Raw genomic sequence first — 72,089 nt, forward strand, 5'->3', positions numbered from 1 at the left:
TCTCAATAAATCATAGGTATTTGTTTTTAATAAAATCAATATAGTAATTTAAATTATGATAATTAAGATTAATCCAACTTAAATTATCTTAATGATTAATGTGAGTGTAAACACTTATTACATAAAGAGGATTACCAATTTTCACAATTATGGATTATAACTCAATTCATAAGTATGAAGTTTTGATATCACATCATTTTAAATCAAAGAAAAAAGATTTTGACTTTAAAATGAATAAAAGTTTTGATGTCATATCATGTAATTTTTATCTTAATGATTAAGTTTTGATATCACATCATTTCACTTTAGATTTTAATTGTTGGACCCTCGGTTCTCACAATGGCGTAAATTCATGCATTAAAATTAAAAAATAATTCTTTGTATTTTGTGTTGAATAACTCATTTGACACCAAATTTAAGAAAAAATTAGAGATATATGATGCAAAATTGGATACTATTTGAGGATTTTAATTGAATTTTCTATGAGTTTTAGCATGTAGGATGTGGGAACACAATTTTCAGACCAAGCCCAAAATGTAAGGGATCTTGGCCTAGTGAACCCAGTACAATAAATTTGTAGAGAGTGGGTCAAAGAGCTAGGTTTTAGTGCTTGGATAACAGTTAATATGGTTTTGGATGATGAGCCAACAAGAATTGAACTCGGTTTGTGCGAGAAAGTTGGTTCTCGGCACAGTCCGAGGAGCTCTGTTCTAGCGTATATTGGATGACCATGGTTACAGGAGTTGTTGAGATTGCTATAGTGCTTTCTCTTCTCATTTTTTCCTCTCCTTCTCTCTGGGATCTCTACCCTTATTTATATTACATCTCTCCTTTCATCCTTACCCTACATGTGGACTACATGTGGACAGTTGATGGTTTATGCTGATACTTGTCCCATCAGCCCCCTCTAAAAGTCTTCTGGGGTGGTTGTAAGGCTGCCATAATACTGTTCAGAGGTCACTTCCTCATTAATGCAGTGGTAGCAGCTTCCCCTTAGATATTTTTGAACCCTTATCCCTCTTGTACATTCATGGTGCTCGTTGCTATCATTAGAACTTTCTGAAAGGTCATCTTTAATCATTAGGATCTATACTTAGATTTGCGTTTAACTTTAGTCCGAGGAGATAGTACTCCTCGGACTCGGACGACCCATGCTTCTCGGCCAAAACCACATGCTCTCGGCCAAATCCTAAAATCCATGACCCCACATAGGATATCTCAATTTTTACAATGGTGTAAATTCATGTATTAAAATTAAACAAATTAATTTCTCGTATTTTGTATTGAATAACTTATTTGACACCAAAATTAAGAAGATATTAGAAATATATGGTACAATATTGCATTCTAATCCAGGGTTCTAATTAGATTTCCTCTTTGACTTCGTATATATGGTGGATTATATATATATAAAAAAAATCTTATTTCACTTTTTTTCTTTGTACCACGCGCCTTAAGGGAGAGTGAGAGGGTTACACACTTACATCAAAATTCTATTTGTACTTTTTTTTTTTTTTTTTTTTTTAGAATCAAATTTTGTACCTTTTATTTATCATTGGGTAAACAAGGAAAAAAAAAAGTGTTACCCACACCTCCAACTTATTCACATTGGCATTTTTGGCATCATCTTGTTGATGCATACACATCAAACCCAAAATTGCAAGTTACATACCAGTTTCAAATTCAGAAAGCCCCAAATCCAATCCAAGCATTCAAAGACAAAGACAAAAAGAACAACCACCAACAAACCCACAAACTGTCCATAAATTCAGAATTCTTCAATTCTCTCACATATTCAAACCTGAATAAAAGTCCATTCTCCACCATTACTGCACACACACAAACACACATCAGTCAAGAGTTATCAAACACCACAAACATAATTAGAAAACCTTTCACTATCACATTTCACAAGTTAAACCAAATACACCAAAATTTTGTCACTTTTTTCAAACTTTTCACACATCCAAAAAACAAAAACAAAAACAAAAACAAAAGCAAACCCATTTTCCCAATCTATCTCAGATTCACAAAAACACAGAAAAACAAATCAAACCCACATCCTAAAACACAAAAACAAACCAAACCCAGAAAACCAAAAACGCTCAAATGGTAATGATGGGAGCTGAAAAACGATGGCTTTTCTCTCTCTTCATAGCCGCATTACTCTCTCTCCTCCTCCTCCTCTTACTCACTTCTCTCTCTACCTTCACGTCCCCAAAGCCCTTCCCTTCCGCAATCCACCACGGCTCTCATTACCCACCTTCCTTCGCGTACTTCATCACCGGAAACAGCAACGACGGCGACCGGATCCTCCGGCTACTCCTCGCCGTCTACCACCCGCGCAACCGGTACCTCCTCCACCTCTCCGCCGAGTCCGCCGACGAAGAGAGGCGCCGCTTGGTTTCTCAGCTCAAATCGGTCCCTGCCATTCGGGTCTTTGGGAATGTCGATGTCGTCGGGAAGTCCGATCGGGTCACGTACATGGGTGCTTCGAAACTCGCGATAACTCTGCGCGCGGCGGCGATACTGTTGAGATTGGATGGTGGGTGGAACTGGTTTGTGACTTTGAGTGCACAGGATTACCCACTTGTCACTCAGGATGGTAATATGCCAAAATTTGCCAATTCGGTAATCTCTAATGTTTGTGTATTTTTGGAGTATTGGGTTTTGGTTGTGTTTGTGTTTTTGTTTTTTAGGAAAGAAAGTTGAGGAATTTACTTTGGTGGGTGTGTTTTTTTTATTTTTAAAAAACTGTTTTTTAGTACAAGTATTGATTGGTGGAGTTTTTAAGTTGGTTTGAGCCAAATGTTGTTAAGTTTCAGTTCAATTGAGGTAGCAAATTTGGGGGTAAGGTTGCCTATTAATCACCATTGTTCGATAGCTCGGATTGCGGTTTTTTTTTAGTTCAATTAAGGAGGTAACAAAGATTATGACTTTAATAGAATAGAATGAGCATAAACTATTTAGCTTGATAGGGGCAAATGTCTCGATATTGCTCAGCAGCTAAATCTGGCAGGTAAGGTTAGTTGAATGTAGATTATACTGGCTAGAGGCAAGTCCATAGTTCTATGAAACTTTTGAATGGGCTATAGCTTTCTATGAGAATCTTTAAGGACTTGGTTTCTGCAAATAGCTTAAAGGTGAGGACATGGTTGAGCCAAAGTCATCATAAGCTTAATCAAGTAGAAAGTTTCAACCATGCTAAAACTTAAAAGGTTTACAAAAGTTTATTGAATAGGAAGAGAAGTTGGGATTAAAGTTGATGTTTCTCTTGCTTTGTCTTTTATACTGTTGGGTAGTTTACTTGTGGATACATATGAATCCTTACCATGCCGAAATGGCTTCCATTATATGGTATCAAACCAATAGCAATTCATACAAGATAATCTTCTAGTTGATAATTGGGCCAAAGAAGAAAGTTTAGTTTAATTAGTTTATTTTTATCTCTATCAAGATTTTTATTTATTTTTTAATTCAAAACTTGATTGTAATCACAATTTTATTTATTTATTTCTATTTTTGAAATTATTTCCTTTGCAAAATAGTGTAATTATGCATACTGTTTTTATTCCTAGAACTGAAACAAATTAATAGTCTCAATTCCTATGACGCTTAGGGATAGAATATATTCAGGAACAAGCAAATCATAATGCCTTTTGTCTGTATTTCTAGTCATTTTTTCATGCTGTGTAATGGATTCATCAAAATTCTTCTAATTCTTATCAATATAGACCCAGATTTTTTCTAGGTACCTTTTGATGAATTTGGCTACTCTTATGAACCAATGAAATACCTAAAAGTGTTTAATCTACTCACGCGTTCACCATAGCCGATTTTCATTTTGTAAGACAATTAGAGATGATTTTTTGAAGCTTATCAGAGTGAAAGCTCTTATTATGTTGTTGAAATGATTAAAAAAGGAAAAAAAAAAGTGATTTTTGTTCTGAGATGAATTTGGAATCAGTCGAAGGACTTTAAGATGTGATTATGGTCCTCATATAATATCTGTTCCTAAAGCACATGAAATTATCAGCCTATGTAATTTGAAACTTATGTTGAAGACTTGAAGCCTTGCCCTTTGGTGAACCAATCCCACTTAAGCGCATGTATTTTTGCTAGGACACAGAGTATTGAATTGAGGCCCTACGAACCATGCAATGGATGTTCAAGCACTTTGTTTTAAGTTTTTGCACATCATGTTCTTGAAACTCAGATTTTGTAAATCTGGAGTGCTTTTTTTTTTGGAACTCCAGATATGAGTTGTTAAGGTCTTGATTCTTGAGTGTGTTCTTGAACTTCAGATTCACTTGTGCTTTGGTTTGTAGATGCACGAGGTTTGTAGGCTATTTTGTGTGTATTATGAATGCAAAGTGCTTCTCCTACCTTTTACTGCCTGGAGTGTTATTTTTCAGAATTTTTTTAGTGTGCAGATCTTACGGCCACTTGTCCACGAGATCCCACGATTACTTTGTAGTTAAGTGTACTTGTGCAATAGTGCACTTGGATGCGTGACCTCATAGGAAGCCACATGTTGCACCCCTCCTTTTCTGCATTGCAGTCCACTGTTTCAGGCCATGGTGATTATTCTCGCTTGCCCACAATAAATTTCCCAAGGTGTCTTGTTTTGGAAAGAATATTTGTTATGCAGACCATCTGTTTTTTTAGAGCTGAGTTTTATTGACAAAATGGATATTTTGTATATGGTCAATCTACTAGTTATTTCTTGGGGTGTTGAAACTAATAATTTTGATGTCTCGACTTTTCTGATTTGTGTTGTATGTAAAGTAGTCAAATGTCGAGGTGGTCTTTGATGTGCTGATGCAAATTTGGGTTTGTTTTTGAGAAAAGTTTTATCCATATTCTGTTCAGAAGCCCATTAGGTTTCTCTAGAACAGTAAAAGTGTAAAACTGAAGCTTAGTTCACATAAGGACTTATTATGTCATCTATGCTCCCAAGGACATTAATTCTGACACATTTCTAACACTAATGGGGTTAGGCTAAGTTTAGATTTGGTACTCAAGGTGTTAATTCTGAAAATATTCTGAAATCACGCATGTCCTGTAAAACATCAAATCTTATTTTCCCTAGTTGGACCGAAGATTTTATTATGGTGCATTCCATTTGAACCACCATGTAATGGGTTGAGAGGCTTTAGTTTGTAGCATTGAATGAGTGGTATATCAGTTAATAATACTATTTTGTTTTGTAGAGATTTGAGCGATATGGAACTTTGAAGGTTCTGAATGTATCTTTTGATTCTTTTGTCACTTTAGAGTGTAGTTAAAGATGGAGGGCTATCCTTTGGGCAAAGGAGTTTCCTGGCTGAAGCAGCAACAATAGGACAACAAGTTGATAGAGTGCAGGGTTTAAGATACTGTCTTGTTGCTGTAGCTGAAATTTATCAAACAGGAAGTAAAACATATTTTGGCATTTGATCTGTGACCTGAACCATATAGGACCAATTTTCCAATATATATATATATATATAATTTTTTTTTTTTTTTGGGGTTTGGGGGGGGGGGGGGTGGGGGGATTGTGATGCCCCAATTTGATTGATTGTGTGATGTGTGTGGGTGTGTGATGAGTCCCACATCAGGCATATACTGGATTGAACTGGTCTTTATTAACAACTACAAGACACCTCAATTGTGACTAGTACTTTTGAGGTATAGCGCAGATATGGCTAGCGCTTTTTCTTGAGTTGTTACATATGGTATCAGAGCCGGCCCGGTAACCCAACACTACACACAAAGTTGGCCCTAATGAGGACGTTAGAGATTTAAGTGGGGGATATTGTAATGCCCCAATTTGATTGATTATGTGATGTGTGTGGGTGTGTGATGAGTCCCACATCGGGCATATACTGGGTTGAACTGAGTTTTATTAATAAAGATAAGAAGCCTCAATTGTGACTAGTCCTTTTGAGATATAACATAGATGTGGTATAGCGCTTTTTCTAAAGTTTGGAAAATGATCAATGAGTTTGTATCCGGTAAAATGTTGAAATCAAATGTAACTCCAATGATAAAAGCTGCATATTATCAATGCCGGTTCTTTCATGACAAGTTTCCTCAAAGAGAGCCATATATCACTTTGTGGTCTTAAGGATTTCTCTTTTCAATAAATTTTCCAAAAAAACTGTACATAAATCTGTGGTCTAAAAGAATTTCTTGTCAATATCTTTGTGGAAAAACTGTATATTAATTTGTGGTCTTAAAAACTAGTCAATATGTTTGTCATGACTGAAATCATAAATGAATGATTTTTGCAAGAGAGAGAGATGGATTTGTTGAAACTGTCCTAGGTGTTCTTAAAAGACTTTCTTTTCAATATGTTTGTCGAAACTGTCTATCAATCTGTTGTCTTTAGACTTTTTTGTCAATATCTTCGTCCAAAAACTGTGTCTTAATCTGTGCTCTTAAAGACTTTTTTGTCAATATTTTTCTCTTGACTGTGAAGGTTAATGATTATCTTTGCAATAGAAAGGATTTTATTACTCATGATTCCCTTGCTTCTAATCTGAAGAGAAAGTTGCTAAAAGAGAACATATCCTGTTATACCTATAAAAAAAGAGAACATATTCTGTTATATGATATCGTAGGATAAGGATGGAGCTGGAAATTTATAGATAGAGAACAGAAAATAGAGCAAGTACCTGCAAAGGCACTAATGGACTAATGAGAGATCCCAGGGCCCTCATCATATTTTTCATAACCCGTTGCGGATTTAAGTTCTTGTCTTAGTGAGAATGATGCAGGACAAAGGGTAAAACATAGATATAAGGGTAAAGAAAATAAGAATGGGACAAATCCTAGGCTTCATCCCCTAGAATTTGCTGATTTTCCACCCTTTGTCCTGCATCAAAGAATGTTATGATCTTAGAGATTTTCAAGTCAACCACTTGAGACCCACTTCATTGAGCATATCTTAAGTTTAGGCACAAATACATTATAACAGATAGCTGTCCTAGATCCCGATTCAAGTGATGGGTTCTCTTAGGCAAATTTCCCCCCCAAGCATTTTAGTCCTAGTGAGGCAAGAATTCAACTCTTTTTCTCTGAGTGTATGGATAGAATTATCTGTTTTTTACTTGATCATTGTACTTTCCATGTATAATTTTTTTGAACCTGTTGTATTACGGTATTACCTGTGTACATGGATGGCATTTTTTTTTTCAAAGAATTATCTCATTTCCTTTGAGATTGGAATTGATTGTTCTGTCCCAAAGCTTGCCTAGGGAGCTCATGGCTTATTGATTTTTCAAGTTTTGTGGTATTATAACCCTGCATGTGTCCTCAACTAAATATATCCTTCAAGGTGTAACATACTACATTGTAACAGCGTTCTCTAAACTATCCTGGGCATTTTTCTTTTATTTTGTCAATATGTCTCTTAATTGTTTTTTGCTTGTCCAGTTTTTCTTCATAGTTGATTCTTATGTTCTGATTAAGGCTTCTGTTTGCTACTTTCAGACCTGTCCCATGTGTTCTCCTCTGTCAGTAGAGACCTCAATTTCATTGATCACACCAGTGACCTTGGATGGAAAGAGTAGGCAAACCCTTTTCACTAATTTTAGTAGCTTATTTGAAAGGGTTTAAACTTAGTCCAATCTAAATTATGTTGGTCTAATTTCTGGTGCAGATCTCAAAGGTTTCATCCCATTGTAGTTGACCCAGGTTTATATTTAGCCAGGAGGAGTCAAATTTTTCATGCCACTGAGAAGCGTAAAACACCTGATGCTTTCAAAGTATTCACAGGCAAAGTCTATTCTCTATATTAGGCTATTTATGCAACAAAAAATTTACATGTATGGATATGCATTATACTTGTGGGAATACTATATTCAATTATCTTACTTTGCAGGTTCCCCATGGGTCATCCTGAGTCGATCCTTCCTGGAATATTGCATAATTGGTTGGGATAACCTACCCCGCACCCTTCTCATGTACTTTACTAATGCAGTGTTGTCTGAAGAAGGATACTTTCACTCTGTCGTTTGCAATTCACCAGAGTTTGTGAACACAACTGTGAACAGTGATTTGAGATATATGATCTGGGATAATCCCCCGAAGATGGAACCCCACTTCCTCAATATCTCTGATTTCAATCAAATGATCGAAAGTGGAGCTGCGTTTGCTAGGCAATTCCGCAAAGGTGACCCTGTGTTGGACGTGGTTGATGAAAAGATTCTCAAGCGTGGGCGTAACCAGGCTGTCCCGGGAGCTTGGTGCTCTGGGCGGAAGAGGTGGTGGATGGATCCTTGCTCCCAATGGGGTGATGTCAATGTTATGAAGCCTGGGTTTCAAGCGAAGAAGTTTGAAGAGACCATCACAGGCCTTGTTGATGACTGGAATTCACAGTTGAATCAGTGCAAATGAAGATGCCCAAGTCAAAGAAAAATTTGAAATGAGGTGCATTTTGTGTGCTTCTGAAATTCTGACCAGTTTGAAGACTGACATCAGTTTGAGATGCATTCTTTGGAAATTGAGCCTAAGTTATTTCAAGTTCTACGGCCAGAGGCTTTACTAGTGTTTATAGCAGGGCAGAGTTAAATGGAAGCAAGTGAATTCACTTGAAGATTTGGGCTGTATTACTGCTTGGCGGCTAGTATTATTTTAGAGCCACTAAGCCTTTCAATCAATAAGAGGATCTCCCTCTCTGTGCTGCCATTTGCATGCTGTTGTATGTTCTACCAGTCATCACATTGTATTGCGCACTCTTTTGAATGCAATAGTAGAAGTTCATTCTTTGAATTCCAATTTATTGTATTGATTTCATCTCTCTCTCTCTCTCTCTCTCTCTCTCAAAGCAACCTCTAGGTTTTTAATGGCTAGAAGAGAGGAACCGTGAAAATCGAGCAGCAGAAGTAGTTGTTACATTTGATGGCTTCTTATTGATTCCTAACCGAAGTTTAATTGCTAATGTTGTCACCATAAATTTGGTTTTAGTCTCACAGTTAATTTCGGCTACATGTATAAAGAGAATACTTGTAACAAAAAATGTATCCACAACAGTGTTTACAATATGTTTTTCATAATTGTGATGTCATGTATTATAATAAGTAGTACTAAAAGTGATATTATTGGTAAGCTGAAGTGAAATCGAAGTTTCAATTACAATTTTCAACATAGCAGTTGTAAAAAAAGATTAAAATATGTTATAAGTTATAAAAGTGAAAAAAAGATTAGAATATGTTATATGATACAAGAGTTTTGTTAAATCTTTCTGAACTAGCCAAAATCCTTAATTTAGTGGTAATGTCTATGTAAGTGCACAATTGCACCTGGACCTAAAGACAATCACGGGCTCAGGCCCAATGAGCCTTAAACAATAAAATTTGTAGAGTGTGGGCTTGAAACCTAGGTTAGAAGTACTGGGAGCTCAATAACAGACTTTTATAAACAAATACAGGTAAATAACGAACAATAATTGCAATGAATCTCTTCGGACTCAAGCCGAGGACCACTTCTTTTGTATTTCTCTTTCTTCCTTAAGGATTACAATTTCTTCACTTCTCTCTCAGCTCTCCCCCCTTCTTTGGCCTTTACCCCCCTTTTATACTTCCTTCCTTGATACTTTTTGGATAGTGACTAGAAGTTTCCACCTCACTGTTCAGGGGTCACCTCCCCATTAATGCGGCCAGGGAGGTAGGTACAGAGCCTTTAATGCGGAGGTGGCAGCCTTTACCCTTGATATTTTCTTTAATACTAGTGCATCTAGAAGATTCAGGATGTCCCCTTTTAACCACTAGTCTTTCTAGAGTTGTGCCTTGACCTTTATAATGAAATCTTGAGTTCTCTAGGATCTGTCCGAGGTGAAACTCTCCCTCGGTTGCATCCTCGGACCCTCAGCGTATGGGCCAACTCATAGAGTTTAATCCTGAAGCAGGTCGGCCCTCCATGTTACAGCCCAAAGGCCCATATGCCCACTTGGGTCCTTTTACTTCCCACAGTCTAGTCTCAACTCTCCATTATAAGAACTATGATTCAAATCCTCATCTCCTACTCTTTGAAACAATTAAATTAAAATGATCATGACAAGAAGAGCTCACCATTCTCTCTTACCTTTTAATGTGCTTTGATTATCAATTAATCATGTCAATTTTCAAATGTAGAGTTAGGATTTCAATATATATTATATTATTATGGTTTATGTATATGGATGTTCCTTTTGTGTACTCGTTAAGGAAGCTTTATAAGGATTATATTCGTATTGAAAAATGCTAACAAATATTAATGAAAATATGTATTTTAAAGCTTATACCTAGACTGATTTGATTCCTTGTAAAAACCCAAAAAACCGCATTACAAACTTCTAACTACAGGAGCCTATTATTATTATTTACCACAAAACAAGGAGAGGATTCTTATTTATAGTGGGTTCATGCCATTTCCTTGAACGTTGGTGTTTACACTTTCTGAGTTTCAACTCTTCCCGCCGAAACAAACTCTAATCAACAATCTCATCTCCTCTTCATTGGTTTCATTCAGACCTCGTTGTTTCTCAAATGGGTCTCTCTCGGTTCCTCAGTTTTCTCCCAAAATCATCCAAAAGACTACACTCTAATCCCTTACTTCTTTTCCTTAACATTCCAGCAACTCAAACTGTTCTCATTAGATCACTCACTAGTGATTCTTTCAGCACACTCAAAGACCAGAATTTCCTCCAAAATTCAAAACCTCACATTGAAACTCAACGTGGGTCTTTGCCAAAATATTGTCTTGGTTTTCACAGACCGTTCCATGATGGTGCAGGCCAAGTGTTTGATGAAATAAATGACAAGGACCCAGATGTTATTTTAAGCAATAGAGTCCATGAAGATGCTGAAAAAGTTTGTAAATTACTAACAAAAGGCTCTAATTCTTCTATAGAGGCCGTTCTTGATGGTGCCAAGGTTGAAGTATCGCCGGAGCTGGTTGTGGAGGTCTTGAAGAAGCTGAGCAATGCAGGTACTCTTGCATTATCTTTCTTTCAGTGGGCTGAGAAGAAACAGGGGTTTAAATATAGTAATGAGAGTTATAATGCTTTGATTGAGGCTTTGGGTAAGATCAAACAGTTCAAGGTGGTATGGAATTTAGTTAGTGATATGAAGCGTAAAGGGCTGTTGAGTAAAGAGACGTTTGCGTTGATTTCACGGAGATATGCTAGAGCGAGGAAGGTTAAAGAAGCCATAGATGCTTTTGAGAAGATAGAGAAGTTTGGAATGAAGTTGGAAGTTTCAGATTATAATAGATTGATTGATACTTTGAGCAAATCAAGAAATGTTGACAAAGCACAAGAGGTGTTTGATACAATGAAGAAGAGAAGGTTTGTACCGGATATTAAGTCATACACGATTCTGTTGGAGGGTTGGGGTCAAGAACAAAATTTATTGAGGTTGAATGAGGTTTATAGGGAGATGAGAGATGAAGGGTTTGAACCTGATGTCGTGACATATGGTATAATTATCAATGCACATTGTAAGGCAAGGAAATATGATGAAGCACTTGAGTTGTTCCGTGAAATGGAAGCAAAGAATTGCAAGCCAAGTCCGCATATCTTTTGTACTTTGATTAATGGATTGGGTTCTGAGAGGAGGTTGAGTGAAGCCCTTGAGTTTTTTGAACTATCCAAGGCTTATGGTTTTGTACCGGAAGCACCCACTTACAATGCTCTTGTGGGGGCTTACTGTTGGTCAATGCGGATGTATGATGTGCATAGGGTGGTTGATGAGATGAGAAAATGTGGTGTTGGTCCAAATTCTCGAACCTATGACATAATCTTACATCACTTGATAAAGGCTCGGAGAACCCAAGAAGCTTACTCCGTTTTTCAGAGAATGAGTAATGACCCAGGCTGTGAGCCAACTGTGAGTACATATGAGATCATTGTGAGGATGTTTTGTAATGTGGAGCGAGTTGATATGGCAATAAGGGTTTGGGATCAGATGAAGACCCGAGGAGTCCTTCCTGGAATGCACATGTTCTCTACATTGATCAACAGCTTGAGCCATGAGAACAAGTTAGATGACGCTTGCAAATACTTTCAGGAGATGTTAGATAAGGGCATTCGGCCTCCAGCCCAGATGTTTAGTAAACTAAAACAAGCTCTTCTTGATGAGGGGAGGGAGGATACAGCTCTAATTTTGGCTCAGAAGATTGATAAACTACGAAAAGCTCCACTGGTTCGTTAAGATGAATGAAGGATTCCAAGAACTATTGATTATTTGTTTCATGATGAAATGGAGGTCGGCAGAGAACCCAGCTGCAGAACTTATCAGCCCCCTTTTCAGGATATAAATCTGCTATTTACTGATCAATATTCCTCTCCATGTGTATTACTATGACCCTAAATTTTGAAGGTTGTATAATTTCTATTTGTTTTACTGGTATAGAATGTTAAATGCAACCAATATCTCTTTGTTGTGTCCTGGCTATTGATAAAGTGAACCTTAGTCAAATTTATATCATTCATAACTGCAGATATTGTTTTTGTGTTTTGGGGGGAGGGGAATTCAATGGTACATCTGCAGTGGTAGAGCTCTCCGTCTCATTAATAGGAAGCCCTGCCCTCAAACCAGTGATTTCACTTAACAGCAACAGTTAATTCTCAGTAAACATGGGTTTAGAAGGGCCTGGAAATCTCACAAGGCACCACTGTGTTAGTCAGATTTCAGGTTACACTCGAAAATTTTGGTAGTAGTGCAGCAGTGGAACCTGGGGACCAAGTCGATGGTTTAAAATTGGTAATAATGTGGTAGTCAGAACAGGAGGCTGCCCAGGCGGCAATTTGACAAAATCTAAAGGAAGCAGTCTGATATTGACTGAATTCTACAGAACAATCTGTAGCACTTTACTCTTTGGGATTCATATCACCAGAAAAAGGAATCACTACGCTGGGTGACAGTATTGTGCTGTTGGTGGGATTGTGCAATCAATGATGATAGGAGACTAAATGAGAATGATCAACCTATAATAGATCATGCGCTGGATTATTTAATTGGGCATGGAAAACACTCTGCATGTCCTACACAGCTATGTCATTCTATATGATAGACTCTTGAATCTTGCGTACTCTACTAACTACTTAAAAGTTATCAATCTGTGGATCCTGTAAGTGTGTTTCCAGTTAAACCAATTCAATGATAGAGAAACTGAAAGAAAAAGTAAAAGACATTCGAGATGAAGAAATGCAACTGATCTTATTTTCTAAAATAATGTTTTTACATCTTCTCAACTGAACCCCTTCATTTACATCAGATATACACCATTAGAGGCACAATCTAGTAAAGTCAAAACATCTCAAACACATTACACCACAATACTGGAAGCATACTACTTCATGCACCATTTTATTAGAGGACTTATGGTAAGCATTCCAATCATTACAAAAACAAAAGCCACAATGAAACAGAGAAGCAAAAGCTATCAACAACAATATGACCTAATGAAAAACAGAAAAGTGGTAGTGTTCTACAGCATGTGCCTCAAAACCATCACCATTTCTAGATGAAGAATTCTCATGTTCTATTTGCTCTGGCACCTCAGGCGTATAATCTGTCATCGGCTCAGATTGCACTGGCACTTCAGCTGAATTTTCATCTAAGTCATAATCTGTCATTTGCTCTGCATGCATTGGCACCTCAGCTGAAGATTCAATTGATTGGTCTATTGGCTTTGGCTCCTCTGCCGGAGGTTCTGGCTCTTGCACTTTCGGACTTGCCACCTCTGCTGGAGGACCCGGCTCTTGCACTGTCTCCATTGGTGGCTCAAAAACATCAACAACGCCATGAACAACAAGCCAATCACTGAAATACATGTCGGGATAGATAACCGGAACATCATTGAGCAAAAGCATGCCAAGGGACCGAGTGACATTAACGGTGAACCCTTCGGAATAAGTCCTCAACAGCGTGCCATCTTCCAAATTCACCAGATCACCCCACGAAAGCCTGCAAGGCACGACGTGGCGATGAAAGAACGACGACAAGTACTCGCTGAAGCTTCCATAATGACCCTTTATCACTTCGTCGGCCGGCGCAAACACAGTCAACATAGGAGCCTTTTCTTGCGACCCAAGAAACTGAATATCAAGAAACGAAGCCATAATAGAGCACCTATTGGTTCTCATTGCCGCGCAAGCTTCGCGAAACGAGTAAGCACCCATAGAAGCCACCAACGATTCGCTATGAGGCACCAACGCAAGACATTCAAGATTGTGACTTTGTCTCCAGAATCGCTTTGAAAACCGAAAATAGGGGTTGAAGAACTTGTCAATTCCGAAAATTATCAATGACCCATCATCGTATACAGGCTGCCCGCGAACTGTAACGTTGTTTAAGGAGACGTAGTCATCGGAAGATGATGCAGTGACGATGAGCGAGTGTCTTGGGAGGACAGTCAAGATCTTGGCGCCTAAAGGTAGGGACTTGAGGCTTTGGAAGGAGAAAGCGAGAGGGAGGAGGTGGTATTGGATTAGAGAAAGAGGAGGCTGGCCCAAGTGATCGAAGGCGGCGTCGGTGGGGGCGAAGATGGTGAGGGATGGAGAGTGTGGGAGCAGGGTGTGTGAGGCGAGTTCAAGAGTTAGTGCCATGGAAGTGTAGCCGGAATCAGAGAGAATCTCGGCCGCTTTGAGGACGGGTTCGGACGGGACCGCGGAGGAGAGAGAGAAGGGAGAGAGAAGGAGGAGGAGGAGGAGGAGGAGGAGAGAGATTGGGAGTGAGGAAGCCATTGATGAAAGATTTTGGTTCTGGTTACAGAGTCTTTTCTGTGTAAAAAACAGTGTGGAAATGTTAGTTTATTTGGTTAAATTTTTTTTTGGCGGGAAGGATTGTACACGTGGCAGAGTGGGGTTGGTGTTTGTGTGATGGAGGGGTAGTTAGACCGTTACTGTGAAATGACGGAAATGCCCCTGGTGGTTTTTTTCAGTTATAAAGATATAGGAATACAAGAGTGTATAAAGCTAAGAATGTGTTAAGTTATATAGTTGAACTGATATGATTGATCAAAATTTTATTTCAATGTAGTTTGAATACTCTGATTTTGATAATTCAGAATCTGTTTCAGACCTATCAAAAAAAAAAAGAAAAAAAAGAATCTGTTTCAGAAACCAGAAATTGGTAGCCAGGCTAGGCATTAGCATAAACTTGGGAGGCTGTAATGATATAAATTTGACTAAGCTTCACTTTCTCAATAGCCATTATGCAACAAAGAGAAATTGTTAAAGAGGCCTAAAACATTTTGGTTGTGTTAACATTTTTATACCAGTGGAAAATAATTTATACAAATCAAATAATGAATCAGAAAAGCCTTAAGTTGTGAAGAGTTTTTGTTGAAAATCACACAATGAATGCTCTGCCTATTTTGGGGTCATTTCCAAAGAATTGCTTCAAAGTGAAGTTAAGGAATTATGAAACTTGATAGTAGGAGCCTATTGCTGTCACAAAACAATATTTGCAGAGAAAGAAAACTTATATGTGAACTTATTCCTCTTATTGCAAAATTTAGTACAGAATAAAAAATAAATGGTTTTTTTTTTTAATTAAGAAAAAAAAATTATCAACTTACATCTTAATAAATAACTAAAATTGAAATGTTTAAAAAAAAAATTATGGTGTCGTTTCTTTTATTAATTCAGGGCTCAAACCATGCCTTATGGAAACAATAGCCCTCACAAGTCACAACACAAAAGATCTCCAAGAGAGATGTTTTTTTGTCAACATTAAAAAGACGTTAGCTTCAATTTTCTTGTATTAACTTAGTGCTTCTAAATTTTGTTCTTGAACAGTTAATTTGTGGTCCTTCCAAACATGATATCTTGGTCTGTGCCTGACCACATATGAATCTTCCCTCACTAAGAACTGCGATCTCCCATTGCTGTCTCCAAAATTCTTTGGACCATTAGCATTTTGTTTGATTGCATAGACGGTACTACTTGTTTAGAGGCTTGTTGAGATGTTTGTTTTGCTTGTTTAGGGTCTTCTATTGTTTTAGGAGCCTGAAGACCTTGTCGAGGTACTGGCTTTGCCTGTTGAAGGGCTTTTATTATTTTAGGAGCCTGATGAGCACAACATTCGGTCATGGGCTTGATTGAGTAGCAGACTTACTACATCCTGGAGAGAGAGAGAGAGAGAGAGAGAGAGAGATATTTCTATTACACATCAATACCATATAAAAAAAATATAAATAACAAGTTAAAATAGAAGTGTAAAAATAAGGTTTTTAAGCAGTTCATACCAAATAAATCCATCATTTTTCTTGCATATGAAGATCATTTGGCAAAGCCCCCATTTATAAAGAATGATTAGATTTGTTGTTTTCCAAAATATTTGTACTTGTAATTGTAACTGATTGTTCCATTAAGCTTACAGTAACGTTTGTGAGTGACATACTGTTGCCCATAATTTTACTGATGGCTGCTGAATTACACTCATAAACTCAAGTTAACTCACAAACTCTCCCAAAGAAAAAAAAAAAAAAAAGAATTTGTTGTTGTTCATTGAATTAAGCTATCAGTTTCCCTTTCTAAAACTCATCAATGATTTACATCCCGCTAAGAACCAGCTTTACATGTTGTCAAGCACACATACTGCACAATAATCCCATATTTGACTATACTGCTCAGTCCGACTAATTATCAAATATAAATAAGCGTGTAAAGTCATAAGAAAATAAAATATTAATAGCATTACTACACTTGAAAGTAGAAACCGAGAGACCTCCAAAAATTCATAACCAGATAAAGAACACTCCAATTATAATCCAAAACTATAAGAAAACTCTGATTACGTTGGAAAAATTTTTAGGTCATTCATAATAAATTCTACCATAAATTTAATGAGAATATCCTATTCTCATAATGAATTTGAGAGGAAAGAGCATCATTTTTCGTGCTCTGAAAATATTTAAGAATTACTTTAAAAACTGCCATTTGGTTTATCTCTTTTTTTTTTTTTTTTTTTTTACAAGATAGAATTCTACTCTAGCCTAATCTAAGTGTAAATGTGTGTAAAATTTTCTCTTGGAGACTTGCACCCTGACTCTTGTCTCCCACACCCCACAAAACCTAGTTACCAAAAATTCCTCAATCTCTCTGTCCTCATCACTTAAGTAATAATTAGCCCCACGGAGCCTTGATAAAACTGGTCATATACTGGCAAGCACGAGGATCTGGTGCAGCGAAGGCATCAAAAATGGACATAATAGGAACCTCTTTAGCAAAACGGCCACCATGCTCGGCGGCATTCTCAATCATTTTCCTTATTTCTTCATCGGTTGCCACTGTCACAACTCACAAACACGAAAGTTTTGACAACATAATCCAAACAAAACTGAATGATTTTTTATTTTTATTTTTATTACAAATATATCATATGAGATTTTTAAGATACGTAAATTTGTTCCCTTTAATGATTCAAATTCGGTTTAAATAAAAACAGTTCCCTTATTAATATTAATGCATTATAATTTGTTATTAAAAAAATTGCATATATAATTTATTATGCCTGATGATGCCGAAAAAATCACCAGTAAGTTGCAAGCACTCCCAAACCGAAACAACACTTGCAAAAAAGAAAATAGAGGACCTAACAGAGAGCACCGGTGTGGTGCCGGCCAAAAACCCTCCGAAGGTCAAGTTCAAGTCTTTCTCACAACCCTAGAGTGCCAGAGTCGAGTTAATTATGCGTACCTTGATGCGAGAGTTTTTGGGGTATTTATGTTGGTGTAGGGTTATCACTCGTGCCTTGGCCAGGAAACCCTTTCCTTTTAGGATAACACTTCTTTCGATTCTACATTCCTTATCGAGTTCTTTTCCATACAGGAGTCTTTTATTATGGTCAAACGTGTAACGCAAGAACTCCCTATATTCACGCTTGTGTGGAGATAAAGTAAAACCATATCAAACATATCGCGTGATGTAGGTTGATTCCCATTAGGAATCTATGACGCCTAATCAGTACCTGACGGAGAACCAATGTTGCCACCGTCCACTACGTGTCCATGTAGTATTGATCCGTCGACCCACCTCATGTCAACTCCACTCCGTTGTGCTTTACGAGGAGAGATCCGTCTCATACTTTTATCCTCTTCAATGCCCATGTATAGATGCACTTACTCCTCGTCGGTCTATTACTCTCGGGTCTATTAGTAGTAAAACGACCTCCCATTCGTGCATAACTCCAACCTGTAAAACAAAGAAGACATTAATTACATGAACTTTGCTATATATGCAAATTCTTAGATATAAAACCTTCTTCGAATTTAAGAAATTAAAGTACAAAACCAGACGTATATGATTGAATCATCACGCCAGCCCCAATTTTTTTAAAAAAAAACCCTTTACTTACCTCCACCCGTTGATTTGAGAATATTAATGTTGAGATCGAGAGATTTGAGATATTATAGCTTTGAGTGTAGAGCAGAACCCTGTTTCATAGTTTTTACTTTAGTTCTTTGACTTCCTTTTAAAATGGGATTCGAATTCCTAAAAATGAATAATAAATAACAATAATTAAAAAAAAATAGCACTATTCGTACATTCCACTGGGCAAATATGAGAAATTTATATATAGAAACAAAAAATTTGAGAATTGTTGATAACTTTTTTTTTTTTTTCTTTATAGGAAGAATTGTTGATAACATGATATACATTGTTAGTAATAGATAATAAAAAAGTGATGTCAATGATGAGTTTGGCTCAAATGAGAATCCGTACAAGATTATCACATTATAATGGATAGAGAACTTGGCCCTTGGGCATGGATGATATAATTGTTAAATACTATTGTACTATAATATCTCCATTTAATAAATAATTGATTGCATAACAATAACTTGTGATATGCTTATGTGATAATACTATACATGTTAATTAGTAAAATAATAAAAAGAGGTAGTTGTATGCAACAGTGATGATACTAAAATGAGTAATGCTAGAGGTACAAACTTTTTTACAAAAAAACATTTACAAACTATTGATGTGGTGAGTGATTATTAATAAATGAAAAATTGATATTAATGGTGGGCTTAGATGAAAACCAATAAAAAGTTAAACACATCAACAGTTTGTAAAAATGTTGTAAAATAGTTTGTAGCCATAACATTACTCTAGTAAAGTACGTATATAATTCATTATCAGTTTTTTAAATATATTGTTCAGATATGTAAATTCGTAAATGTGATTAATTATGAGAAGCCTCAAGTTTTTTCTTATTCTTTCTCAAGACAAAATCGGGAATTGTTTTTGGGGCCAAAACATTATAAAAAAAAAAAGAATCATTCAAGAATAAGAATTAATACTAACATTTAAAAATAAATAATACATGAAAAATAAAACTAATATATGTTAAGTATAATATAATAATAATAATAATAATAAAATAAAAGACAAAATAATAGTTTTTTTTAATACATCTCAACTTAATTATTTATGATATATCAAAATGGAACACGATGCTATTTTAAATCCTGAAAATTATCTATGATTAATTTTGCATTAAATTTAGCAACAATGTCCCTTTCGAATTGATGTACAAAATCAAACAATGCATTAGAATATCATCTTTCATTTTTATTTTTTTATAAAACATAATTTTGATAATATTCATGTTTGAAAATACTCGTTCCATAGTTGTAATCTAAATTAAAAGAATAAGTACAAATTGTATAATCAAATTGGTAGTTTAGTATTTTTCTAGTCCTTACTTGTAACTGGCACAATTCAAAAGTATTTAACAATTTTTGAATTCCAAATGTCAAACTAATGAATATGATTTGTGAATTTTTGGGGGTAAACTTGTTTACTAACAAACAAATATCATCAATTTTAAAAAGATTAATGTGTTTCTCAAATATCCAAAGTTGAGTTAAGAACAAGGAAACCCTAGTATATGTTCACCAAATTGATTATTTGATTCTTCTAATTAATTTTAAATTAATCAACTGTAGTTTAAAACATTTCTAATCAACAATGATGCTTAATTGTAAAATCGTTTTGTTGATGCCAAAAAAAAAAAAAAAAAAAAATCAATTATGTGAACTAGACAAATAGGACCTAAATCTTGAAATCCCAAACTTTCAATTTTGGGTCCCAAATAAGCCAATCACCAAATATCAAACGAAACAAATAGTTAAAATGAATAACTCGTGAGCTTTTTCTGAAAATGGTTCATCATCCATATATATATACGAGCTAGGTAGTCACTTAAAATTTAAGATTTTTGGAGAGCTAATTTTCAATTGGGAACAGCATGAATTTTTTGTACCAAAACTTTATTTCATGTATAACATGTGTATGATGGCCTCGTAGATCACTGTGAAGAAATTCTTAGAAGGTAGTGAAAATGGCCATATAGCTCTATTACCATTGATAGTCCCAAAGATGGAAGGTGATCCCTTGAGAGTGGTGATCACACATGGTAGAAAGTTCGTAGGATTTTTTTTTTTTAATAAGAACCTGCAGGTTATGAGAACCCGTCTGTATATTTATCAAGGAAGTCAATACCGTACCGGAGGCTGTACCGGTTTGGCCACCGGTACGATATATTTCGGATACCGGTCAATACCGGTGTACCGTTTCGAGTTTACCGCTATTTTTTATATATATATATACACACACACACATCAAAATCTCTAGAACCATGTTTATAAACATATAATATTTCACTTATATTATAGTAAATATAAAAGTTTATTATAAAACATTACTTCAATTTAGAACAAATTATTCATAGTTTTAGACTTTAGTATCAAATAAAAGAAAAAAAAAACACAATATAAAAAATAGAAAGCTTAGTTGTTCATTGCATACTAAGAAAATAAATAATACTAAGAAGTTAATATAAATAAGTTACCATTATGCCTTTACAAAAATTCAAAAATTACAAAACTAAAAAAAAAAAAAAAAAAAAGCTTTTTTCTGTACCGGCCGGTACGCCTGGTACCGGCCGGTATTGCCCGAAATTGGCCGGTATGGCCGGTACGCGGCCGGTACGGCCGGTATTTTTTCCGGTACAATATAGAAGTGTACCGGTACCGGTGCACTGGCCGGTACGGTATGTACCGGCCGGTACGGCCGGTACCGGTACGGTATCGGCCACATTGATATTTATAGGAGAACTTGCTCCCTTTTATATCACAAACCTAAGAAGAGTTATGTCTCTCGAATCTCGATCTCTCTAGGTTACAACCTTTCGCCAAACAATGTAACTTACATCATGTGAAGCAAACCATTCTTTTATGGGTTTGATAATTAAGTACATAAAGGTAAATTGTATTATGGTTATGATCGCCCTAAGAAACAAGAAATTGGTGAGAAGATTTTAATTAGTTATGTTTGTTCGTTTGGACCCCTTAAACCAGATTGTTTAACCTAATATATTAACCAAGTGATTACTTAAATTAATTTTTAGATCTAGGTTAAACACAAATATATCATATCATGCAAAGATGCGGAAAAGTAAATAACACCACAATATGATGACCTAGGAAAACCGATAAAACAAACCATTTCAAGGTAAAAACTTGGATATGATTTAACCTAAATATTTTTAAGGTAAACCAAATTCACGGTAAGAGAATTGAAGTTTTTACAATTAGATTTAACCCTAAATCTATTACCACCTTATGAAATAATTTACTGACACGACCACGTGCAAGCTTCGAATCTGCGGACTCTTTCTCTTCTTCGATTTACACCAACACAAGCAATCTTGCTTATGACTTTGAGATTCCACTCAAAAGTTTCAGCAACACAAACTCTCCAGTTTGTGACTCCAAAACCACATTTGAAGGTTTAAATCATCAGCAGTTGTTGATCTTGTTGCAACAACTTCAGATCTACCAATTCTAATGATATGAGAATGATTTCTAGTAGTGACTTTGATAAAGGAAGGCACAATACCTTTTAGATCTCACAAGAGCACCTCCGAAATCTCTAAAAAGCTCTGAAAAACGTAGCTAGAGTTTTCCTTTATATACTAGAAGTGTTTCACTTGAAACCCAACATGTTTAAGCAGAGTTTAGGCTGAAATAAAATTCTACAAAAATTTCATGTCAGCGATTTTCGATCGATCAGATCTAATTTTTGATTGGTCGGATTTCACTAAATTTGAATTCTTTGATTTTCGATAGGTCGAATCTAATTTTCGATTGGTCGAATTTCACTGAATTTGAATTCTTTTTTCTACAGATTGTATGCATGTTTTTGTGTTCTGACTTGTAACACCTTGAGCACTGTCTAATAAATTTATAGACTCTAAAATCTATACTTAGACAAGTTTATACTCACGGTTTGCCAATTATTCTAAATTTTAGAACATAACAAGTTATATATATTTCATTAAAATGGTTGAGAAGATACAAATTTATAAAGAAGTATTAATTAAGCAGAAGATATTATTAGAAGTTATTCATGGATATTCCAAATTGGTTTTTCATTATCTAAAATGCTATGTTTGACTCTTTCCTCTCTAACTACTCGGGTGGTAATCTCATATATGCAGGAACTTGACGTTGAAATTCAATGGCTCTTATTTCGTCCTCCATTCTGTACGGAGAAATGAATTGATTGTAATGCTTATAATTGATTCTCTCCGGTTGAGGTTCTGGCGGTGCTTGTGTCACCGTTTGAGGAGGGGCTTGTTGTTGTTGTCGTTGAGGTGCCTCTTTAGTCTGAGGGGTTTGTTCTTCTTCTTCTTGTTGAGGTGCTTCTTCAGCCTGAGGGGCTTGTTGAGATTCATTCTCTGGCTCATAGGCACTCAGTTGTTTAGCTTGAGTATCTGTTTTTGATTTCTTTTTACTCTTCAATCCTGGAAAGAGAGGTACCAAGAGTTACATTTTGTTACGCATCATTACTATATAAAGTGAGCACTTTAACATAGGAGTGATGTTATGAATAGTTACTACAAAATTTTTATTGTGTAAGCCTTATAAACTGCTATACATGTCGATTTCTAAATACGTATGAAAACAAAAATATAACTAAACAACTTATTGATATCACGATCTGAAATTATCATTGTCACGACACTTTGTGACTTTTTGTAGCAAAATTGATAATAATATAAATATATGCCTTGAAATAACAGGTGTAAACATTGTAGGAAAAAAAAAGTGTCAAAAGAAGGTTTTTGATCATAGTATCATACCAAATAATTTCTTCATTTTGTGTTGCGTATATATGAAGATCAATTAGCAAAGTCCCTATTTATGAAGAATGATTAGGTTTATTTGTAAATGAAAATGCATATATCATGTGTATTTATAACTAATTCCATATCTTTAAATGTAATAAACTTTAAATTTCTAACATGCTTATGATTAAATGCAATAAATACTGAAGTAACATGCATGAGAATTTAAGATTGAAATCTACAACAAAATACTATCTCAAAACCATACAGTGAAGTACTGAAGTTAAAATTGATAGAAGATATATTGTCCCATGAGGCAAGGATCATAATCATTAAATGTTTTTGTATTAAAATACCATCATTCAATAAAAGAATTGATTGTATAAACATGCTAATTTATATTGTATTAGTAATAATTGATTACATATCTTAAGCAGTTAATTTTTTTTTCTTTTTTTTGGAAAATAAAATTTCCCTGGTGGTGATTACTTGTTGAAAGTTAGCTACATGCTGGATTTAAATTAAACAGCAAACCCCCATTTGACTTGTAAACATCCTTAGACTTTAAAATTGAGCCAAATATGAGGATTTCAGAACATGCTCACAAAATTTGAATTTTTTAAAACTATATCTCAACTCTAAAAACTCTTTTTCATTAATTCTTTTAATTAAAGGAAGGAGGTCACTAGGCCAAAAAAAAGGGGGACATTGGAGTAGTTGATCAATACTTTTTTCTGGAGGGGGCCAACTCTTATATTTGGGGACCCTAACTTTACAAAGTATTAAATATATGATATAAAAAATTTGGAAACGTATAATAATTCGTTTTTGTTTGACCTTTTTTAAATTGTACCCAACTTTAACCCAGCTCGAAACTCAGACTAGACCTGACCATATACCCGTAACCCATTTGCCAGTCTCTACTACAAATATTAGAATTTAATATTTTACTGATCAATTTTCAATATAAAATTATACTCTAAAGTTCTATTATATTTTTAATTTTATTGATGAAAATACTTAAGAAATTGCAAATCAATTTGATGTGCAATTCTCATCAAATATAAATATTTTCAACATTATATATACTATCTAACATTAAGTTTTTTTTTTTTTTGGTAAAATATAAATTTTCTTTTTAAATTATTTACGTTTTGCCTTTTTTTTCTTTCATTTTGGAGCGTATTATTTTTTTGATGAACAAAAATGAGTAAGGTGTAACCAATGTGACAATCCTACTTAGGCGTGATCATATAGTAGTACCCTACCTGTTGGATTCGGAGCCCTGTTAGGGTGCAGGAGGGCTATAGTAAGCCATATATAGGTCCGTTTGAATACAGCTGAAAATTGAAAAACACTGTAGTAAAATAATTTTTTAATGTATGAAAAACACTGTTCACGCCTAAAATCACTGTTCATTGGCCTAAAATCACTAGTCATGGCCAATGAACAGTGACATGCGCGCGTCCAGCAAAAAAAAAAAAAAGGGCTAAAACGTAAACGCTTTGCGTTTCAACCCAATTCAAACCCATCCATAACTTCCCAGCCCCACAAGGGACATTAGTGAACCTTGAGCTATTAAGAGAGGTAACTCAAGTGAATTCATATTCGGACTCGAACCTTGAACCTCACACTTAATGCATCTTGTGCATCACTCAATACCTTTAGATCACACCCTTCGGTGGTTTTGGAGCATATTATTTGCTTCAAAACTACATATATTTAATTATTTTTATATACTATTTAATTTTATTTCATGTTTCATGTATATGCGCGAAGCATACAATCCAATTGTGTTTATAATACCATTGATAGTCCCAAAGAAGGAAGGTGATCACCAACCTTATATATACTATAAAGGTTATAATACCATTGGTGATCACACGTAGTACAAAGTTTGTAGGTTTGTTTTGTTTTGTTTTTTTTAATACGAAATAAAAATTCTATTCTAGCCTAATCTAAGTGTATATGTGTGTGAAACTCCCTCCTAGAGACTTGAACCTCGGTCCTTGCCCCCCACACCCCACAGACACTTATACTTGTGGAGTGACCATCGCACTAAGAGTGTAGGTTTATATATATAAAAGTTATAAGAGTATTTGCTCCGTATTTTCACCAAATAATGAAATTGTACGTGAAACAAACCATTCTTTTATTGGTTTGATAAAGTACATAAAGGTATTCGAATTATGGTGTGATAACCCTAAGGAAAAAAAGGGTGGAGAAATGTTGGAAACCTAAGAAGATTATATTTTTTTTCAACCATAAAATGGTGAGAAGATAAAATTTATATGAACAAGAAAAAAGAAATGAGAAAATATTATAATAAATTATTCATGGATATTATAATTTGGTTATATTATCTAAAATACTATGTTTGAGTACTATTCTCTCTCTAAACAGTCAAACAGACCAACGAGAATTACTACCATTCTAACTATTGTTCTCTTTAAAACTCATCCATTTGGTTACTTCATATTTATATAAATGGGGTCCATAATCATCCTGCATCGTGTATGGGTAAATGTAGGAATTATAAACATCATAATTGACTTGCTCATCTTCTTGAGCATTTGATGGTGTTTGTGTCTCTGTTTGAGTGACTTGTTGAGCATTATCTAACGGCGCTTATGTCTTTGCTCGAGGGGCTTGTTGAGCATCTAGTGGTGCTTGTGTCTCTGTTTGAGGGGCTTGTTGAGCATTTGGTGGTGCTTGTGTCACCGTTTGAGGGGCTTGCTGAGGTGCTTCTTGAAATTCATTATCTGACTTAGAGGCACTCGGTTGTTTATCTTGAGTATGATCACCAGATTCACCACCTCCTGTTTTAGAATTTTTTTTACACTTCAATCCTGGAGAGAGAAAGAGAGAGAGAGAGGCACCAAAAGTCACATTTCTATTACACATTATTGAGTTCTTATATTGACATACTCTTACACACACTTTGACACAATTTACACATTTGTCAACGAGTGATTGGATGATATTATTTACATATGGAGATTACTGGTATTTGTGAAAATTAATCCAATCTTTACTTGACATGTATACTAATTGCGACAAAGTGTGAAAATTAATCAAATCTTTACTTTGACACAAATTACATGTTTGTCAATCTGTGATTGGATTACATCACTCTACATAGACCACCATTGGTATTTGTGAAAATTAATCTAATCTTAACTTAACATTTGTCCTATAAGTGGCAAAATGTGTAAGAGTGCAGTGGCGGCTCCAAGAATTTTTTTGAGGGTGGGCAATAAGAAACTTAAATTATACAAAATCTAATAAAAAGAAAATTTCATATATTGATGAAAAACACACACACACACCCACACACACACATGCAAACACATAAAGTCTTACAATTTCCTTCTACGGATTTTCTTGTTTTGAAATCGTTACATGATAGTCTTATCATCAATATTGCAAGCTACATCTCTTTCAAAATTTTAGTTAAATAAGATTGACTTTATTTTTTTTGGTAGTAAGGACCTAATATGTTAAGGGGACTAAAGTTTAAAAATAGAGTTCGGCTACAAACTAAGTTGTAACACAAGGATACAACTCTCACCAAATAAATTAACATTGCTATATATATTTCGAAAATCTAACAGTTGAATTGCATATGAATTTAATGAGTACATCCCAATCCCACAATGAATCTGAGAGGAAAGAGTATCATTCTTCGTGTTCTGAGAATACTTAAGAATTACTATTACTTTAAAGACTGCCTTTTGGTTTATCTCCCTTCTTTAAAGCACAAAACCTAGTTACCAAAAATTCCTCAATCTCTCTATCCTCATCACTTAAGTGATAATTAGCCCCACGTGTCTTGATAAAACTGGTCATAGACTGGCAAGCACGAGGATCTGGTGCAGCGACGGCATCAAAAATGGCCATAATAGGAACCTCTTTAGCAAGACGGCCACCACGCTCGGCGGCATTCTCAATCATTTTCCTTATTTCTTCATCGGTTGCCATTGTCACAACTCACAACACAAAAGTTTTGACATAATAATCCAAATAATACTAAATGATTTTTTTTTTTCAAATATATCATATGAGATTTTTAAGATACGTAAATTTTTTTCCCTCTAATGATTCAAATTCGGTTTAAATAAAAACAATTATTAATATTAATGCATTATAATTTGTTATTAAAAAAAATTGCATATATAATTTATTATGCCCATGTATAGATGCACCTACTCCTCGTCGGTCTATTACTCTCGGGTCTATTAGTAGTAAAACGACCTCCCATTCGTGCATAACTCCAACCTGTAAAACAAAGAAGACATTAATTATATGAACTTTGCTATATATGCAAATTCTTAGATATAAAACCTTCTTCGAATTTAAGAAATTAAAGTACAAAACCAGACGTATATGATAGAATCATCACACCGGCCCCAATTTTTTAAAACAAAACCCATTACTAACCTCCACCCATTGATTTGAGAATATTAATGTTGAGATCGAGAGATTTGAGATATTATTGCTTTGAGTGTAGAGCAGAACACTGTTTTATACTTTTTAGTTTTTTCCTTAGGTTAGACTTCCATTTAAAATAGGATTCGAATTTTTAAATATAAATAATAATAACAATAACTAAAAAAAAGCACCATTCGTACATTCCAATCGGTAAATATGAGAAATTTATATATAGAAACAAAAAATTTGAGAATTGTTGATAACTTTTTTTTTTTTTTTTTTATAGGAAGAATTGTTGATAACTTGATATAACACAATGTTAGTAATAGATTAAAAAAAAAAAAAGTGATATCAATGATGGACTTGGCTCAAATGAGAATCCGTACAAGTTAGGTTACCACATTATAATGGATAGAGAACTTGGCCCTTGGGGCATGGATGATATAATTGTTAAATATTATTGTACTATAATATCTCCATTTAATAAATAATTGATTGCGTATGCATGGTAATTATACTAGTAATAACTTGTAATATGCTTGTGTGATAATACTATACATGTTAATTAGTAACATAATAAAAAAAAGGTAGTTGTATGCAATAGTGACGATAGTAAAATGAGTAATGTTAGAGATATAAATTTTTTTACAAACAAATTTACAAACTGCTGATATAGTGAATGGTTATTAGTAAATGAAAAAATAATATTAATAATGAACCTAGATGAAAACTAATAAAAAGTTAGAAACATCAACAGTTTTTAAAAATATTGTAAAATAGTCCGTGGCCGTAACATTACTCTAGTAAAATACGTATATAATTCATTATAAATTTTTTTAATATATAATTCAGATATGTAAATTCATAAATGTGATTAATTATGAGAAGCCTCAAGTTTTTTATTACTCTTTCTCAAGATAAAATTAGGATTTGTTTTTGGGGACAAAACATTAAAAAAAAAAAAAAAGAATCATTCCAGAATAAGAATTAATACTCACATTTAAAAATTATAATACATGAGAAATAAAACTAATATCTGTTAAGTATAATAATAATAATAATAATAATAATAATAATAATAATAATAATAATAATAAAAAGACAAAATAATAGTTTTTTTTAATACATCTCAACGTAATCATTTATGATATATCAAAATGGAACCCGATGTTATTTTAAATCTTGAAAATTATCTATGATTAATTTTGTATTAAATTTAGCAACAATGTCCCTTTCGAATCGATGTACAAAATCAAACAATGCATTAGAATATCATCTTTCATTTTTATTTTTTATGAAACATAATTTTGATAATATTCATGTTTCAAAATACTTGTTCCATAGTTGCAATCTAAATTATAAGAATAAGTACAAGTTCAAATACTGTATAATTAAATTGGTAGTTGTCGGGGACGTTTTGTGACAAAGGCCAAAAACGTGAGAATGACCCAAATCTCCCCTTGGGTTATTTAGAAGTGTTTATTGTGGAAAATCAAGCCCAAAATTCCAAATGTATAATGAAACAAAAGGCTAATGGTGCTTTTACAAGAGAAAATCAAAATGCTAATAATAAAAGTGTAGAAAAAGTATAAAAACATAATAGGTTTAAAACTTCGACCCACAGTGACCGAGAAGAGGAAAATGAGGGAGGTTGTGAGGAAGAGAGGGAAGGTTTCCCTGTACCCCTATTTCCACCCCTAAGGTTCGAAATTGTGAGAATGTTGATTGTCTGAATGGGTTTTGGCTCTGAAAGTTCAGGTCTGTGGGTAGAACGTGGCTGCCCCTTTTTTATGAGCTGAAGAGAGAGTTTTATATAAAGTTTGGGGTGTTGCTCTTGACTGATTTTTGAGTAGTGGAAGAAGCTTTTATCCCCTATGATATTATTTTGGTGTTTTGGCTTGGGTTGCTTTTGTTTAGGGAAAAGTTTGGTATGCTTTTAACATGATTTTGGAAATAAAGTGGGTTTTCTTTAATTGGTTGCCTTTGGTCAGAAATTTCAGACCATTGGGAGGCTTACCTAAGTGAGGGTTAGCAAATGAAGTTGGCCAATGGGAGCCAACTATGTTTAAAGGAAAAAAAGGGTTTGGGCAGAAACTTTGGGTCACAGTCACTCAGAGCATAAAAGTTGTTTTGGGGTGAAAATTTTGAATACAAGACCTCCTCCATGAACCTGAGGTGCTACCAGCGTTCCTTGCCCACTTAGTAGCACGCATGGGCTGGGTTCATGCAAAAGGTCCGAAAGGAACCGATCTATACCCTCCAAACCACACCTCATCAATTTCCCCCAATAAGTCGCATGGGCTTGGGCCATACTTAAAAGAATAAAATAAAGTATAATGCATAAATTGAGCCCATAAAGAAGTCGGGCTTGGTTGAATCAAGCTTGTAAAAAATGTGTCGCGAAAATGGGTATCAACAGTAGTTTAGTGATTTTCTAGTCCTAACTTGTAACCGGCATAATTCAAAAGTATTTAACAACTCTTGAATTCCAAATGTCAAACTAATGAACGTGATTTGTAAATTTTTGGGGAACTTGTTTACTAACAAACAAGTATCATCAATTTTAAAAAGATTAATGTGTTTCTCAAATATCCAAAGTTGAGTTAAGAACAAGGATTCAGGGAAACCCTAGTATATGTTCATTAAATCGGTTCTTTATTTGATTCTCCTAATTTTAAATTAATCAACTGTAGTTTAAAATTTATCTAAGCAACAATCATGGTTAATTGTAACATCATTTTGTTGATGCCAAAAAATAAATCCATTAGGTGAGCTAGACAAATGGTAGTACCTAAATCTTGAAATCCCAAACTTTCAATTTTGGCTCTCAAATAAGCCAATCACCAAATATCAAACGAAACAAATAGCATAAATGAATAACTCGTGAGCTTTTTCTGAAAATGGTTCATCGACCAAATATACGAGCTAGGTAGTCACTTAAAATTTAAGATTTTTGGAGAGCTAATTTTCAATTGGGAACAACATGAATTTTTGGTACCCAAACTTTATCTCATGTATAACATCTGTATAATGGCCACGTAGATCATTGTGAAGAAATTCTTAGAAGGTAGTGAAAATGGCATATAGCTCTATTACCATTGATAGTCCCAAAGATGGAAGGTGATCCCATGACCATGAGAGTGGTGATCACACATGGTAGAAAGTTTGTAGGATTTTTTTTATGAGAACCCTGCAGGTTATGAGAACTCTTCTATTTATAGGAGAACTTGCTCCCTTTATATCACAAACCTAAGAAAAGTTGTGCCTCTCGATCTCTCTAGGTTACAACCTTTCACCAAACAATGTAACTTACATCATGTGAAGCAAACCATTCTTTTATGGGTTTGATAAAGTACACAAAGGTAAATTGTATTATGATGATGATCACCCTAAGAAACAAAAAAATTGGCGAGAAGATTTTAATTAGTTATATATATATATTTCATTAAAATGGTTGAGAAGATACAAATTTATAAACAAGAAGTATTAATTAAGCAGAAGATATATTATTAGAAGTTATTCATGGATATTCCAAATTGGGTTTCATTATCTAAAATACTATGTTTGACTCTTTTGCTCTCTAACTATAAGGTGGTAATCTCATCCATGCAGTAACTTGACGTTGAAATTCAATGGCTCCCATTTCCAAATCGTCCTCCATTCTGTACGGAGAAATGAATTGATTGTAATGCTCATAATTGATTCTCTCTGGTTGAGGTTCTGACGGTGCTTGTCTCACCGTTTGAGGAGGGGCTTGTTGTTGTTGTTGTTGAGGTGCCTCTTCAGTCTGAGGGGCTTGTCCTTCTTCTTCTTGTTGAGGTGCTTCTTCAGTCTGAGGGGCTTGTTCTTCTTCTTCTTCTTGTTGAGGTGCTTCTTCAGCCTGAGGGGCTTGTTGAGATTCACTCTCTGGCTCATAGGCACTTAGTTGTTTAGCTTGAGTATCTGTTTTTGATTTCTTTTTACTCTTCAAACCTGGAAAGAGAGGCACCAAGAGTTACATTTTGTTACACATCATTACTATATAAAGTGAACACTTTAACATAGGAGTGATGTTATGAACAGTTACTACAAAATTTTTATTGTGTAAGCCTTATAAACTGCTATACATGTTGATTTCTAAATACGTATGAAAACAAAAATATAACTAAACAACTTATTGATATCACAATCTGAAATTATCATTGTCACGTCACTTTGTGACTTTTTGTAGCAAATTGATAATAATATAAATATATGCCCCAAAATAACAGGTGTAAACATTGTAAGAAAAAAAAAAGTGTCAACAGAAGGTTTTTGATCATAGTAGCATACTAAATAATTTCTTCATTTTGTGTTGCGTATGAAGATCAATTATCAAAGTCCCTATTTATAAATTTTAACGATTAGGTTTATTTGTACCCGTTGTTTCTCAAAACTATAGTACTTGATTTAACTGAAAATGCATCACGTGTATTTCATAATTAATTCGATATCTTTAAATGTAATAAACTTTAAATTTCTAACATGCTTCTGATTAAATGCGGAAAATATTGAAGTAACATGCATGAGGATTTAAGATTGAAATCTACAACAAAATACTATCTCAAAACCATACAGTGAAGTACTGAAGTTAAAGTTGATAGAAGACAGGGACGGAGGCATTCATTGACCAAGGGGGGCAGTGGCCCCCCCTAATTTAAAAAAAAAAAAAAATTTATATATATGTATATGCATTAATTTTAGCAATTTTGTTCTATAAAATTACATTTTACCCTATTAACAATATTATTGAATCTTTTTAGAGTAACGTTAAAGATACAAACTTATCTACAATATTTTTATAAACTGTTGAGGTACAAATTCTTATTGGTTCGCATCTGGGTTTATTACTTGCATAACTTTTTTACTTATCAATAATCATTCACTATATCATCAATATACTTCTAGCACTTTTCTCATTTTAAAGGCCATTAAAATTTTATAGATCTAAAATCTAAAACAACATATACTAGCCCAAAAACATTTGTGCAACAACAAAAATCACCAATAGCAAAGCTAAAAAAAATTAAGTCTAATTAACTAATTTTACTCAAATAAATAATTGCCCTTTAAAAAGTTTTAAATAGAATAATTTTGTCTTTACCTAGCAAATGCACACATTAAAAATTAAAAAAAAAAAACCTCCACAACTAAGAAGCTGCCAAACTAGAGGTCAAAGTCGCCCCCCTTAACTTAAAATCCTGGCTCCGTCCCTGATAGAAGATATATTGTTCCATGAGGCATGGATTATAATCATTAAATGTTTTTGAATTAAAATATCTCCATCCAATAAAAGAATTGATCGTATAAACATGCTAATTTATATTGTATTAGTAATGATTGATTACATATCTTAAGCAGTTTTTTTTTTTTTTTGGGAAAATAAAATTTCCCCGGTGGTGATCACTTGTTGAAAGTTAGCTAGCTACATGCTGGATTTATATTAAACAGCAAAGCCCCATTTGACTTGTAAACATCCTTAGACTTTAAAATTGAGCCAAATATGAGGAGTTCACAACTTGCTCACAAAATTTAAATTTTTAAAAACTATGTCTCAACTCTAAAAACTCTTTTTCTTTAGTTCTTTTAATTAAAGGAAGGAGGCCACTATGCCCAAAAAAAGGGGGATTAATTGGAGTAGTTGATCAATACTTTTCTCTGGAGGGGGCCAACTCTTATATTTGGGGACTCTAACTTTACAAAGTATTAAATATATGATATAAAAAATTTGGAAACGTAGCTCTAAAGGTGTGGGAAATAGGAATAATTAATAATTCTTTTTTGTTTGACCCTTTTAACTTGTACCCAACTTTAACCCAGCTCGAAACCCATTTGCCAAGTCTAAACTACAAATTTTATAATTTTCAATTTTCAATATAAAATTATACTCTAAAGTTCTATTAGATTTTTAATTTTATTGATGAAAATACTTAAGAAATTACAAATCAATTTGATGTGCGATTCTCATCAAATATAAATATTTTCAACATTATATCAACTATCTAACATTAAGTATTTTTTTGTTGTTGGTAAAGTATAAATTATCTTTTAACTTATTTGCATTTTGCCTTTTTTTTTTTTATCTTCATTTTGGAGCATATTATTTGTTTCAAAACTACATATATTTAATTATTTTTATATATGATTTAATTTTATTTCATGTTTCATGTATACAAAGCACACATTCCACAAACTTATTTTTGTGTATAATTTTAGACTACAAAAATTCGAAATTTAAAAATTTAATTGATGACATAGTTATTAATTTTTTATCTTCTTGAAATCTTGCAAGTATGAAGGATATAAAAAGAAAATGTAACTAAATAGTGAATTTGTCAAAATTCATATCCAATAAAAAAAATATTGAATGAAGTTGTAGTCTTAGCTTACAAACATGTTTGTTACCAAATTTTGTCTAAAGATTAATTATGTTGGGTCTAAAATATATTTAGGGTGGTCACAAAGTTTCTTAAGGATGAAAAAATCATAAATTTTTAAAACTTATACATAATTATTATTATTTTTTCCAGGTTAGGGTGGTCACGTGACCACCCTGAACTCTATATAGAGCCACGAATGCAAGAGTGCGTGTCTAAACTTTTTGCCCATCATTCCCATAAAAAGAGAACAATTTAAAATAGGAGTGATGTTAAAAAAAGCTACTACAGAATTTATTCTCTTATAAAAATTTAAAAAAAAAACAAATTCTATAATCCTTACAAACTGCTATGTCAAATTTTAAACACAAAACACAAATATAATTTAGAAACTTATTATTATGTTATTAATAGAAATTATCATTTGTTATGTCAGTTTGTAAATGTTTTATAGCTAGCAAAACCAATAATAAATTTAATATTTTCCTTGAAATAACAGGTGTAAACATAGTAGCAAAAAAAAAAAAAAAAGCGTATACGTAAGGTTGCTGATCATACCACGTAATATTTTCTTCATTTTTTTTTTTTTTGTTTTGCATATGAAGATTAATTAGCAAAGGCCCTATTTATATAAAGATTTATTTGTATTCTTTGTTTCTCAAAACTATACTTGATTTAATTGGAAATGCATCACGTGCATTTCTTAAGTTCATATCTTTAAATTCCTGGCGTGCTTATGATTAATTGCACAAAATACTGAAGTTACATGCTGAGCCTGAGAGTTTATATTACTGAAATCTACAAGAAAATACTATCACAAACCATGCAGTGAAGTTAAAATATTCCAGGCGGTGATCACTTGTTGAAACTTAGCTACTTGCTGCTGTATTTAAATTAAACAGCAAAACCCCATTTCTCTTGGGGGGAAGCAAGAGTGCCAAGACTTTAGCATTGCAATTGATTTGAATTGGGATTAAAGAATGAATAAGAAAACAATATGCAGACAAATAATGCTAAATTTTTAATTGCTCGCTTGCTTCTTAATTATTATTCACGCAAAATTTCTTTTAAGCTAGCTTTCTTTTACTGCATATACTATACTAGTTTGACTGCAATAGTCACAATACTATTTATTATTTTAACAATTTGATAGTTTAATGGGAGAGAGATACTTGAAGTTTCAAACTTTAAGCATTTTTAATAGAAACAATAGAAATAGAAGATGTAACTTATGTTACTATCTAAATATAAATATTTTCAACATTATATTTCTGAAAGAATCTGTAACTCTTTGAGAGAAAGTTCTAGAAGAGAAACAATGAGAAACTGAATCTATTTCATGGAGTATAGATTACATGAGATACATTCATATATAGGCTAACCAATCATAACAAATTTAGGCGCCAAACTCTATCCTATCAGAATTGTGTAATGACTAATAGAATAAAAACACGTGTACTGTAGTGTAACTAACTAATACCACAAGCACTTATACTAAATTACATACAGTTTTACAATATTATAACTAAACTACAGTCGTTTAGGTGGCTGTGCTTGTCTATGAGCTAAAGCTCTATTGACTGAGTGACTTGAGGCAGAACCATTAGCACCATCATCCTTTACCTCCCCCCTCAAATGAAGGGGAGGAAGCCCCATGAGTTTGAAAGAAAGAGCACGAAACCGAGGGGAAGGAATACTCTTGGTGAATAAATCAGCCAATTGATCCAAAGTAGAAATATATTTGAGAACCATGTCTTTATTCAAAACCTTATCACAGACAAAGTGGTAATCCACTTCAATATGTTTAGTTTTGGCATGAAAAATAGGATTAGAAGCTAAGGTAAGAGCTGAAACATTGTCACACCATAAAATTGGAGGATGATGCAAATAAATCCCTAAGTCCTTGAAGAGCATACGCAACCAATACAACTCAGCAATGGTGATAGCAAGGGATCTGTACTCAACTTCAGTGGAGGACCTAGACACCACAGATTGCTTCTTGGCAGACCATGTAATAGGTGAATTCCCTAGGAAACAACCATGCTTGTAATCTATGAAGCACGGGTGCGTTTCGGGATTCGGGTGCGGGTGCGGGAGCGGGTGCGGGACTCGGCAATTTTTGAAAAAGTAGGGTGCGGGTGCGGCGATTAAAAAATTATTAAAAATATTTTTATTTATATTTTTAATATATTGCTAAATATACTTTTTTCACATTATATAAATATATACCAAATTTAAGAGTAATGGTAAATAATAACTAGAATACAGAGAATAGGAGAGAGCCTAGCTGAAGAGTGAAGGTAGAGAGTGGGAGAGAGGCTCAAGAAAAATGAAAAGGGAGAGGGTTGGGTCTTGGTTTTTTTCGAAACGGTGCGTTTGCACCTTTTTTTTTTTTTTTTTTTCCAGCCATACGCACCTGTTGTTGTTTTTTTTTTTTTTTTTTGAATTTCGGCCGGTATCGGCCGGACCGATTTCACCCGATACCGACCGATTCGGGCCGAATCGGCGCGATTTCGTGCGCGTTGGCCCGAATCGGCGTGAATTGCGCCGAATCGCGCCGAAAAAAATGATTTTTTATTGCCGAACGCGGCACGGACGCGCAGGCAGCGGCGTCGCCTGCGCGTCGCCGCGTCCGGCCGCGTCCGACGCGGGTGCGGCGGCCCAAACGCCGCACCCGTGCTTCATAGCTTGTAATAGACCTCCTATCAAGGGGATCCCAGCCCAATCAACATCACAATAAGTTGAAAGAGAAAGAGGACTAGGCTTAAAATAAATCCCCAAGTGAAGAGTACCCCTCGGATATCTCAAGATCCTTTTAGCTGCTACAAGATGATGTTGAGAAGGATTGCTCATAAACTGACATGCCTGCTGGACTGCATAAGATAGGTCAGGCCTAGTGAAGGTTAAATATTGCAAAGCCCCAACAAGACTTCTATAAGCAGTACAATCAGGAAGTAGAGGACTGTCAGAAGCATGAGAATGAGGTGAAGCACAAGGATTAGAGTAGGGCTTACAATCTAACATATGGAACTTAGATAGTGAGTCCTTTACATACTTAGATTGATGCACAAAAACACCTCTGCCAGTATATTCAATCTGCAGACCCAAGAAATAACTCAAAAGACCTAAATCCTTAAGAGCAAAAGCTACCCTAAGCTGCCTGATAATCTCAGCAACAAAATCACTATGATTACCAATGATTATAATGTCATCCACATACAAAAGTAAGTAAACAACATGATCTGAATGAATAAGGATAAACAAGTTGCTGTCTGCACATGAAGCATGAAATCCAAGTGAAAAAGATGAGATGTGAAGCTGTCAAACCAAGCTCTTGCTGCTTGTTTGAGACCATATATAGCCTTATGCAGCAGACATACAAGGTGAGGCTTAGATTGATCTTTATACCCAGGTGGCTAACTCATGTAGACCTCCTCTTGCAACACATCATGAAGAAAGGCGTTGGAAACATCTAATTGCCCAAGGGACCAACCAAAATGAACAGCCAAAGCAAGAATGATCCTCACAGTTGTAGGCTTGACCACAAGACTAAAAGTCTCAGCATAGTCCAGACCATATTGTTGAAAGTATCCTTTAGCAACAAGTCTTGCTTTAAACCTAGCAATACTCCCATCACTATTCTTCTTAACCTTATATACCCATTTACATCCCACCACATTTTTACTAGGTGACAAAGGAACCAGAGACCAAGTTTGTTGTTGCTACAAACTAGTAAACTCAGAATCCATTGCATCAACTCAATGAGAATACTTAGATGCAATAGAGTAGGAAGAAGGCTCAGTACAATTGTAATAAGTCTGTACAACAAACACTTTAGGCTTGAAAATACCATTTTTGAACCTGGTAAGCATAGGATGTGTATTTATGACCAAAGGAAGAGGAACTAAAGCAGAATTAGGAAGGCTGAACACAACAATAGAATCAGACTCAATGGAACCAACAGAGGAACAAATAGGTAATTCAGAGGAAAGAAGTGAATGACTCATAGAACAAGGATTAGAATCAGAAGAAAGGTGAGAACCGGAATGAGAAATACCTAGAGAAGAAATAGGAAGTAAAGAAGAGAACCAGACATCATAAGGAGTAGAGGAGGCAGGAAAATTAGAAGAAGACTCAGTAGTAGAAACAGGAAAGGAAGGAAAAACAGACTCATCAAAAACACAGTGACAGGAAATATAAATTCTGCTAGTGAGAACATCTAAACAAATATAACCCTTGGATAGAGGAGGATATCCAAGAAAAATGCACTGACTAGACTTAGGATCAAATTTACTAGAAACATAGGCCTCAAGTAAGGGTAAACAGCACAACCAAAAGTCCTCAAAGCATGAAGTGGTGGTTTGTGACCATATAACTTTTCCCAATGTGAAATAAAATGCAAAACAGAAGAGGGAATCCTATTGAGAAGGTAAACAGCAGTACTAAAGGCATAAGACCAATACGAAAAAGGAAGATTAGAATAATGAAGCATAGACAAACCACTTTCCATAATCTGCTTGTGCTTCCTCTCAACAACACCAATTTGCCGAAGAGAGTAAAGGCAAGAAAGCTGGTGTTGAATGCCATACTCCAAACAAAAAAGACTTGAAATTGGTATTAACAAATTTACCACCACCATCAATCCTTAAGGTCTGGATTTTGGCATTAAATTGAGTAGCAACTAAGGATTTGAAATGCATGAAGAGCTTAGAGACATCAAACTTTCTTTTCAACAGAAATAACCAAGTAAAATGAGTAAAATCATCTACAAAAATCACATAAAATTTGTGTTCAAGAACAGAAGTTATAGGAGCAGGACCCCAAAAATTTGAATGCACTAATTGAAAGGGAAATTCAATACTGGATACATGTTGAGGAAAAGGAAATTTGTGCATTTTGGCACTTATACAAGATGTACATTTGGAACACATATCACTAACAGATGAAAGCTGAACAAAAGGATAGAAAGACATAGCTGAATGTAAAATCTTAGCACAAGGGTGTCCAAGCCTATTTTGCCAAAGTAAAGTCTGTGGAGAGAGTGCAGCAAAACCACCAAAATTGACATGTGAAGAAGATGAGGAAGGCAGAGAGGCAGAAGCAGGTATAGGGTAGACTCCATCCTTACTCAGCCGCTGTAAAGCACCTTCCTTGTAAGTAAATCCTGAATTAAGAACTAATAGGCATCAAAATAACAAAAGGCATTATTTTGAAAACATAATGTGTGAACTGATAGCAAGTTTGAAGCAATTTGAGGAACCCTAAGAATATTGTTCAAGCAGAAACTATGTGAAGAAGTAACAAGCTTACCATTAGCAATATGGGTGATAGGTAAATCTTGCCCATTGCTAACTGTAACAGACTCACCAGCTACAAGTTGTTGAGCAAGAGAAAGCTGAGACAAATCTGAAGTGATATGATCAGAAGCACCGGTGTCAGTCAGCCAATGATGATTCTGATTAGCATTGGAAGAAGCAACCATTGATCTTGCAGCCATGGAAGCAAAGCTTAGCTAGAGCATGCCTTCCTTGGTAAGCAAAATTCATTCTATGATAACAATCCAAGGTAGAATGTCCATTCTTGCCACAGATTTGACATGTGACTTTCTGTCCTTGAGAAGAAGCAGACTTGGTTTGTGGCATAAAGGTGAATTGATGCTGATCAAACACTTGATTAGGACCATGATTATGACCATGAGCACCACCAAAAAACTGATTACCATGAGGAAATTGACCACCACCAGAAAATTGATTACCACCTCTACCATAACCACCATTACCACGACCCTTATTATTGCCATTCTTGCCTTTTCCCCTACCTTGACCTTGATTGAATTGATGAAATTGATTGACTGCCATAGCTAAAGAGGAAGAATCCCTGAGATCCGAAGCTATAGACCTTTTCTTGATTGATCTTTCTTCAGCATTCAAGAGAGTATTCAACTCTTCAAGTGTAAGAATGTCATTCCTTAGTTCTAATTGCAGAGCAGAATGCATCATACTCTAATGGTAAGGCTTCAAGAACTAGATGAATGAGCTCTTCTTCATCAACATAGTCAGCTACAGCCCTAAGTTTATCTATGACTTCTTTAATTCTTTGAAAGAAAGAATCCATAGATTCTAAGCCTTTCTTGATGCTCATTAGTTCATCCCTAAGCTACCAGAATCACTTCAATATGATGTCTCCACAACATATAATTGTTGTAATCGAGCTTCACAGTGACCATACTTGCCATATTTGACAAGAGCAACAGCGATGGATTAACACCATGAGTAATTGATGAACTCGAGGTTGACCTTGTTGTTGCAGAGGACGCCATTAATGGAGCTCTGATACCATGAAAGAATCTGTAACTCTTTGAGAGAAAGTTCTAGAAGAGAAACAATGAGAAACTGAATCTATTTCATTGAGTATAGATTACACGAGATACATTCATATATAGGCTAACCAATCATAACAAATTTAGGCGCCAAAACTCTATCCTATCAGAATTGTGTAATGACTAATAGAATACAAACATGTATACTGTAGTGTAACTAACTAATACCACAAACACTTATACTAAACTACATACAGTTTTACAATATTATAACTAAACTACAGTCGTTTAGGTGGCTGTGCTTGTCTATGAGCTAAAACTTTGTTGACTGAGTGACTTGAGGTAGAACCATCAACACCATCATCCTTTACATCTACTATCTAACATTAAGTATTTTTTTTTTTTTTGGTTGGTAAAATATAAATTATCTTTTAAGTTATTTTTTTGCCTTTTTTTTTTCTTCATTTTGGAGCATATTATTTATTTCAAAACTACATGTATTTAATTATTTTTATATATGATTTAATTTAATTTCATGTTTCATGTATACAAAGCACACATTCCAATTGTGCTTATAATGATCTTGTAGATCACTGCGAAGAAATTCTTAGAATGTGTAGAGGTAAATCGTAGCGAAGAAACCTAAGAAGATTATTTTTGTTTTCAACCATAAAATGGTGAGAAGATCATATTTATATGAAAAAGAAAAAAAAATGAGAAGATATTATAAGAAATATTCATGGATATTATAATTTGGTTATATTATCTAAAATACTATGTTTGAGTACTCCTCTCTCTAAACAGTCAAACAAACCAACGAGAATTACTACCATCTCTAACTATTGTTCTCTTTCAAACTCATCCATTTGGTAACGTCATATTTATATAAATGGGGTCCATAATTGTCCTGCATCGTGTATGGGTAAATGTAGGAATTATAAACATCATAATTGACTTGCTCATCTTCTTGAGCATTTGATGGTGCTTGTGTCTCTGTTTGAGGGACTTGTTGAGCATTATCTGATGGTGCTTGTGTCCCTGCTTGAGGGGCTTGCTGAGCATCTAGCGGTGCTTGTGTCTCTATTTGAGGGGCTTGTTGAGCATTTGATGGTGCATGTGTCACCGTTTGAGGGGCTTGTTGAGGTGCTTCTTTAGGCTGAGGGGCTTCTTGAAATTCATTCTCTAACTAAGAGAGGCACTCGGTTGTTTATCTTAAGTATGATCATCAGATCCACCACCTCCTGTTTTAGACTTTTTTTTACACTTCAATCCTGGAAATTGAGAGAGAGAGAGAGAGAGAGAGAGAGAGAGAGGCACCAAAAGTCACATTTCTATTCACATTATTGAGTTCTTATATTGACATACTCTTACGCACACTTTGACACAGCTTATACATTTGTCAACGTGTGATTGGATGATATTATTTACATATGGAGATCACCACTGGTATTTGTGAAAATTAATCCAATCTTTACTTGACATGTGTACTAATTGCGACAAAGTGTGAAAATTAATCAAATCTTTACTTTGACACAATTTACGTGTTTGTCAATTTGTGATTGGATTACACCACTCTTACATAGACTACCATTGGTATTTGTGAAAATTAATCTAATCTTTACTTAACATTTGTACTATAATTGGCAAAATGTGCTAGAGTGCAGTGACAGCTCCAAGAATTTTTTTTAGGGTGGTCATTAAGAAACTTAAATTATACAAAATCTAATAAAAAGAAAACTTCATATATTGATGACAAACACACACACACACACACACATGCAAACACATAAAGTCTTACAATGTCCTTCTACGAATTTTCTTATTTTGAAATCGTTATATGATAGTCTCATCATTAATATTGCAAGCTACATCTCTTTCAAAATTTTAGTTAAATAAGATTGACTTTTTTTTTTTTTGGTAGTAAGGACCTAATATGTTAAGGGGACTAAAGTTTAAAGACAGAGTTTGGCTACAAACTAAGTTGTAACACAAGGCAAAAACTCTCACTAAATAAATTAAAATTGCTACATATTTCAAAAATCTAACCGTTAAATTGCATATTTTTTCTATGTTCTTAAAACACATATAAGATTTTATGTCAATTGGATGTTATTTACTATTTAATCCATAAACTTATTTTTGTGTATAAATTTATACTACAAAAACTCGAAATTTAAACATTTAATTGATGAGATAGCTATTAATCTTTGATCTTCTTAAAATTTTACAAGTATGGAGGATATAAAAAGAAAATGTAACTAAATAATGAATTTGTCAAAATTCATGTCTAATAAAAAAAATATTGAATGGAGTTGTAGCCTTAGCTTCCAAACATATTTGTTGCCAAATTTTGTCTAAAGATTAATTATGTTGGGTCTAAAATATATTTAGGGTGATCACATTTAAGATAAAAAAAAAAATCATAAATTTTTAAAACTTATACATAATAATTATTATTTTTTCCAGGTTATGGTGATCTTGTGACCACCCTGGACTCTATATAGAGCCGCCAATGCAAGAGTGCGTGTCTAGACTTTTTGCCCATCATTCCTATAAAAAGAGAACAATTTAAAATAGGAGTGATGTTAAAACAAGCTACTACAAAATTTATTCTCTTAGAAAAATTTTAAAAAAAAATCTATAATCCTTACAAACTGCTATGTCAAATTTTTAACACAAAACACATATAATTTAGAAACTTATTATCATGTTATTGATAGAAATTATCATTTGTATGTCAGTTTGTAAATGTTTTATAGCTAGCAAAACTGATAATAAATTTAATATTTTCCTTGAAAAATAACTGGTGTAAACATAAGGTTACTGATCATACCACGTAATATTTTCTTCATTTTTTTTTTTTTGCATATGAAAATTAATTAGCAAAGGCCCTATTTATATAGAGATTTATTTGTATTCTTTGTTTCTCAAAACTATACTTGATTTAATTGGAAATGATCACGTGCATTTTTTAAGTTCATATCTTTAAATTCCTGACATGCTTATGATTAATTGCACAAAATACGGAAGTTGCATGCTGAGCCTGAGAGTTTATATTATTGAAATCTACAGGAAAATACTATCACAAACCATGCAGTGAAGTTAAAATATCCCAGGTGGTGATCACTTGTTGAAACTTAGCTACTTGCTGTATTTAAATTAAACAGCAAAACCCCATTTCTCTTGGGGGAAGCAAGAGTGCCAAGATTTTATCATTGCAATTGATTTGAATTGGGATTAAAGAATGAATAAGAAAACAATATGCAGACAAATAATGCTAAATTTTTAATTGCTCGCTTGCTTCTTAATTATTATTCACGCAAAATTTCTTTTAAGCTAGCTTTCTATTACTGCGTATACTATATAAGTCTGACTGCAATAGTCACAATACTATTTATTTAGTTTAATGGGAGAGAGATACTTGAAGTTTCAAACTTTAAGCGTTTTTTATAGAAACAATAGAAGATGTAACTTGTGCTACTATCTAAATATAAATATTTTCAACATTATATCTACTATCTAACATTAAGTATTTTTTTTTTTGGTTGGTAAAATATAAATTATCTTTTAAGTTATATTTTTTTGCCTTTTTTTTTCTTCATTTTGGAGCATATTATTTATTTTAAAACTACATATATTTAATTATTTTTATATATGATTTAATTTTATTTCATGTTTCATGTATACAAATTAAGCACACATTCCAATTGTGTTTATAATTGATCTCGTAGATCAGTGCGAAGAAATTCTTAGAATGTGTAGAGGTAAATGGTAGTGAAGATGTCCTCATAGCTCTAATACCATTGGTAGTCCCAAAGAAGGAAGGTGATCCCTTGAAGGTTGGTGATCTCACGTATATATAGTACAAAGTTTGTAGGTTTATATATATATATATATATATATATATATATATAAAGGTTATAAGAGTATATGCTCTATTTTCACCAAATAATGCAATTGTACATGAAACAAACCATTCTTTCATTGGTTTGATAAAGTACATAAAGGTATTCGAATTATGGTGTGATAACCCTACGGAAAAAAAGAAAAAAAAGAAGAAAAAAGAAGGTTGAGAAATGTTGGAAACCTAAGAAGATTTTTTTTTTATCCCATAAAATGGTGAGAAGTTAACCTTATATGAAAAAAAAAAATGAGAAGATATTATAAGAAATTATTCATGGATATTATAATTTGGTAATATTATCTAAAATACTATGTTTGAGTACTCTTCTCTCTCTAAACAGTCAAACAGACCAACGAAAATTACTACCATCTCTAACTATTGTTCGCATTAAAACTCATCCATTTGGTAACTTCATATTTATATAAATGGGGTCCATAATCGTCCTGCTTCTTGTATGGGTACATGTAGGAATTATAAACATCGTAATTGACTTGCTCATCTTCTTGAGCATTTGATGGTGCTTGTGTCTCTGTTTGAGGGACTTGTTGAGCATTATCTAATGGTGCTTGTGTCTCTGCTTGAGGGGCTTGTTAAGCATCTGGTGGTGCTTGTGTCTCTGTTTGAGGAGCTTGTTGAGCATTTGATGGTGCTTGTGTCACCGTTTGAGGGGCTTGTTCTTGTTGAGGTGCTTCTTTAGGTTGAGGGGCTTCTTTGAAATTCATTCTCTAGCTCAGAGGCACTCGGTTGTTTATCTTGAGTATAATCACCAGATTCACCACCTCCTGTTTTAGACTTTTTTTTTACACTTCAATCCTAGAGAGAGAGAGAGGCACCAAAAGTCACATTTCTATTACACATAATTGAGTTCTTCTATTGACATACTCTTAAACGCACTTTGACACAACTTGCACATTTGTCAACGTGTAATTGGATGATATTATTTACATATGGAAATCACCACTGGTATTTGTGAAAATTAATCTAATCTTTACTTGACATGTGTACTAATTGCGACAAAGTGTGAAAATAAATCAAATCTTTACTTTGACACAATTTATATGTTTGTCAACTTGTGATTGGATTACATCACTCTTACACAGACCACCATTGGTATTTGTGAAATTTAATCTAATCTTTACTTGACATTTATACTAAGCGAGTGTTTGGGAAAAATTATTTTTGCCAACTTATTCTACTATTTAGCTTATTTTTGCTAATATTCATAGGTCCTATTGTACTTTTTTGTCCTATTCATAGGTCTCATTGTACTAATTCAGCTAACTTTTACCTTTATTTACAGTACTTTCAACAAAAAATTTTATGTTTCAGCAAAATAAGCGAATCCCAAATAGACCCTAATTGTGGCAAAATGTGTCCATGCAAGAGTGTGTGTCTAGACTTTTTGCACATCATTCCTATAAAAAGAGAACAATTTAAAAGAGGAGTGATGTTAAAACAAGCTATTACAAAATTTATTGTCTTATAAAAATTAAACAAAAAAATCTATAATCCTTACAAACTGCTACTACAAATATAATTTAGAAACTTATTATTCTGTTATTGATAGAAATTATCATTTGTTATGTAAGTTTGTAAATGTTTTATAGCTAGCAAAATTGATAATAAATTTAATATTTTCCTTGAAATACTAGGTGTAAACATAGTAGCAAAAAAAAAAAGTGTAAACATAAGGTTACTGATCATGCCACGTAATATTTTCTTCATTTTTTTTTTTTTGGCATGTGAAGATTAATTAGCAAAGGCCTCATTTATATATATATAGAGATTTATTTGTATTCTTTGTTTCTCAAAACTATACTTGATTTAATTGGAAATGCATCATGTGCATTTCTTAAGTTCATATCTTTAAATTCCGGACATGCTTATGATTAATTGCACAAAATACTGAAGTTACATGCTGAGCCTGAGAGTTTATATTACTGAAATCTACAAGAAAATACTATCACAAACCATGCAGTGAAGTTAAAATTTCCCAGGTGTTGATATCACTTGTTGAAAGTTAGCTACTTGCTGCTGTATTTAAATTAAACAGCAAAACCCCATTTCTCTTTGGGGGAAGCAAGAGTGCCAAGACTTTAGCATTGCAATTGATTTGAATTGGGATTAAAGAATGAATAAGAAAACAATATGCAGACAAATAATGCTAAATTTTTAATTGCTCGCTTGCTTCTTAATTATTATTCACGCTAAATTTCTTCTAAGCTAGCTTTCGTTTACAGCATATACTATATAAGTCTGACTGCAATAGTCACAATACTATTATTTACTTTAGTAATTTGATAGGTTAATGGGAGAGAGATATTTGGGGTTCGTTTGTTTTCTCATTTCAAACTCGCATTTTTACATTTTAAACAACATTACACATATTTCTACATACTTTTTCACCCACACGTATTTTAAAAAACTACAAAAACCTCATCTCAAACTACTTTACCAAACACCCCCTTGAAGTTTTGAATATTAAGCGTTTTTAATGGAAACGATAGAAGATGTAACTTGTGCTACAAGTTTCTCAGCGCTATAGTCGCCTAAGTAGCTGAATTAAAAAGAGATTAGGATTATTCCCATGTCTTTCCTTTGACTTCAATTTCTTAGGCCCCATAAATTTGCCATTTCTTGTGGTTCTCGTTTCATGCTAAAAGCTTTTTTTAATTCTGAAACTTGCAGTGTATCACAAGGTTAGTAATGCTAGATCATCACAGCTTGCCAAGGTGGCATGTCTTAAGGACTAATTTAATTAACTTCAGCAAATGTAGTTTGCTACGTGGGCTGCCTTCTAGTATGTTCTAGAGTGAGAGCTAATTAGTAAGTATAAAGACGTATCATATTCATATTTCGTGACAGTAATGCAAAAGAAATTAGGTGTTTGTTATTGTCAAACGTTTAACCTTGTTATTGGGCAATGGTGCTGATAACTTGATGTCCATGAAAAGATATTCTCACGATAACAAATCTTTTCGTTATTTTAATGTTCAATAATGCTAGAAACACGAGATTTAATTTTCACTATTATTATTATTTATTTATTTTATAACTGATAAATTGTGATTTGATTAGGATCACTTTTACTTGAATTCATTATTGACATTTTTTTTAATTAACATCAATCATAACATGTCATCTTAAAAGTTATGAAACAAAATGTGAATTCGTTTTGTATCTCTAAACTTTTAATTGTTTAATGTTTAAATAAATAACAATTTCAATTAGCTTAACAGGGAAAGTATATTATTATTCTCAAATAAGAGATTTAGATTCGAATCCTATTTTCACATACACCAAAAATCAATTGACGTTTTAAGACCCTTAACCTAATAATAAAGAACAATTATCGTAAAGTGTATATTATAAATCTAAACATTATTTTATGTATTAGGGAAAAAAGTTTGAATCAGTCATTAGCAAATTTCTCTCTCTCTCTCTCTCTCTCTCTCTCTCTCTCTCTCTCTCTCTCTCTCTCTCTCTCTCTCTCTATATATATATATATATATATATTTAAACATTGTGGTGGAGATTGATGAGCCTCACATGTAATTAAAGTGGGACCTATCACCATTGAAGCACAGCCTGATCTCATTGTAGAAGATGAGCTTGAGTGACAAAGGCAAGGGAAAAAAACGTGTCAATGATATAAATTCTTTTATGATTTAACGTCTAATGTAAATATCGGTTTTCAATTAGTCTAATTAATAAAGTTTTTTGTCATTTGTACTATGAATTAATTGTTATTTTGGCCTGATAATTAAGAACAATTATCATAAAACAAACGCCATAAATTAAAATTTCTATCATATTTATAAAAATATAATATAAAAAAAAACACATAAAAAATCCTACTCGTTGTTTATATAACATTGTGTACAGTGAAAGATACAAGGGGACCTGTACAAGGACGTTTACCAAAACCTCAACTAACTCAGCCTAGGTGGCGTATGTGCTTCAATCACCATTCTTTGGAGTTACGTGGCCCTTTTTTACCCAATGAATTTTCAATACGTAGCTATGTGCATATAATACACTTTGTTTAACCTTCTAACAAGCAAGCTAACCAAAGTTAAATAAATAAATATTTATATATATATATATATAAATTAAATCTGTTTCTTAAAAAGTTAAACATAATTTCAGTCCTCCAAAAGGAATAAGACTAAAATTAAACAAGCTTGTCTTCAATCTTTATCCTTGCATGCTAAATCGTGGTTACCTTACATATTAATAACAAAAAAAAAAAAAAAAAATCGTTTATATATTTTTAATATATATTATAGAATTTGGATCTCATAAAGGCTTATTTATGGATTATTATTTTTTTTTAGAAGAAAAAGATTAATCAATTGAAATAAATCACCAAAAAATTATCGTATAGTCATTGGCCAGGCCAATATAAGCTTAACTGAACGTAGCAGTTGGTACAACCGTACAACTTTTTTTTTTTTTTTTTTTATAGAAGTTTAGCTTATAATGGTTAATGCCAATACTAGCATTTGTTGATTTTTTTTTAGAGAAGCAACCGCTAACAATTAGAACCAAGTACTTGACACTTTGATGAGTTGCATTAGTTACATCTTTTCTTTTTCTTTTTCTTTTTTATACAAAATAGAATTATACTCTAACCTAATCTAAGTGTATATGTGTGTAAAACTCTCTCCTAGAGACTTGAACCCCGGCCCTTACCCCTCTCACCCCACAAGCACTTATACTTGTGGAGTGACCATCGCACCAAAGGTGTGCATTAGTTACATCTTAATCTTAATTTAAGTTGCACTTTCTTTTTTTGGTTCCCAAATAAAGAACGCTCCAAATTTTTTTTCCCCGTAGTATGATGAGTTAAATACTATTTATCATCCGGTTAAGAAATCAATATATATATATATATATATATATTTTTTAAATGTATTTTTAATTTGTTTATTTTTTAAGGCACTAGTTTTTTTATTTAAATAATCGATGGGATTTGAACTAAAATCTATTAGATGACTTTTGGACACATGATATTTTACTACTTGAATTAATTGGAACTCACCATAAAAATTATAAGGAAAAAGTTAATAGATGCCATAAAAGCATTGGTTTAAGAATTAACTTTAGATACTTTTTATGGAAAGAGAAAAAATAGTTGATTTGTTTTTTTACAAATTTTTTATATTTCCCACTAAAACAATATCAAAACTTTTCTAAAATTGTCTATTTATAAATATCTTAAGAACAACTATTAATTGGACCCAAAATTTAATTAAGAGGCCAAGAAATTGGCATAACAGCCTATAGTCCTTTTTTGTTGTGATGCACTAATACTAGGCAAAGGATATCTAGGCTCTCGCATCAATGAAGAACGTAGCGAAATGTGATACTTATTATAGGTGACTTGATGGCTATACTAGTTTAGACAGGCATTTTGAGTATCGTTAACTTACACGGTTATACCTAGGTAACATTTCTCTTTATTTTTTTTAGAAGAAAGAGATTTACGGTAGATGCATCATAGGAAAGGTAGTTGTTTGTACGCTAAGGATTATTTTTATTACTTGGGGTGATGATTATATATTGATTATTATCGAGTTTGACCTGATTATTTCATTTATTTGGGAGAAAAAAAAAGAAAAAAAAGAAAAGAGAGACCTAATAGGCTTAGATGCAAGTCGTTTTCACATGAAGCAACTAATAATGCCAAAAAACATGTTATTAGTTATTACATCTAATGGACCACCTCATGCATATCTACCTAATGAAAATTTTCTCTGTACTACCCTGATGTCTCTTGCTTTCCCAAAAAATTACTCCTTTCCACACTTGCAACTTTGAAAATTGAATTCTCATATTTGAGGGATACAGAACAGAATTGAAAAGGCAAGTTGATAAAAGTTGGTGAGAGCCAACAATTATCAATCCATTGTTTGACACAACCGACCGCAGCTACATGATTTGGGAAATGATACAGAAATTATGGGTGGAGAGGAGCGTTGAAGACCATTAATTTACATCAAGATTCAAGTGGACACAACAGGGAGACTAAGATTGATATGCCAACTCTCTACATTTCATTTGAAAATGAGAGGATTTTGATCTAAATAAAGAATGGTTAATATTTTGATAAATTATTGATTATTTCAAACGTTTAATTCATGACCTTTATTTTGATATTATGAATTTGTGATAAATTAATGATTGTCTCAAAGCTTAAACTGTTAAACTACTAAAAAATAATAAATTTAATTATCTAACTATAATTCTAATACATCTTGATGGAAGTTTCACTAAAAAAAAAATCTTAAATGTAATAGACCCCATCTCACTCAAAAAAATCTCATTAGTAATAAATGCACGTCACAAATAATTGTCTTCCTCTCATTATCAAAAAAAATAATCTTACTATGCATATGAGTATCATCATATAATTACATTTTTTTGGCAAGTATAAATTAATATTGACCTCATTTAATGGTCAACGATTCAATATCAATCTCTCTCTCTCAAAAAAAAAAAAAAAAATTCAATTTCAACCTTAATTTTAAAAAATCTATATATATATATATATATATATATTATTTTTTTATTTTATTTATGATATATGGCCCATGAAATTAAATTATGTTGCTGTTAAGTGTAATCATAATGATGTAAATAGTAACTATATAGCTTGCTATCATGATACAGACATAACAAGCTAGCTTCTTCGATCCGCGTTTAAAAAAGAAAAGCTGGATTAAAAGAAAGAGCTAAACCTAGCTGGAGAAGTCCTTTTATGCCGGCAAATTACTCAAGACAGATGGGTTCCAGATCATTTATTATTTGATGTCTTTGAACTCTTGCATATCAATATCTCACACTATATATCCCCATCGGTACAGAAAAATGCATATGCAACAAGTTTTGTCAAATAAACATCAAATAATAATAAATTGTAGAAAACGAAATATAAAAATTTAAGGCACTTCAACATGTCCTGGTTTTAATTTGAATTCTAGAGACATCAAGAATGTACACAGAATGGTGAATTTTGGCCACATGATTGGTCCTATTATTTTCAAGAATACAAGGAATTGTGCCGTAAACAATGTTGATGATTATGACTTTGAGTTTTCAGTCCATTATTGTGATTAATTAACCCTTATTCAATATTTAAGAATGCAATAATGAGAATCAAATTAGCATAAATTGTGGGCACTGTGGTCAATTCCTTGAATTACAAGTTTGTAAAACATAGTATAACTCGTGCTCTTAGCTTTGTAGGTTATTGCGTGTAGAATAGTAATGCTAAGGACACAATATTTTTTATTTATTTATAATTTTTGTAATTAAAACAACGTCACTTTTATATACTTCGGTCTTTCACTAATAATAACATATCATATATCAACAATTACAAAAAAAAAAAAATTATGAAAAATGATGTATTTCTACACTAGTGTGGAGAAGAATAGAAGGAGACACGAAGCCACTTTACTACTGTTTCTTTGGGCTAAAGAAAACAGCAAGGCAACAGCTCCAAATTAAACCTGCCAAATAAACAAAACCACCAAGAAAAAAACTTCTTCCACAAAGTTTTGTTTTACATAATTAATGATTTATATTTATATTTTTGGACCCAACCAAAACCCAAATGCCCAAGTTGGCCAGGATGATATTTTGTAGAATAGTATGATTGAGGGACAAAAGTCATTGTCTAAGAACTATATATTATTATTCTTATTATTTAAGTGCTAATTATAAGCTCAACTTGTACCCCAAGTCCCTCTTCATGTCCATCATATGTTCATGTGTCTCCCTATATATAAGATAGACTCACACTACATCTATTTCAGTCCTGTAAAAACTCTCATAAAATCTCTCTCTCTCTCTCTCTCTCTCTCTCTCTCTCTCTCTCTCACAGACACATAAAAGAACAGAACTCTTTGCTTTGCCTTTTGTGAAAAGGGAGGAGAAATGGGTGCTCTGGACTTTCTCTCAAACTATATCACTATTTCCACCCCAAGGAAGAAACGAAAAGCAATGCAGGTATACATAAATATCCATCCTATCACTCTCTCTATTTCAGTGCGTGTGATATTGATCTCCTTGTTAGCTAGCTTGTCCATGTCATATCTGATTAATCGTTCTTTTTTGTTGTTCTTGTTTTTTCTGTTGTGTGTGTGTGTTGCAGACAGTTAAAATCAAAGTGAAAATGGACTGTGATGGTTGTGAAAGGAGAGTTAGAAATGCTGTTTCCAACATGAAAGGTTCATCTCTCTCTCTCTCTCTCTCTCTCTCTCTCTCTCTCCTATTTTTTTCATGATAAGGCAACAAGTTCTTAGCTCACGTTGAGGGTAAATAAGTCTGTGATGTGTGTCCTGATGGGAAAATGTTTAATCCTCTCACAGCCTAGCCTAGCTAATTAAGTACAGTTTTTAGAAAAGTTAACACGAGGTAGCACCTAAACTTTTTTTTGAAGGATTTGAGTCTTTTCTCTTTTTGATTTTTGATTTTTTTTAGAAACTTTTTGAACTTTTGAATATTTGTTATACGATATTTTTTAATTTTAAATAATATTATACATATTTTTATATATTTAAATATAAATAACAATATTAAAACAACGATACAAAACGGCACTTTAGTGTGACTAGAATCACACAATAGACCATATCATATGCTTGACTTGAGCTGTTTTGGACCTTTTATCGTCTTTCAGCAATAGTCAAAATGTATCTGTACATATTTCAGCTCCCTCGTGTTGGAAACTGGAAAATGTAGCGGTAATTACGTTGACCCTTTCTACCATAAAATTTTAACCAAGACGTAAATTTTCTGCAGACTTCCAATTCCACAGCATGTTTTGCTATTTCTAACGAAACTTGTGGTTCTCTTTATGTTAAAAACGACTTACGTCACACGGCATGGTAGCTGAATCTTGGAAATTGCCTCTCACTTCACGCCTTTATTAAGACTTAAAGCTTTCACTACTATCTTGCAGTTAAACTGATACATCTCTGTATACAAAAAAAAATATTTTAAAGTTTTGAAGATAAAATATTCGAGTGGTGAAGTTAAAAGTATATCATAATTATCTTTAATAAAATATATTTTTTCTGTTTTAATTTGTTTGTTTGGTTTGAAGTTAAATTTTGTAAAAGAACACTATTTATTATCTTGTGTGTTTTATAAAAATGTATAAGTTTACAAAAATTACCTTTAAATAAATTTATTAACTTTTTTTAAAAAAAAAGTTATTCTTAATGGAGCAACTAAAAAAATAACTCAATTAAATTGATTTTTTAAAATATTTGTTAGTTTTCTTTTTAAGTAGTTTTAAAAATAAAATAGAAGTATAATAAAAATATTAGTAAATTAATTAATTTTATTTTTAAAAATAAATCAATATTTTAAGATATTTTAAAATGGAATAGACGATTAGGACCGACAGAATAATAAATAATTAAATAAAAATCTTTCACTGCTCATCATGGAAAGCATTAAAAAAGGTCTAGTACTCATGTACTCAACCGTGCTGTCAGCGTTTGCATACCTTTCAAGTGTATTAAATGCAATGCAAAATCCCATAAACCAAACAAGCCCTTAAAATAAAAAAGCTGTAACCTGCTAGAATGGTACAGTAGTATTTCTTTTCCAAATTTTTTCGCAGGCAAATCTGATCAATTCATAGGATATCAGTTATCAAAAAAGAAAAAGAAAAAATCCCAGGATATCTATACAATCCTCATCAATGTTTTTAAACTAAACTATTCAACGTCACCTTTGTAACCTTAAACTTATCTCTTTTAGTTTTTTTTTTCCCCTTCTGAATTATTTATTTTATTTTTTAACTAATAACATTCAAGTGCACTAGTGGATCTTTAACAAATGATTCTTTTAGTTTTTTTTTTTTCCCCTACTGAATTATTTATTTTATTTTTTAATTAATAACATTCAAGTGCACTAGTGGATCTTTAACAAATGATCTTATCTTTCATTCAATTATTATAGCTAAGGGTGGTGTTAAAGATAATACAAGTTTTGATTTGTTATCAATTACAAACAAAAAAAAAAATCAAATATTTATTTATATTATTTTGCTAAAGTGGTATGAATCATATGGTTAAAGAAAGTGCTAGTTGAGCAATAGTTTATTGGAAATATGGAATTAATTTTGTGTTTTGATTTGATTTTTCAGGTGCAAAATCTGTGGAAGTTGACCGAAAGCAAAGCCGGGTAACCGTAACGGGATATGTGGAGCCAAACAAGGTCTTAAACAAGGTGAAGAGCACCGGAAAGAGAGCTGAGTTCTGGCCCTATGTGCCATACAACTTGGTGGCTTACCCTTATGTGGCTCAGGCCTATGACAAGAAGGCACCGTCTGGTTACGTTAAAAATGCTGTCCAAGCACAACCTGACCCAAATGCAATAGATGAGAAGTTAACTTCACTCTTTAGCGATGAAAATCCAAATTCATGTTCCATCATGTAAGCAATTTTAATGGAAGAAGGATAGGAGAGAATGAGAATTAGAATATGGTTTTAGTTGGTACTTTGAGTTTGTATGGAGGGGAGTCTTTTTTTTTCTTTTTTTTTTTTTGTGTTTTCAGCATGTAGATTTTCTTTAAGTTTATGTATTACCTTAGTCCTGTTTAATTACCTAATGATATAATAGTTTTGTACACACGGCTTGTGTTCTCTTTGGAATGGATGTATTATTTCCTAAGCATGGTTTCAGATTCGATTGCCTTCCGATAGTTGATTTTTTATTTTATTTTTATAAATACTATAGGATTTGAATTTTATGATATAAGTTCCTATGATAATTGTTTTTTAACATCAAACAAAGATTGTTATTAAGTTAATTGGAATTCAATTGGATAATTAATTAATTTGTCTATCATATATTTGATGGTTGCGATAATAATGCAAGGCCAAAATAGGCAATTGGGTTGCCCTTACATTCTCATGCATTAATTCTATATGTACTCGCGAACACATAAAGGAAAATAGAAAAAGTTGTCCAATTTTCAAAGACATTAAAGTGGAGCAGCTAGGAATGTATGCACATTTGTACTTTGTGGCCCATAAAAGGGTGTGAAAGTAAACACAATTATTGAGCAACATTCTAATGGGTCAATAAGAAATGTAAATAATTAATGAAATACTCTAAATTTCTTTTATTACTGATAGTTCAATAATTAGCACGAGAAATTTTAACCCTCAACGTCTTAAAAAATATTAGAAAGTACTAATTAAGTGGTAAAGTTCTTGACAACCCACCAAGTTTTTAACAATTCCTTCTGTGAATAGAATCTTTTGTTATGTGCTTTGATTGGTTATCATTGAATCATGCATAAAAATACCTAAAGATATGCAACTCAGTTATTTAATATATGGTTCTTTTTCGATTCTCAGTTACAGTGAGTGCAAATTCATTAAAAATTTGAATTTGCATAAATTTTAGAATATGTTTGGATACCGCTTATTTTGCTAAAGAGTAAAAATTAATTGTTGAAAACACTGTAGCAAAATAATTTTTAAATTATGAATAATGCCTTGGAATCCATGGCTGACCTGCTTATACGCGTTTTTTAAAGTTTGACCGGGTCGTGAATAGTACCATGAGACCCAGCCAAAAAACATAAAACGCCTAATAATTTCTACGCAAACGCACGCTTATTTGTCAAGAATCGCTGGAGTTGTAAAGTGATATCTCAAAATTTCTTGGTTACTTTTATAGGGAATATTAGTTGGATTAAGTAGTCCCATAAAGCTGTATTCTTTTGTTCTCCTTAATATTAGACTTTGATTAGTCCCCTTTAAGCTAAGTCCAGTCTCGGCATCACATAAATTCCACGCTTGCATGGCATATATGTAATAGGTGGGAGGAGTACATGCTTTGATGGCCGAAGTACAAGTATAGCCTCAACATTCCTACATGCATGCCCACACCATACACACAACAATTTCCTTTATGTGGCCAGGATACAAACTCACAACTGTTCTTACAATTACCTTTGCGAGTGACTGAGCTTTAAGCATGCATTTGGTACGATGTAATAGACACTTCAAGTGAATAACCATTACAAAGAATAGTTATTCTATTAAATTTTTGCGGTTGTGTTTTCTTTACAGAAAATAGTTATTCCTTATATAGGCACTATTATTATAAGAAAAAAATTATATTATCATTTGGCTCTGTTTTCTTTGTTGAGAATTGTTATTCTTATTCCGTAAAACCTATCATATTACCCTTTATAAAAATACCCGTTATGTGGCTCACCATATTATTAGTCCATGCTAGTAGCTAGAATAGTAAAAGCAACAGACCCATACATACGTGAAAAAGAAGTTTTTGGAACCTAATTAATAATTTTAAATTTTATTTCAGTCCCAATTTAATCTTTTGAAAATGGGGGGATTTATACTTAGTCACACACACCTACGTTATTCCCTAAAATTACCAATCAAATTGTAGTTTTAACTTTCTCAAAAAGAAAAAATTGTAGTTTTAAATTTCTGCATTCGCTTGTATAACCAGAAGCTACTTGTTACATCATTGATAGGGAACCCTGCAACATACATTCATATTATTAATCTAATTAAATAAAGGTAATGTAACATGCTATACACATTATAACAGCACAAATGCACATATTATTTTTTATTTTATTTTTTAAAGAAACTAACAAATGTGGTTTGTAAGATCAACAAACACACTATTGTCTATTGGCATGACAATAACATCACTTATTTATTGAGTTTATATCAACATCACTTAATGTTGACAAAATGGATACCATCGTATTCGTATCTTGCTTTTCCCTGTAAATTAGGGATTACTAAGGAAATGGACAATTTGAGCGGCCACGAAAATATTTTAAATTTCAATGCATTATTGATCAATGATTTCGGCAATAATAAATGGCGACAAGATTAGATGAAAAGGGTTTAGTAACTTTTTTTTACTCTATAAACTATTTCTTGAAAATGGTTTATTAATATATACCTAAACTCAACCGAAACAAGCGTATATCAGTCTCACTAAATTAATTAAAGTTTATAAAGAGAATAGTCTCATTGCTATATGTAGCGTCAACCCTCTGTCATCATTAATTACATTAAATTTCAATGTTGATAAAATATTGAGGCTGATGTATGTGTATAAAAATAATAAATAACTAAACTAGTAGAAGTAGAGCTTTTTGGATTAGTTTAGCTAAATATTTGAGGCTGATGTGAATGCTATAAGAGAGTATGTTAAGTAAAACCCTAAATGAAATTATTGTCACGTTAATCTGATATCTGTGTCGATCAAATCATATGGGAAAAGTAGAATATAAAAATGTGGCAGTATGATCTATTAATGTGCCACGGAAATGGGAGAATAATTGTTGGTAGGACAAAAGAACTTAAGAGAGAAGCTTCTGCTAAAAGTGGATACTTTCTCCGTTCTTTAATTTGTGTGATTGATTATCTTGTACCCCCCAATCCACCATTAACATGTATTTTTAATCCTGCACGATTGTTTGTCTAAAGAAAGATATGTCAAGGGAATTACTTTATTTATTTATTTATTGTCCTTGATACCTAAATTTGTTATGCTATGCCAAAGGCAAGGGAAAATGACTGCCACTTTGGGTTTGGCTGTTGTTGAGCAGCTAATTTTACGGATTAACTCAAATAATATATTTTAAAAACTTTGATATTATAAATTTTGTAATAAAGTACCATCTTTATGGAAGAGAGACCATATATTTCAAATTTTAGCGTATTTATAAAAGAAAAAAGTTTATATATGATGTTATAAATTTTGTGACAAAGTATAATCTTTAAGGAAGGAAGATCATATATTTCAAATTCTATTGTATCTATAAAAAAAAAAAAGAATTTATAGATTTACGAGAATTATTTCTTTACTTTGGCAATGTTTGAGCTTAAAACGTGTTACAGGCGCACAGCTTATTGTAGAATTGATCAATCCGACAACATAATGGTGTTAAACTATATGATCTAGGAATTCATGTTTCGTAGCAATAAAATTATGAAAACAAATTTCAAAGATTGACGTATCATTGACTAAGTTAGCATATATATAGTTTAAAATTATCCAAACTTTTCTTTCACAACCAAGATCCAACATTTTGGGTCAAGATTTATTTATTAATTTTCTTCTCATATTCGAAGATCTATCAATAAATGAATTATAAAATGACAAGTGAGTAATAATTAATAAGAGCACAATCTCATACCTCAAAAAAAGTGAGATTCAATCTTAGTTTTCTTCCAACTCATATTTACCAGTCAAATCAAACAATTGGATGAGTCTTTTGAACTTAATGGTACATATATAGCTCTTAAGGGAAAGGTTTGGAGTTGGTGTGAGTTTCAGTCAAGCAAGATTACTCAAAAAATAGTAATGCATTATTCAAGGCGATAGACTTCATGTAATTTTCAGGTTTGCCAAATTCACTACAATACGCCACGGGGATTGATGTCATTGCTTGGAGTATGCAATGGATTTTACTTTTAAGTCACATAAATAAGATGTTCAATGCATAATTCTCTTTTAAAGTTGATAATAGTAACTTTGGCTGGGTCTTTCTGAATTATTGCTTTTCTTTTTACCCTTTTTTTTTCGAGTCAGAGTCGTGTATCTAGCTATAGGAGAATCGGAGATCCATCAAGATTTGGGAACAAAAATGTGACTTCATCTCTATCTGGTTAGGTGTGACTATGAGTTTTATAATGTTTTAACCACCGAAAAATGTTGAAACTTATTATATTTTGTCACCACTAGGACCATCCACAAAGGATAATCAACTAATCAAGTAAGAAACTTCTTAAAATTATTGGTCCGAGAAAGGATAGAATAAGGTTTAGTAAACAATAGTCAATTCATACGTAAATATCAATACTATGTCCATGTCTAAGTCAACATAATGGAACATCAACGGGAACAAGGTGTGACTTTTTCAATCCAAAACTATTAAAACTTTTTTTTTCGAGGGTGTTATGACTTATGATAGAATATATTAGGCAATAGAAGACTATATATATTCCATTTAAATAAAGATCAAATCAAGACATTGACTCCAAAAATATAATTCACTACTCTCATGATTGTTTAAGAACCAGCTTTTAACTACGAAGTTTCGGTTTTTGCTAAGTATAAGAATGGCATAAATGAGTGTAATTTATAGATGATACCCAAGCAAAACTTACTTAGCCAAAAAAACCTAATTTTTTTTTGGACTGTGAGCTAATTTTCATGTCACTAAAGAGAGAAAAATAGGGATGACAAAAATGTTCCACCCCATTTACTATGCCTTTTCTCATTTTGTCTCGCATAAGATTTCTCACTCCAAAAGGTAGCAGACAAAGATGGAGACGAAATTATAAAGAAAATATTATTTAGGAATATATATATATGTATGTATATATGAAAGTGTAGATAACAAAATTTGTACACCCCCACTCCTCGCGGAAATAAAAAAACTAACATTTTCAAATTGAAAACTAACCCAAAGAATCTAGAAAATAAAATGTTTACTTGATCTATATATGTATAGGGTATTTATACTTTGCATGTTTGCGTTTTGAGACCCAAAGTGAAAAGCTTGAAACTTTGAGTTTTGAGTGATATCATGTTGCTTGGTATGGCTATAGGGTTGTTTGAGTGCCTTTTCTCTAATATTTGCGTGTCTGTTTTTTTTTTTTTTTTTAACTTGACAACACTATTTGTTTATAATAAGAAGAATATTGGACATATAGGTTGCCTTTGAGATAAGTTTAAATGGAGCAGCTTATTTTACTATTTAGCCTATTTTTGCTATTATTCATGAATCTCAACGCACTTTTTGATATTATTTATAAGTCTTATTATACTATTTCAACTAATTTTTAGGTTTATCTACAATATTTTCAGCAAAAAAAATTCAATTTTAGCTAGATAAATTGTTTTCAAACGAACTCATAATAATATAAAAATAAATAAATGACTTTCAATTTTCGTGTTCACACTATTTTAATTATAGAATAGTTGAACTTCTATTTACTCTTTCAATTTTTATCGCAATTATGAAACAAAAATTTTTAGTCATAAATATTGCTAAAATTAGGCTTTGCAATAAAATAAAAGATGATTTTTTAACTAATTTTTTATTTTGTACATTGAAAAAGAAAATCAATCATAGATGATATTTGTTGTAAGTGCACAATTGTACCCGGACCCAAAAACGAATGTTGAACTCAGGCCCAATGAGCTTTATACAATAAAATTTGTAGAGTATGAGTTTGAAATCTAGGCTCCAGATGTTGGAAGTTTGATTAACAAGTTAGAGTGCTACAATCTGTGCAAACAATGAACGAATATGACAAATAGATCTCCTCGGACATAAGCCGAGGACGATTTGTATAATTATTCTCTTTTCTAGGCCAAAGTTTACAATTCTTAGTTCCTATTTTTTCTTAGCAGAAAGTGCAGATCCCCCTCTCTTTCCTCTCTTGTCTCCTTATATACCTCTTCTTCACTGGCTCCTACATGTGTCATACAAATCTTCCCCTTAGATACTTGTCCCATCCGCCACCTTCTTGAAGTCCTCAAACAATAGCAGGAAGGCTGGATTCTACTGTTCAGAAGTCATTTCCCCATTAATGCGGCCAGGGAGGTAGATGCAGGGTCTTTAATGTGGAGGTTACAGTCTTTTCTTTAGATATTTCTCTCACGTCCTTACTTCTAGAGGGTGCTTGGATCACCCTCTTACCCATTAGCTTTCTCCAGAATTCTGCCTTTAACCTTCTTGGCAAGTCCCAAGGTCATCGCTGGGCCTGTCCGAGGAGACATTCATCCTCGGACAACTCCTCGGACCCCTGTAGTGTAAGCTGACTTGTGGGCTTAGAGGCCCCCTGACAAAAACAAACTAGTACCAACCGATCAGGTCCAAAACCCAATTGTTTATTCAATAGTTTTTACCCCCACATTTGTGATTTAAAATAATGTCAAGTTCTATCTCAAATAATTGAGTAAAAGTTTACTTAGAAACAATCATTTCGGACCTTTTCATTTGTTTATTTCATATTAATATTAAATAGATATTAGTTTTATTTTTCATATATTAATTTAGTTTTGAATTTTCTTTCAATTTCTTATCATTCTTTAGCCTCTAATCCAACCCCGTATTGCTACATTATCGTCTCTAGTTGAAAATAGATGCGAGTTTATATATGTCCAACTTTTCTTGGGAATTGTTGTAGTACTTTTGATTTTGAAGAGTGCTTGTGATAAAATGATAAAACAATTAATTTTTTTTACGGCTTTTAATATTTCCTATGAAAGTAGTATCAAAACTTTAATAAAATTGTTTATTAACAATTGCCTTAAGAACACCCCGTTAACATGACTCATATTCATAAGTTCATATTTCATCCATTCTTATGGGAGAAGGAAGTATAATTAGTTTATTGCCTTTAAATTATGTTTGTTTGAGGCAATGTGGTTGGAGAACACAATGTTGCTTATATTGCCTTTCACTCTCCACCAAAAGCGAATATAAAAAATGAGAATATATAACGAAAGAAAAAAAAAAGGGGGGGGGGGGGGGGGGGACATGTTGGTAAGAGCCCTTTGGCGTTCGAAAAGAAAAAAGAAGCAAGATGCTACGATTTGTGTCTAATAGAGAGAACTAGACAACATATTCTCCGAAAGATCAAGCTAAACATTTAGCTATCTAGTTTGCTTTTGTTCCTGATTCGTATTAGAAAGAATAAAGGCCTCCAAAACCCACAATTAAAGGATGGTATGTCAACCATTACTACTATCATAGGCATAGCCAAGCACAACTACTTGACGGTGTTGATTTCTTGGTCAAGCATTGCATCAATTCTGTAAAAAGAAAAGAGAGTACCAGATCCATCCATATATCATTGAAATTAGAAGTAACGCCTACTAGAATATTTTTTGAAAATAATTACATGCATCAACTATTTTGATAAACCTAAAAAATTTTCCCGAGATACGTAAAGAACAAACCCCATGTGAATAAAGGGAACAAAAATTCTATGATCACATAAAATATCACGATTTTGATTACAATTGTTCACGTGGCAGATTGTGAGTGATATAGAAAAAGTGGTAGGTTCATGTAAAAGTAACTTGTAGTCAATCACAGTTATTTTTTCGAACTAGGCCATGACATGTTTATCTCATTATTCTCATCAGAATATCATTCTCACCTCTCTCTCTCTCTCTCTCTCTCTCTCTCTCAAGTTTATCAATGAACCATGGAGCTCTTGGTTCATGAATCATTGGCATCTTAAGCACCCTATGGAGTTTGCCAAGGTCAAAATCTTAGGACAGATACGTTGGTTAAGGTCATAAAGTTTCAGGGTTCCAACTTCCAACAGTGGGATGATTTGGACCCAAACATGGCCCAATGCCAATAGATATGGGATCCACCTATACCCTCAAGAAAGAGAGGTCCATCAAGTTTACTCATTAAGGCCTTACTTAGGTTCCCCTCCACCAAAGGAGGTGTATCAAATGAATGACTATAAACAGAGCTGTGTGCTAATCAAAATGGAAATGATAGAGAACATATAAAACAATGGATCAAATGTGAGGCATTTTTGTTGAAAATATTTCATTATTTTTCACTATATGTTGTGTTTGGGATGAGAAATTTTGATGTGGGAGTTTTCTCAAAATTGCAATTTGATAAATTTTTTGTGTTGATTTCCCTTGTTTGGATTAACTAAAAAGAATTATTTCAAAACTTCAATGAAAAATTTAACTTCTAGTTATCAAGCATCCAATTCATAATTTTGGATTCAATGAAAGAATTTTTAATTTATAAATTCTACCAACATTACTATTTTTATATTATCTACTATTCTTCACATTGCCACCAGCATTGTTGTTGCCATTGTTTTCATCAGTACTACCACCCCTATCACCACCGCCACACACCATGAACAGTACCTATTACCATTGTCATTATATTTCTATCATTTTGATGGCATAAAGCATAATTTCTAAGTCATTATCATCACTATTTCTATCTGATGTAACTATAATATGAATAATAACTTTACAATTTGTAAGTATACTCATTCAGATAATAGAAATTTTGATTGACGGAAATTCCCATCAATTTAAATATTGATATTCTTCAAATTTTGCATCCAAAGATTCCAAACATGTGACCTTAAAATTTACTGACTTTTAGGGTGAGTTGTAACTACTAAAGCTAGTTCCCGACAATGCTCATTTGAGCTTCATAAAGTCATCTATTCTGGGGCATCAAACAAACTCACCTTTTATTGATTATTGATGATCAATCTCAGGCCTTGTAAAATGAAAGGAAACAAAAGGAAGCTTTTTGAAATATAGCCTTTACAACAGCATCATTAATAAGAACTATATATCTCTAATTTTGATAGGCTTTCACATAGAATCGAGTGAAAAGTCAAAATTCCACACTTCCAAGCATAAATTAAGCATCCTCTTGTCTTTTCTTTTGGTAAGTATCCACTCTTATCAAAAGCACTCAAATGCAAAGTCCGGTTCAGCCTCCATGAGTTGTAAGTGTAAGTGTGTAACCCTTGTGAATAGTCTTGTCTAAGATGAATTTTATGGGAGAAAATGGGCATTTATCCCTTTCGCCAAAATTTTTCAGCAAAATTCCCCATATCCGAAACTATTTAGAGAAATGCCCCTATTTTGAAACTCGATCTTCTAAAAATCGAGTTTCAATTTAAAACTCGATTTTTGGACAATCTATAGTGAACTGAAAATTTTATTAAAAAAAAAAAATTCTAGAACTCGAGTTCATGTGAAGTACTCAAGTTCCTTGAAAATATTCAAGTGGAACTCTAGTTCTATAAACTCAAGTACTTTACATGGAACTCGAGTTCCAAAAATAAATAAAAATAAATAAAATTTAAGTCTACGTTCGTTTTAACTCGATGTTCCAAAAATCGATTTATATATTTGAAACTCGATTTTCTAATTTCAAAACAGAAGCATTTTCCTAATTAGTTTCAAATATAAGGCATTTTTGCTGGATATTTAAATTAAAAAAAAAAAAGGGCAAAAGCCCATTTTAGCCGAATTTTATGACCATCTTTTAATGTACTCAGGTGAGCACCAACTAGAGCCCAAAAAGATACACACCAATCTTCATAGCTAGGTGTGTTATTCTTTAGAGGTCAAAGATTTGTAGGAGCTTCATATTGGTGTTGTTTACGCCAATAGCCTCTTAACTCAGTGGTAGGAAGGGGCCAAAGCCTTCAAAAGCTTGCTCATATCATAGCTTTGGCGCGCTCATATGAAAGTATACTCATTTCCTCTTTCTTTCAAAAGCATACTCGTATCAAAATGAACTGAATGGACCAAAGTGGATCGAGATTGACCAAAGTGAAATGAAATGGACTAAAATGGACCAAATAGACAGAATTAGATGGAAGTTGGCCAAATGGACCGAAATATACCAAATTGGACCGAAATAGAATATATTGGACCAAAGTAGACCTAATGGACAGAATTTGACCAAATTTGAACAAAGTGAACCTAATAGACTGAAGTAGACCTAATATGACCAAAGTGGAATAAAATGGACTAAACGGACAGAATTAGACCGAAGTGAGATAAGTGGGTCAAATTAGACCGAATTAGACTGAATAGACTGAAGTGAACCGAATTGGACCGAAAAAACTTAAATGGACCGAATTAGACCTAAATGGACTGAAGTAGACCGAGTTAAACTGAATTAGACCGAAGTGGACATAATGGACCATATTATATTAAAGTTGACCGAAATGGACCGAATTGGACTGAAGTGTATAAATTAAAGTAGATGAATGAAGAAAAGAAAAGCATGGAAGATTTTTTTTTTTTTTCTAAATTAAAGTAGATGAATGTATAAAGTGTCAAAGTATATGTAAATACAAAATCGATCAAGATATTATTAGGAGAAAAAAACCATTCAAGATGTCAAAGTATACATAAAGTTAAAACCATCCAAGATATTATCAGGAGGAAAAAAAAACCATTTAAGATGAACGTGTAAAATCAATCAGTTAATATATTTATATCAAAATATTAGATGAACAAATCATTAAAAAAATGGTGACACGGCCAAGGATATGGCTCAACATTAGTATAACAATATTAAATACTACACTTCGATTTTTAGACATTATATATAAATTTGTTGACTAACTTGTCCAAGAAATGTCCAACCCCTTGTGCAGATGAAGATATTATTTGCAATGTCTAAATTTTCATCTTAGTAATGGCTTTATCCCACCAAAGGTAAGTCTGTGAGGAATAGTTTATTTTCTTGGCTTACTTAGTTTCTTTTTTAAAATAAAATAAAATAAAATGTGAAGATTTAACATGTGAAGATCTAACCTAAATAAACAAAGTAAATTGAAAAATAAGTGGATTCAAAATATTGTAGATTAAAAAAAAATCTTGTTTGAAATAGCAGTTTGAAGCTTGAACAAACTCTCAAAGTCAGAAAACAGCTAAATGGACCTAACTCCTTGGTCCCTTTATGCAAGAAGCAGGTCCAGTACCTAACATATAGTATAAGTCAAATACTACTACACCTACTAGGAGTTAGATACTTACCAATATTCTCCAGAGAGAAGGGGAAAAACCTTAAATTAAGTAAAAACTAAAATATGGGGTAAGAATATTTATCCTAACTTGCTCGTGTGTGTGGATATTTTTTTATTGAATCGAACGAAAAGACAAAATTCCACACTTCCAAGCATAAATTAAGCATCCACTTAGGCTTTTCTGTTGGTAAGTATCCACTTATCAAAAGCACTCAAATGCAAAGTGAATAGTCTTTTGAACATCTTTTAATGTACTCAAGTGAGAAATTTGTTGTCAGACCTACTAGACATACCAAACTTTTTAGGTGTGTTATTCTTTACAGGTCAAAAATTTGTAGGAGCTTCACATTGGTGTTGTTTAGGCCAATGGCCTCTTAACTCAGTGGTAGCAAGGGGGTAAAGGCTTCAAAAGCATACTCATATCAGAGCTTTAGCATGCTCATATCAAAAGCATACCCATTTCCTCTTTCTTTCAAAAGCATAATCATATTGAAATGGACCAAATTGGCCAAAGTGGACCATAGTGGACTGAAGTGAACCGAAATAGACCAAAGTTGACTAAGTGCACTGAAGTAGACCAAATTAGACCGAAATGAACTGAATTGGACCGAATTGAGTAGAAATGAACTAAATGGACCAAATTGACATAATTGGGCTGAAATGGACCTTAGTGGAATCAATTAGACCAAAATGAACCAAAGTATACCGAATTGGGCTGAAATGAACCTAAGTGGACCGAATTAGACCGAAATGGGTTGAAATTGGACTGAATTAGACTAATATAAACCAAAGTAGACCAAATTGGGCCGAAGTGGACCAAATTGAAGAGTAATGAAGAAAAAGGAAAGTGTGGAAAGATTTCTTTCTAAATAAAGTAGATAAATGTGTAAAAGCAAAGTATATGTAAAGTTAAAACCATTCAAAACATTATTTAAAAAAAATTATCCAAAATGAATGTGTAAAGTTAATCTGTTAATATATTTAATATTATCAAAAAATCAAAAGAAAAAATCACTAAAAAAAGTGATGACATGATCAATAATGTAACTCGACAAAAGTGTAGAAAGATTAAATGTTACACTTCGACTTTTACGTATTATTATATAGATTTGTTAACTAACTTTTTGAAAATGTCCAACCCCTTGTGCAGTTCAAGATGTTACTTGCAATCTCTAAATTTTCATCTTAGTAATGGCTTTATCTCACCAAAGGTATGTCTGTTTGGAATAGTTTCTTTTCTTGGCTTATTTAGTTTCTTTAAAATACAAAATAATAATTTTTATAAAAAAATTGCAAAAACGTATATTTTTATCTTCAAAAAAAAAGTGAAGATTTAGCATCTATTATATCTAAGTAATCTAATCAAATAAACAAATTAATTTAATAAATAAGTGGAATCAAAATATTGTAGATTAATTAGAAGAAAAAAAATATTGTTTGAACAACCTCTCAAATTCAGAAAACAGTAACACCAAAGACCTAACTCTTTTGTCCCTTGGTCCCTTTATGCAAGAAGTAGGCCCATTACCTAACATTATATTAAGTCAGCTACTACACCTACTAGGAGTTAAATACTTAACCAATATTCAATTCTCCAGAGAAGACGGAAAGCCTTAAATTAGGGCTCCGGTTAATAGGAGTTAAATACTTCACCAATATTCAATTCTCCAGAGAAGACGGAAAGCCTTAAATTAAGGTTTCGGTTAATGTATGCTCTTAGGGCACATATTAAGCCATCTATTTTTGGGAACATTTTATAAAAAATTAAAAAAATTGTAAAACTTTTTTAATCCTCAATAAAACTTTTTTCAAAAATTATATACTATTGTACCTTAAAGGCAAATATTAGTAAAATCCTATTGATAAATGGGCAGCAGAAGAGGACACAAGGTCCACAAACTAATATTTGACAGAAAACAGACAGATGGGAAACCCAAAACTAGTTTTTTTATGTTGGCAATTTTAGACCGTGCATTGGACTCCTCCACACGAATATTGGTCAAATGGTTGCTGTTTTTGTGTTTACAGCTTTAATCAAAGTTCAAAATCTTCTTGTCAAAGTTTTGTGCCTTTTTGCTAATGGATTCTGTAGCACCTATAAGTGAAACAAAAGGACAAATAACCTGAGAAATAGTTGGGTTTTTTTTTTTTTTTTTGGGAGGAGGGAGTTGGAATATGGCATTTATAAATTCATCAATACTAGGGTATATTCACAAAAACTTTTACATCCAATTTCACAACTTATTAAACATATCAATTTTGAGTTGGAAAAAAAAAATTTGTAAAATGTTTATCATTCACAGTCAACCAATTTAACATGCTAAGTTTATTCTACATACGGCATTTGCAAAATAAGGGGTGGCTTGATCATGAAATTTATTTAGACAAATTACATAAAAATGCAAGCAATTTGTACTATGGTAACATTTAATGTTAAAATTATTGTCTTTTCACTTAAGACTTGTTTATTAATCAATTTGACAATCATTGAATTTTACTCCCAAAATAAAAAGTAATTCTAGAATCAAACACTTTTTTCATAAATTATATCTTTTTTTGAGATATAAAACCCATTTGGTAAAAGATTTCTAATAACATTATTTGTATTCATAATTATATCTTTTTTTTGAGATATAAGACCCATTTGGTGTATAAAAATACGTGTAATGTTATTTAAATATTGAAAACTGTTATTTAAACAACGGTAATAATCGGGCCCATAAGTACAATATGCTACTAATCTCACAACCTGAACTATTTCTCCCCTATATCCCAAGCACAAAGTGCATGGGGACGTGCCAATTTAGCTACAAGACTCTTGGCTTTTTCATAACTATCGTATGTGTTAGATTGTGATTGACTGTCTTTTACTTTTACATACACTCACTATTTTTTTCTCCATGACGATATGGCACGTCAAAACTATGGCATAAAAGATTGTCGTTATATATATTTTCCAAAATTAAAGGACTTTAACATTATAAAAAAGTGTCATCCTTGGCCATATGCCCTATGGTTCACTGGTTAGTATCATCCTTCTACAACAAAGGCATGGTGTCTTCAATAGATCCTAAGCACAAAGTGCATAAGGATGTATCAATTCAGTTACAAGACCTTTGGCTTTTCTACAACTATTGTATGTGTTAGATTGCGATTGACTGTCTGTTATTTTTACATACATCCACTATTTTTTTCTCCATGACTGACGATATGCCAAGTCAAAATTGTGGTATAAAAGATTGTTGTTATATATATTTTCCAAAATTAAAGGACTTTCACATTAAAAAAAAGTTTCATCCTTGGCCATATACCCTACGGTTTATTGGTTAGTACCATCCTTCTGCAACAAAGGCCAAATGGGCACGGTGTCTTCAATAGATCCCAAGCACAAAGTGCATGAAGATGTGTCAATTCAGTTATAAGGCCTTTGGTTTTTTTTATAACTATCGTATGTGTTAGATTGTGAATGACTGTCTGTTACTTTTACATACACCCACTATTTTTTTCTCCATGACGATATGGCACATCAAATCTGGGACATAAAAGATTGTTATTATATATATTTTCCAAAATTAAAGGACTTTCACATTAAAAAAAAGTGTAATCCTTGGCCTATGCCCTACGGTTCATTGGTTAGTAGCATCCTTTTACAACAAAGCCCAGAAGGGCATGATGTCTTCAATAGATCCCAAGCACAAAGTACATGGGATATGTCAATTCAATTATAAAACTTTTGACTTTTCTACAATTATCGTATGTGTTAAATTGTAATGTTAGTTTGTTACTTTTATATAGACCCACTTTTTTTTCTCATGACTCACGTTATGCCACGTCAAAACTGTGACATAAAAGATTGTCCTTATATATATTTTTCAAAATTAAAGGACTTTCACATTAAAAAAAGTGCCATCCTTGGCCATATGCCCTACGGTTCATTGGTTAGTACCATCCTTCTGCAACAAAGGGCAGATGGGCATGGTGTCTTCAATAGAGGGCCAAAAGTGCAGACCCACTTCATGAAAAAAAGGCCTAGAAAGTAGGACAGTCAGGCCCAATAAGGCCAACACTGTCTCAACTCTTTTCATGTCCTCGTGTGTCTCTCATAAACACAGCAGATCAAACGTGGGGCCCAGACAAGAGATTGGTTACATCATATGTGATAGCATAGCATGGGATCCCAAAATTGTGGGTCCTATTGGTCACCAGTACCATAAATCATCCTGATCTTCATGATCTTACCCTCCTCACCCAAAATGTACTATAGGTCTTTATAATTTCCCCAGAGAATTTTAACCCCATTTAAGAATAAGATAACGATTGAATCATTGCACTCATTCCAGAAGGAAAAGAAGTCAGTGGCAGTTATAGTTAATTATTACAATTGGTATATGTTTTTTTAACAAATTTCAGAACATTTTTAATGCGGTCTTAATCTATTAAAATTGAAAAAAATGCTACTTACTATTTGGTGTGATGCGTATATATAAAAGTGATAGATATCACGTAAAATAATTATAAAAATGAGCAAAAAATTAATTGTGATTCTAGTAATACTCATCAAAATTTTCATATTTCACTCCATAACTTTTAGGCTCTGTTTGGGAGTTCAAGAAATGAATGGAATTGAATTGAATGATCATAAGGAAATGAAAAGGAAATGAATGAAATGGAACGTATTTAAGTAAAAAAAAAAAAAAGGAATAAAATGGAATCAAGTAGCCTTGATTGGGTGTTTTAAAATAAATGAAGGAAAAGTATTGAGAATGAATAGAATGTAAGTAATTCTGTTTGGAAGTAACATGGAGAATTATTTTATGACAACATTATTATTAGACCCCTATATTAAAATAAAGTGTTGAATATATAGGGGTATTTTGGGAGTTTTGGTAAAAAATTCATTAAATCTAATTTCATTGCCTCTCATTGCTCCCAATTTCGGGGGAATGAAAATTTGATATTTTAAAGAAATAGAGAGGAATGAGTGTTCCCTCCTACCTATTCCATTCTCTCTCACTTAAACTCCTAAATAATGGAATGAATTTTCCATTCCCTCCATTAAAACTCTCAAACAAGGAAAATGAAGAATATTATAAAATTATTCTTTAATTCATTTCCATTCTATTACACTTCCTCTTCTTACACGAGGCCTTAAGATAGTGTTCCATGGGTCTATCTTAACACAAAATACATAAAAGGAAAAGAAAATTGGTGAAATTTGTTATGGAGAGTTTTTTTTTTCCCCCTTTTTAATGTGAGATAGCATATTGTGATTGATAAAAATAAAATGATCCGGATGATTCTATATAAAAAAAAAATGGTCCGGTTAAGGCATACGTTAAAATTTTATTTTATTAAAAAAATTGTGGACAAAAGTTAATCACTTTCATTTCATCATAATTAAAATAAATAAATAAAAAGATTTACTACTGTAAACTTTAAAGCTAAGGAAATGTTTAGTAAAATCCATAAAAAAAATATATATATATATACATATTACACTGATCACACTTTATAAAATATTATGGAAAGGTTTAAAAATTATTAGGAGATATCGCTATAAAATTATTTTTTTTAGAGAGTTCTTTATAATAGTTTTCAATCACACTAAAAAATCAACCAATTTTTAGTGTAGACAGAATTTGAACCACAAACTTTTTATTTACTATTAAAAAATTTTATCAGTTGAACTAACAAGAACTTACTATAAAATTGGTAAAATTTTAATTAATGAAAAAGGTGGGAAAATCATTACAACTCTAACGAATAATTAATAAAAAAAATTAAAAAAAAGGTATAAAATTTGTTACTAGCAGTCTAGCACTATCAGAATCAGAGACTTCATCAGGAAGCAAAGACAGTAATCAATAAAGAAAAGAGTGAAGAAAGTAAAGGGGGGATTGGTTAAGTTGGGACAGCATGCAGAGAGTAGTTTGCAGGTGCTAGCTAGGGAGCAAGTAATGATGAACCCTAACACACCCACACCCACACCCACACCCACCTAGCTACTCTTTTTTTTTTTACTTCTTACACAACACCAGTCACTTTTACCTTTGTGTGATTGCGTGCTGTGCCTCTGGTCATATAGTATTAGTGTAGCCTCAGAAAGAAAAAAACGAACCTCTCTAAAAAAAGTCTTGGGACTCGAGGCCCAAAAGTCACATCTCCCACAAATGTTGCTGTTCATGTGGTTTATAAAAATGTGTTTTTTTTTGTATTGTATAGAAATGGTAAAAAAAAATAATGAGCAATTTATTTTTGGAAATTGTGAACCAAAAGAGGTCAAAAGGTGAAGGTTTACTTTGTCCTTTGGTTTTTCCCATTAGAGGGTCA

General features: G+C 32.9%; 4 protein-coding genes across 4 annotated transcripts; 3 read left to right on the top strand and 1 right to left on the bottom strand.

The window, feature by feature from the left end:
* Positions 1-1,625: 1,625 nt before the first annotated feature.
* Positions 1,626-8,765, top strand: LOC142607639 (beta-glucuronosyltransferase GlcAT14A). Its single transcript, XM_075779206.1, has 4 exons — positions 1,626-2,605; positions 7,477-7,552; positions 7,646-7,761; positions 7,868-8,765. The coding sequence occupies exons 1-4, from the start codon at positions 2,110-2,112 to the stop codon at positions 8,380-8,382; spliced, it is 1,203 nt and encodes a 400-aa protein (XP_075635321.1). The 5' UTR covers positions 1,626-2,109; the 3' UTR covers positions 8,383-8,765.
* Positions 8,766-10,255: 1,490 nt separating this feature from the next.
* Positions 10,256-12,394, top strand: LOC142607143 (pentatricopeptide repeat-containing protein At1g71060, mitochondrial-like). The gene has a single exon (XM_075778568.1). It carries the CDS (start codon positions 10,512-10,514, stop codon positions 12,174-12,176), a length of 1,665 nt encoding a protein of 554 aa, XP_075634683.1. The 5' UTR covers positions 10,256-10,511; the 3' UTR covers positions 12,177-12,394.
* A 1,032-nt stretch (positions 12,395-13,426) lies between these two features.
* LOC142607155 (putative fasciclin-like arabinogalactan protein 20) lies at positions 13,427-14,713 on the bottom strand. Its single transcript, XM_075778582.1, has one exon. The coding sequence runs from the start codon at positions 14,711-14,713 to the stop codon at positions 13,427-13,429; it is 1,287 nt and encodes a 428-aa protein (XP_075634697.1).
* Positions 14,714-51,933: 37,220 nt separating this feature from the next.
* LOC142607078 (heavy metal-associated isoprenylated plant protein 20-like) lies at positions 51,934-54,816 on the top strand. The gene is made up of 3 exons (XM_075778493.1): positions 51,934-52,179; positions 52,325-52,400; positions 54,332-54,816. Exons 1-3 carry the CDS (start codon positions 52,108-52,110, stop codon positions 54,622-54,624), a joined length of 441 nt encoding a protein of 146 aa, XP_075634608.1. The 5' UTR covers positions 51,934-52,107; the 3' UTR covers positions 54,625-54,816.
* Positions 54,817-72,089: the final 17,273 nt, after the last annotated feature.

The sequence above is a fragment of the Castanea sativa genome, chromosome 8, assembly GCF_040712315.1.
Source record: "Castanea sativa cultivar Marrone di Chiusa Pesio chromosome 8, ASM4071231v1".
Classification (NCBI taxonomy): domain Eukaryota; kingdom Viridiplantae; phylum Streptophyta; class Magnoliopsida; order Fagales; family Fagaceae; genus Castanea; species Castanea sativa.

Bases quoted from the DNA above. Each gene is read 5' to 3' on its own strand.
- LOC142607155 (XM_075778582.1), bottom strand. From the start codon at position 14,713: ATGGCTTCCTCACTCCCAATCTCTCTCCTCCTCCTCCTCCTCCTCCTC.
- LOC142607639 (XM_075779206.1), top strand. From the start codon at position 2,110: ATGGTAATGATGGGAGCTGAAAAACGATGGCTTTTCTCTCTCTTCATA. The intron at 2,606-7,476 runs GTAATATGCCAA...TGCTACTTTCAG, and splicing joins CCCACTTGTCACTCAGGATG to ACCTGTCCCATGTGTTCTCC. The intron at 7,762-7,867 runs GCAAAGTCTATT...CTTACTTTGCAG, and splicing joins TGCTTTCAAAGTATTCACAG to GTTCCCCATGGGTCATCCTG.
- LOC142607143 (XM_075778568.1), top strand. From the start codon at position 10,512: ATGGGTCTCTCTCGGTTCCTCAGTTTTCTCCCAAAATCATCCAAAAGA.
- LOC142607078 (XM_075778493.1), top strand. From the start codon at position 52,108: ATGGGTGCTCTGGACTTTCTCTCAAACTATATCACTATTTCCACCCCA. The intron at 52,180-52,324 runs GTATACATAAAT...TGTGTGTTGCAG, and splicing joins AGAAACGAAAAGCAATGCAG to ACAGTTAAAATCAAAGTGAA. The intron at 52,401-54,331 runs GTTCATCTCTCT...TTGATTTTTCAG, and splicing joins TGCTGTTTCCAACATGAAAG to GTGCAAAATCTGTGGAAGTT.